Below are 72,089 nucleotides of genomic sequence, written 5' to 3' on the forward strand. Positions count from 1 at the left end.
CATTTTTCCCAATCTGTTCTTAATGGTGACATTTACTTGTTCCACTACCCCAGAAGCCTCTGGGCGGGAGGCGCAATGCAGTTTCTGTTGTACATTCAATGCTTCACAAATCAATTTTATGATTTCATTCTTCAAATGCTTTCCTCTATTTCACTCGATCGTAACTGGGAAACCGAACCTAGGAATGAACTCTCTTAATAGGAGTTTGGCTACTGTAACCCCATCACTCCTTCTGGTCGGGTACGCCTCTACCCACTGGGAAAACAGACAAACCACCACTAGGACATATCTTAACCTATTACATGGGGGCATTTCAATGAAATCAATCTGTATTCTGTTGAAAGGACCTCCTTCCCGTCCTATCATTCCCAAACTCACCACTGTCTTTCTTCCTGGATTGTATTGCTGACATGTGAGACATCTCTGGCAAAGGCTCTCCGCTACAAGCCGAAACTTGGCGTTATAACATGTCTGTTTGAAAATTCTGATCATAGCATCCCTTCCTACATGTGCCTGTCCATGGTACATCCGTGCCATGGTAGAGACCATGCTATCAGGCATGACTGGTCTTCCATCCCGATAAACCCAGACTCAGTATGACTCTCGAGGTGCGCATCCTGATTTTATCCACTGTTTCTTTTCCTCCTCTCCTGCCTCTTCCTGCAACTGCCTCACCTCTTCCCATGTATTTACGGTGTTAGTAAAAAGTAAGGAACATGAATTCATCTCCTTTTCCTGTTTCTGTTTATCGAATTCTGATTGCGCGCACAGTATTGTGCTCTGTCGTTTGCGAACTTGTTTCCCGCCGACACATAGTCAGCAGTCTCCGAGTGGGCAGCACACTTTACCACTGCTAATTGCTTAGGCAGCTGTATCGCCTCAAGCAACTTCCCGACCACTTCAGCATTCCTTATAGGAGTTCCACTCGATGTCAAGAACCCCCTTTGGGGCCATATTTGCCAAAAGTCGTGCACCACTCCGAAGCCATACTGACTATCGGTAATCACAGTGACTCTCAGATTCTTTCCCAACTTGCACGCTCTTGTTAATGCAAACAGTTCAGCAACTTGAGCTGATCTCACTCCTTTCAAACAAGACGCTTCCAATACAGCTGCCACAGTACACACTGCATATGCTGCACTCAAAATCCCTTCATCTGTTTGCAAACATGACCCATCCACGAACATCACATAGTCACTTTCTTTCAGAGGCACATCCTTTATGTCCGGACGCGGCTTGGTGCAATAATCAAGCACTTCCAGACAGTCATGATCCACGTCATCTTTTATTTCCACATTCTCAGCATCGGGTAACAATGTCGAGGGGTTCACATTGAGACACCTCACAAGGCTCACATTCGTTGCCCCCAAAATTACTTTCTCATACTTTGTTAGACGACTAGGCGTCATAAATTGGGTGCGGCTCCTTGTTAAAAGGATTGCCACATCATGCGGTACCAACACTCTCACAGGATATCCCATTACAATTCCTTCACTCTGTTCCAAACTCTTACAGGTGGCAGCCACTGCTTTCAAACAACCAGGCAATGCCACAGCTACAGGGTCTAATACAGCCGAGAAATATGCAATTGGTCGTCTCAACTTTCCATGTTTCTGTACTAACTCAGAAAGCGCACATCTATCTCTCTCACTGCAATAGAACGCAAACTCCTTTTCATAGTCAGGCATTCCAAGAGCTGGGGCTTCACACAAACAGTCTCTTAATTGTTTAAAAGCCTTCAACTCTTCTTTGTTCAATTCGAGGGGGTCTTTCACATTGCTCTTCGTCAACCGTGCCAATGGTTTTGCAATCAGTGAAAAGTTGCTGAACCACTGACGACAGTATCCAACCATTCCAAGAAACATTCTCAGTTCTCTTTGAGTCATTGGTGCCCTCATTCCTTTTATTATTCTGATCCTGTCTGTAGTCACTTTCCTCAAACCTTTCTCAATTTTATGACCTAAATATTGCACTTCCTTATTGAAAAATTGTAAGTCCTCCATCTGCCAAGTGATTTAACAATGCATCTGTATCTACCACACAGGCTTCTCGGGTTTTCGATGCCACCAGCAGGTCATCGATGTATTGCACCAATAGTGAGCTTTCGGGCATTTTTAGATCTTCCAGGAATTTCTTTAAGATCTGATTAAATATCGATAGACTTTCTGTATACCCCTGTGGGATTCAGCACCATGCCAAGATACGTTCGCCGAATCGGAACGCATAAATCTGTTGGCTGTCAGGGTGCAATGGGATGGAAAAGAAAGCATGACACAGGTCGATGACCGTATACCATTCTGCATCATGAGGAATCTGGTATAGATCACTGAAGGATTTGGTACTATGGGTAAACATGGTACAACAATTTTATTCACTTTTCTCAGGTCTTTCACTATTCTGAAGGTTCCGTTAGGTTTCTTCAGACCCCTAATTGGTGAATTACATGGGCTGCTCATTATCTCTCTCAAAATACCTTGCTCGATAATTTTGTCTATTATAGGAGTGACTCCTGCAATTATTTCGGGTGTCAATTTATACTGGGGAATATTTGGGTAACTTATTCCTTCCTTTACGGTTATTTTTACAGGATCTACATTTCTCATTAGCCCCATATCTTCTCCTGTGAAATCCCATACCTCAGGTTTCACTGTTTTCTTTAATTTCTGAGGCAATTCTTCTGGGTCGAATACAGCGAATGCCTCAGTAACCTCGGGTTCCAGATTGGCCATGGTCATTTTATACAGAACATCCTCATCAGGAGTCTCAAAAGCTATGCCATCAGGAGTACAGAAAATCGTGCAATTCATTTTACACAACAAATCCCTTCCTAACAAATTTACAGGGCTGGTATCAAACACAACAAAGCGGTGCATGTCTGAAAATATCCCTATATGGCTCAGTAAGATACCATTTTTTCTGTCTGTTTGAAATTCCGACTACTTGGATCGTGTCATCCGAGAGAGGAAGATTTTTAACGTCAGCAGATCTAACAGTTGAACGAGTAGCACCAGTATGTACCAGGAAAGTAATATTCTCATTGTTTATCTGTCCGTCTACAAAAGGGCTTGTCTGGTCTACTTCTAGAGTTGCGCCAAGTACGCACTCTTCTTCCTCTCCTCGGCACCGTCAATAACTCTCATCACGTTGCAGCCAATACTGCGATACGGCACTAGCGCGCGGTAGCTTTGTTACCTGTTCCTCGGTGTAGAATCCTGTCTCATTACTGTATCTCTGAGGGTTTACGCTCTGTGGAAAAGGTGGCTTTGGCACCTGACACTGTTGGGCAACAACCTGCTGCTGAAGCTGTGGTTGACAACTCACCTCATTCGGCACCTGCGGATTTAATGATGCATTATTGCCATTAGCACTTGGGGGCAATTTACACTCGGATTTCCAATGCACTATCTTTCCGCAATTATGACATGGCCACTTCTTTTTGGCTTCTTCTGAACTAATCTGTCCCTTTCCCATTCCAATATTAGGCTTTAGTTTTACATGGCCCATGCCATTTGCTTGTTCAATCAATTGGGCTTCCTGCCTTTCCGCTACCTTAACCTGAGCCCACGATGCTTTCTCTTTTAACTTGCGTTGTTTGGCTTCAATTTCATCACTAAAATATTTTGCATGTCTCAGTACTTCATCTATCTTTTTATTTTGCCAATCAACTGTATGTTGTTTAATCATTTCATTTACCTCAGGTCTCAACCCATACACAAATCGATACACAAAATGACTTAAATCCTTTTCACTCAGTTTTTCATCCCCACTGTATTGCTTAAATGCCAATAATAATCTCTCATAGCAGGCATGTACAGATTCCTTTACTTCCTGGTGACTTCTATCAATCTGTAGTACATTCTTAGTATTGTAAGTGCTGGTGGAATTGTCCTTCTCCTGTATTCTATGTTGCCTTGTGATTCTAAGTTCTCTTCCACGGCAGTTGCGAGTTGCTTCTGTCGTGGAGAGTCCGCTCTTGTATTTCCTCCCTACTTGGAATAAACTATATATTACAAAGAATGGCATGTTGATGATGACTTATTTACAACACAATCTTTACCCAATCCGTTTCTCTTGGGGGCACTTTATTCTTCAAAAAGGTAATTACCTGCTCATATTTCCTCGTTACTTCGGGATCAGGGGCACCTGTTTTTGGATCCCAAGGATACTCTTGCGTGGGCCAACCGATCGTAATCTTACATTTTGCTCATAAGTCTGCCGGCACAATTATATATCGAACAGACCATTCAAATCTGTCCACGGTACTTTTGATAATTTAACAAACCTTTCTACTTGTCGGTACGACTCCACTGGCTTCTCGCGAAGTCTGGGAAAAAAATTGTAAATGACAAAATGTCCTGTCTAGTCCAAGGAACATGGAAATACCCCCATGGGACACTTGGTTACCACTGTCTCCTTTTCTCTTACCGGGAATGCCGAAAAAGACTTATCTGTTGCATCATCTCTTTTCCGGAACTACCTACTTTTCAACCTGTCTGCATCACCCCATTTCCTTAGTAAGGCAATCAGAACTTTAATTTGAGTTAACCTTCCTGCAGTATTTACATTTTCAATATCCTTCTAAGAAAAATCTACTCTATATGGTTCCTGTAGTGTTCTTCTTTTTTCAAAATCAATACCAATTTCGCTGGCTGTGTCTTCTAATTTCTCATGCAAACTTCTCGCTCTCCAAGTTATACTCTTACACAAAAACCTTAATTCCTCGTCCTGATATGCCTTTAATTTTTCAGTTGGAATAGTACCTATTATTAATTCTTCCAGTGTTATTTTTCACTTTGCCACATTTAAAGGTTGCGGCTCTGTATCTTTTCGCTGTGAACTCCTTAACCAGTCACTTAATTCGTCGGAAGTGGGACCTACAGGAATTGTTTCATTTCTTATTCGTTCTACACTTCTCTCTGGGGTCTCTGGTGCTAATTCTGTTGTCATTAACGTTTTACTTGCTGGACTTTGACTCAAAGTCAGATTTTTAGGAGTACTTAATCCCGAGGTTCCTACTAATTTTCCCCATGGATTTTCTCCCGAATTTCTTGCTTCTGTCTCAATTGGTTTATTACTATGGTAGGGAACGGTCAAGCAATGTTCGCTATCCTTTCGTTTATCAAAAATGGGCATTACTGGTCCTATAGTTACAGGCACAGTTACAGCTTCCATATTTTTGGTTAATTCCCTAATTATCTCGGTTAGCTCCAAAGTAGTCCTAGCCAATTCCGCTGAATTTTCATTTACCATCCTAACAGGTCGTGCTATTTCAGATTCTCTAAAGGGATTATTTTTCCCTACATCAGGGGGCGTTTGTTCAAAGGTTTTAGTTTGTGGTACTTCCTTTACTGGTGCACTTGGCGTCAGGAACATGGAGTTCAGCTGATACGGAGGAGGATTTTTATAAAACATGTCCTCAAGCACATCATCCTCCGACTCATTCACACCATACTTATAACCTTCTGACCCTGTATTATTTCTCTTCTCTGTCCATTTTCTACCACTGTTCTCTTCAGCATTTCTCAACGGAAACATTGCATCAGCCATGTTCGCACTCCGCCATCTCCTCATCCTATCATCATGACTTTCCTGTCCACACGGTCTACCAAACATCTAATTATACCTTCCGCCACTTCGCTGTCGCTCTCTTTCCTACATCTCATCTTCCCATTCCGTTAAAGCTTCCAACTGTGTAGGTGCAGGTCTCGGTTCTATCCTCATCATCTTTTCTTTAAAGTTCCTTAATACCGCTAAATTAAATGAATCATTTTCCGGAAACGCTAAAACTCCATCATCTTTTGTATACTTTGCCCAATTATCTAGCCAGATACATGTGTGGTACCCGTGTTTCGCTACCATGAAGGATGCAGGTGATTTCGGTGGAGGAAGCAACTGTCCCTCTCTGGTCACTATCGGCTTATCCTTTTTAAATAAATTCTTGATCGTCCCAAACCATGACTTTTTCTCTCTCTCGGGTGGATCATAGTACATAATTTTCTTAGTGTGAATGTAATCTCGATTTGCTAGATTCCTTGAATCGCTCTCCTACGACTATTTTGCTTGCTGTCAATTTGCAGTGCGATTTGCACTATCGCACCAAATTAGGAGCGTCTACGCTGTTCCATAATTCTCCAATCGCAGCGCAACTCACACTAACGCACCAATCAGGAGCGTCTACGTCACACTGGCAATTCTCCACTCCTGTCGCTGCACACACCAGAGCACCAGTCCTGTGCGTCTACGTCACTCCACAGCTGGCCAATCCCAGCGCGGTCTAACCGACGACAGCTTTTCTTGCTACTCCGGCTACTGCTGACCCCTCCTTTACAAAATTTACCGGCAATCTTTCTCTTACGTTCTTTTCAATCAAACTCTGTTAGTAGCGACATAAAACACCACCATTTCCTGTTTCGCTAAACCAAAGAGATAGTTTTATCCAATTACACAAGAATTCCGTATTTCTCGAGAGCAGCGCTTACCTCTCCCCTTCCATGGAGTTATTCAGTTTCGTTGTGATGTCACTCCCCCAGGCCTGCATATCCTGTCCCCCCCTCCATCTGTGATGTCACTCTCCCAGCCTTGTCCATCCTAACCCCCTTCCTCTGTGATGTCACTCCCCCAGCCCTGTACATCTTGCCCCCCCTTCCTCTGTGATATCACTCTCCTAGGCCTACATACTCTGACCCCTCATTCATCTATGATGTCACACTCAAAAGCCTGAATATCCTGTCCCCGTCCTTCCTCTCTGATGTCACTCCCCCAGACCTGTACATCCTGCCCCCCTATCTGTGATGTCACTCCCCCTGGCCTTCAAATCCTGTCCCCCCTTCCTCTGTGATATCACTGCCCTCCCCCAGCCCTGTACATCCTAACCCCCCTCCTCTGTGATGTCACTCCTGCAAGCCTATATAACCAGAGGGGGCAGTGAGAGGTGTGTGACTTCGGAGCACAGGGTTCATGGTTCGATCCCCAGCGGGAGCTTAACAGTTTGTATTTATTTTATGATATTATATCCAGTGGTGGGCAGTGAGGGAGGCAGGCTGCGGGGGAGCGTCGGTGTATGTCGGGTTTGAGTGCGGATACGCCCTCAAGCTCACCATCGACTCTCCTCCACCCTGGGAGGGGCCAGGTAGGGGCTCACCTTTGCCCCCGCTGCATTGTCTCTTTGGCACCTTCTCAGGGCCCCAGCTTGTGTCCTGGATCTGCCGCGATACGTTGGGGGGGTCCCAAAGGGGGCTTCCCAGCGTACGCCTGAGTCCTTGGGTTATGAATGGTGTGAATGAGGGTCTTTACGGGGTGGGGGGTGGGGGCATGGTGTCCAAAAAAAAAAATATGGCTCCCAGGGGGAGGGGGTTTTGTAGGCCCCCGTATAAATGGTGTGAATGGCCCAGTAGCAATGGTCAGAACCTTGACGTGGTGCTACTGCTCACTGGTTGTAACACAACTGGTGCTAATCTGACCTTTTGTGTGAATGGAGTGCAAGTGGAGTGTCCTGGGTGAGGGTCCCTGCGTCACGCTCTTCCGTAGGGACCTGGAGGCGGAGCTTCAGATGCGCCCTGTGGGACCACCCGTTTCACTGATTGTAACACAACTGGTGCTAATCTGGCCTTTTGTGTGAATGGAGTGCAAGTGGAGTGTCCTGGGTGAGGGTCCCTGCGTCACGCTCTTCCGTAGGGACCTGGAGGCGGAGCTTCAGATGCGCCCTGTGGGACCACCCGTTTCACTGGTTGTAACACAACTGGTGCTAATCTGACCTTTTGTGTGAATGGAGTGCAAGTGGAGTGTCCTGGGTGAGGGTCCCTGCGTCACGCTCTTCTGTAGGGACCTGGAGGCGGAGCTTCAGATGCGCCCTGTGGGACCACCCGTTACACTGATTGTAACACAACTGGTGCTAATCTGGCCTTTTGTGTACATGGAGTGCAGGTGCTGATGTGAGCTGGGTGGGGATCCCAAGGTCATGTTCTTCCATAGCCAACTGGAGACGGAGGTTCAGATGCGCCCTGTGGGACCACCCATCCCCCTGATTGTAACACAACTGGTGCTAATCTGTCCTGTGTGCAAGGAGTGCAGGTGGAGTGTCCTGAGTGGGAATCCGAAGGTCACACACTTCCGTAGGCACCTGGAGGCGGAGCTTCAGATGCCCCTGTGGGACCACCCGTCGCACATCAACCTCAAGACCTGGCTCTTCAGATGAATTCAGTACGTGGTCTGATCCACTGTGCCCCCCACTGTGCCTTGAGACCCTCACTGATGAGTAGCTGCACTTTACATAACCTGAGTGAGTGATTGATCACACTAGACAGTTGCCTGGTAATAATAAAAGGGCCATAGTGCTGCAAGGCTTTGTATTATAATGTATATACAGTCTTTGTAAAGCTCTGTTTGCACATAGCTTTGTTTATCATTATTCCAATTGATTTATTTATCTAATAAAGCTATTTTCAAAGATGAATCACTTACTGGACATCAAAGTTATTGAGCGTCATTTACTGTGCTGCACCATCTGAGTTTCGATCACCGTCTCACTCCTAGATTTAAGATTTAACTGCTCGCACCCACTTCCTAGAGATAAACGAGGGCCCAACACTGCCGCCCTGGCACCGAAAGTGGAGAAAGGGTGGGTTCTGCTTGTTTTGATACTCAGAGAGGGTCTAGAGAAGGCTTGGTGCCTCTTCCTTGTACTCCTGCCAGTCTGGCACCGAAAGTGGAGAACGGGTGGGTTCTGCTGGATTTGATACTCGAAAGGAAGGTCTGGATAAGGCTTGGTATCTCTTCCTTCTTGCACTCCCTGTCCTGGCACCAGAAGTGGAGAAAGGGTGGGTTCTGCTGGATTTGATGCTCTGAGGGAGGTTCTGGAGAAGGTTTGTATCTCTTCCTTCTTGCACTCCCTATCCTGGCATCAGAAGTGGAGAAAAGGTGGATTCTGCTTGTTTTGATACTCAGATGTTCTAGAGAAGGCTTGGTGCCTCTTCCTTGTACTCCCGGCCAGTCTGGCACCGAAAGTGGAGAAAAGGTGGGTTCTGCTGGATTTGATACTCGAAAGGGAAGGTCTGGATAAGGCTTGGAGCCTCTTTCTTGTACTCCCTACCAGTCTTGCACCAGAAGTGGAGCAAGGGTGGGTTCTGCTGGATTTGGTACTCAGAGGGAGGTTCTGGAGAAGGTTTGGTGTCTTTCTTGTACTCACCGCCAGTCTGGTGCCGGAAGTGGAGAAAGGGTGGGTTCTGCTGGATTTGGTACTCAGAGGGAGGTTCTGGAGAAGGTTTGGTGTCTTTCTTGTACTCACCGCCAGTCTGGTGCCGGAAGTGGAGAAAGGGTGGGTTCTGCTGGATTTGATACTCTGAGGGAGGTTCTGGATAAGGCTTGGTATCTCTTCCTTCTTGCACTCCCTGTCCGGGCACCAGAAGTGGAGAAAGGGTGGGTTCTGCTGGATTTGATACTCTGAGGGAGGTTCTGGAGAAGGTTTGTATATCTTCTTGCACTCAACGCCGGCCTGGCGATGCTACTGTTGCATGTTGTGTGTGTTCCTTTGGGGGTGTTTACCTTAGCAGCCAGGTGTGGTGAGTCGCTGCTGGTATTAACAGCTTTGTAAGGGTGGCACTGGGTCTTAATGATGATGCATGAGGGGAGTGGGACCCAGTGGACTTCTCTGAGTGCTGGAGTGATTGGGCCATATGTGCAAAGGCCCCTGATGAGGGGCAGATACAAGCAGAAGACCTTATTGGAGGTAGGATGGTCTAAAGCATGCGTGCAAGGCTTTACATATGTCAAGAGAAGCCAGACCCAGTTAAAGGGCAGGTTCACCTTTTGCTACAGCATCAACAGGGCTCTGCAGGTGTAGTTTGGAGTGCAATGTGGGTCATAATGCCGAGTTTGTGGGGAAAGGGAGGTCACTCTGGAAGTGGAAGGATTTTACACATATAGCTGTGGGGTGAAGCACCAAGGTTCGTATTAGATGGCACTGTAATGGCTCCCTTCCACCCTCTTGACATCATCTCCCTCTTTCCTGACACTCCACGCCTTCTCATGCCTCTTCCCCTTCTCTGGACACTCACTGACCCTCTGCAGACACTCCCTGCCCATATCTGGACACTGCCTGCCTGTAGGAAAGTAAGATCGGCTTTCATGGTTACCCCACTGTTTGCTTGGTGTCAGTATGTTTTTGAAGTAATCTGACTGGGATCCTGCTAGTCAGGACCCCAGTCACAGTCCTTACTCCCTAAATTGACAATGGTAAGTACTTCTGTACCTCCACAATTGGCTACTGGTGTACCTTTGTAAGTCCCTAGCATATGGTGCTGAGTTTCCCAGGGCATAGGTACACCAGGGGTCCCCCATGGGCTGGTGCATGTACTGTGCCAGCCATCAGAGTCCACTTAAACCGTGACTACAGGCCTGCCATTGCAGCCTGTGTGAGCTGGTGCTAGCACCTCTCATGTCAAATACACGTTTTCTTACATCTGAGGTCACTGCACTTAAAACCTATAAGTAGGCCTGGGAGGTAAATTCTGTTCCGCTCGCGGAATTTGCGGGATTTTGGTAATTTCGCATACCATGGAGAATGCGGAATTGCCCAAAATTCTGCGTTCCGCGGCTTCGCAGAACTTTTTGCTTGTTCGCGTTCTCAAAATGCATGTTCGCAAGATATTTCCCCACGAGCATGCAAACACCGTTCGCGAACAGGAAAAAAGCATCGCGAACAAGCAATTCCGCGTGTTTGAGGAATTTCGACGTGTTCGCAGAGATTTTTTACCGTTTTGTGGAGCTTTGTGTAGCGCGGCTACGCAAATTCCGCCCACCCCTACCTATAAGTCACCCCTATGGCAGGCTCTTCAGTCCTGAAGGCAGGGTGCTTGTATATAGGTGTGAGGGTGTCCCTGCATGAGCAGGACACCCTTACAAACCCAGCAGTTTATTCTCCAGGCTTTTTAAGTGTGGTCAGCCATTTTAATTCATATAGTGGACATCAGTATTAAGAGGCTATTTGCCGGTTAGAGGTTAGATATGGTAAAGAAGAGAATTTAGTTATGAACAGATAGAGGTTTTATACTAAGAGTCAAAAAATGGGTGAATCAATTGATGACTTTGTAGCAAGATTGAGAGAAATGTTGGTCAAGTGCAAGTTTGGCAACATGACTGATGAACTTATAAGGGACCAACTTATAGTTCATTGTAATAATAAGAAAATTCAAGAACGTCTTTGGGCAGCGAAAAATCCTCATTTACAAACTGCTATAGATTTAGCGAAGATTGTCGAAGAATCGGAAGGTTGCATGAAAGAATTAGAGAAGAAAAGTTCTCCTAGCGATGTTAATGAAATCTCTGGTCAAGAGTTTTTGGAACAAACTCATATTTGTGGTGAACAAAATGATGTGGCTGCAGTGAAGAACAAGAAAATGTTAAAGAAGAATCATCCTTTTAGGCCTATCAGTACACAAAAGTTGCCTTTGTCTCGTATGTGTAACAGGTGTGACAGTACTGTTCATTCTTCTGACTCTAAATTTTGCTTTGCAGCTAAACAAGAGTGTTTAAAATGTGGTCGCATGGGTCATTATGCAAGAGTTTGCCGTAGCAAGCCTCGTTCTTCTGTAGCCACTGTGGAAAATTCTGCTTTGTTTGATGAAGAGGGTGACAAGATTTTGGTTATTGAGTGTGACTCTACTATTAAATCAGATGATAAGCGCAAGGTTAGGCCAAAGGCGCTCTTCATCATAGATGGTAAAGAGTTACATCTAATGGTGGATACTGGTTCAAGATACACCATCATTCCACACAAGCTCTTTCAGAGCAAATGGGGTACACAAAATCTTTTACCCAAAGATATCTCCCCGGGTGGCTATCAAGGTGAGACCATCGATATTTTAGGGTATTTTACAGCAAGTATTGCCTTCTCACACAGGAACATACAAGGCAAAGTGTATGTATCGAAGTCAGGCCCAGCAATACTTGGTTGGGTCCACCAGTACGATCTAGGAATAATTGTTAATCCTCGAGCTACTCCACAAGTCATGATCATCGAGGATAATGGGTTAGATAAAATTTTAGGGGATGCTGATTGTGTAGTTAGAGAGTCTAGGCCAACTGAGAGGGTATTCCCATCGCATTGTTCTGAAAAAAAACTCTATCCCAGTACAGCACAAGGTCAGGCGTATTCCAATAGTAGTTAGACAGGAAGTAAAAAAAATGATTGATGACATGCTTGTTTCCGGAGTTATTGAACCTGTGGAAGGTTCACCATGGATTTCTCCCATAGTCGTCACCAAGAAATCTGATGGCAAGCTCCGCTTCTGTGTGGATTTGAGATCTTTAAATTACTGTGTAGTTGCAGACACTTTCCCTCTCCCTAACATCTCAGAGTTAGTCACTACACTACACGGGGCTAAGGTGTTCTCGAAGTGAGATCTACCAAACATCTAATTATACCTTCCGCCACTTCGCTGTCGCTCTCTTTCCTACATCTCATCTTCCCATTCCGTTAAAGCTTCCAACTGTGTAGGTGCAGGTCTCGGTTCTATCCTCATCATCTTTTCTTTAAAGTTCCTTAATACCGCTAAATTAAATGAACCATTTTCCGGAAACGCTAAAACTCCATCATCTTTTGTATACTTTGCCCAATTATCTAGCCAGATACATGTGTGGTACCCGTGTTTCGCTACCATGAAGGATGCAGGTGATTTAGGTGGAGGAAACAACTGTCCCTCTCTGGTCACTATCGGCTTATCCTTTTTAAATAAATTCTTGATCGTCCCAAACCATGACTTTTTCTCTCTCTCGGGTGGATCATAGTACATCATTTTCTTAGTGTGAATGTAATCTCGATTTGCTAGATTCCTTGAATCGCCCTCCTACGACTATTTTGCTTGCTGTCAATTCGCAGTGCGATTTGCACTATCGCACCAAATTAGGAGCGTCTACGCTGTTCCATAATTCTCCAATCGCAGCGCAACTCACACTAACGCACCAATCAGGAGCGTCTACGTCACACTGGCAATTCTCCACTCCTGTCGCGGCACACACCAGAGCACCAGTCCTGTGTGTCTACGTCACTCCACAGCTGGCCAATCACAGCGCGTTCTAACCGACGACAGCTTTTCTTGCTACTCCGGCTACTGCTGACCCCTCCTTTTACAAAATTTACCGGCAATCTTTCTCTTACGTTCTTTTCAATCAAACTCTGTTAGTAGCGACATAAAACACCACCATTTCCTGTTTCGCTAAACCAAAGAGATAGTTTTATCCAATTACACAAGAATTCCGTATTTCTCGAGAGCAGCGCTTACCTCTCCCCTTCCATGGAGTTATTCAGTTTCGTTCTGATGTCACTCCCCCAGGCCTGCATATCCTGTCCCCCCCTCCGTCTGTGATGTCACTCTCCCAGCCTTGTACATCCTAACCCCCTTCCTCTGTGATGTCACTCCCCCAGCCCTGTACATCTTGCCCCCCCCTTCCTCTGTGATATCACTCTCCTAGGCCTACATACTCTGACCCCTCATTCATCTATGATGTCACACTCACAAGCCTGAATATCCTGTCCCCGTCCTTCCTCTCTGATGTCACTCCCCCAGACCTGTACATCCTGCCCCCCCCCCCTGTCTGTGATGTCAATCCCCCTGGCCTTCAAATCCTGTCCCCCCTTCCTCTGTGATATCACTGCCCTCCCCCAGCCCTGTACATCCTTCCCCCTCTCGTCTGTGATGTCACTCCCCCAGGCCTGTAAATCCTGTCCCCTTCTTCCTCTGTGATGTCACTCCCCCAGCCCTGTACATACTGTCCCCCCTCCTCTGTGATTTCACTCCCCCAGGCCTGTATATCCTGTCCCCTACTTCCTCTGTGATGTCACTCCCCCAGCCCTGTACATACTGTCCCCTACTTCCTCTGTGATGCGACTCCCCAGGCCTGCAAATCCTCTGCCCTCGCCTTCGTCTGTGATGTCACTCCCCCAGGCCTGTACATCCTAACGCCCCTTCCTCTGTGATGTCACTCCCCCAGCCCAGTACATCTTGCCCCCCCTTCCTCTGTGATATCACTCTCCTAGGCCTGCAAATCCTGTCCCCCCTTCCTCTGTGATATCACTGCCCTCCCCCAGCGCTGTACATCTTGCCCCCCTCGTCTGTAATGTCACCCCCCCAGGCCTGCATAGCCAGTCCCCCCTTCGTCTGTGATGACACTCTCCCAGCCCTGTACATCCTGTCCCCCCTTCCTCTGTGATGTCACTGCCCCAGCCCTGTACATCTTGCCCCCCTCGTCTGTAATGTCACCCCCCCAGGCCTGCATAGCCTGTCCCCCCTTCGTCTGTGATGTCACTCTCCCAGCCCTGTACATCCTAACCCCCCTCCTCTGTGATGTCACTCCTGCAAGCCTATATAACCAGAGGGGGCAGTGAGAGGTGTGTGACTTCGGAGCACAGGGTTCATGGTTCGATCCCCAGCGGGAGCTTAACAGTTTGTATTTATTTTATGATATTATATCCAGTGGTGGGCAGTGAGGGAGGCAGGCTGTGGGGGAGCGTCGGTGTATGTCGGGTTTGAGTGCGGATACGCCCTCAAGCTCACCATCGACTCTCCTCCACCCTGGGAGGGGCCAGGTAGGGGCTCACCTTTGCCCCCGCTGCATTGTCTCTTTGGCACCTTCTCAGGGCCCCAGCTTGTGTCCTGGATCTGCCGCGATACGTTGGGGGGGTCCCAAAGGGGGCTTCCCAGCGTACGCCTGAGTCCTTGGGTTATGAATGGTGTGAATGAGGGTCTTTACGGGGTGGGGGGTGGGGGCATGGTGTCCAAAAAAAAAAATATGGCTCCCAGGGGGAGGGGGTTTTGTAGGCCCCCGTATGAATGGTGTGAATGGCCCAGTAGCAATGGTCAGAACCTTGACGTGGTGCTACTGCTCACTGGTTGTAACACAACTGGTGCTAATCTGACCTTTTGTGTGAATGGAGTGCAAGTGGAGTGTCCTGGGTGAGGGTCCCTGCGTCACGCTCTTCTGTAGGGACCTGGAGGCGGAGCTTCAGATGCGCCCTGTGGGACCACCCGTTTCACTGATTGTAACACAACAGGTGCTAATCTGGCCTTTTGTGTGAATGGAGTGCAGGTGGAGTGTCCTGTGTGAGGATCCGTGTCACGCTCTGCCGTAGGGACCCGGAGGCGGAGCTTCAGATGCACCCTGTGGGACCACCCGTTACACTGATTGTAACACAACTGGTGTTAATCTGGCCTTTTGTGTGAATGGAGTGCAGGTGGAGTGTCTTGAGTGAGGATCCTTGTGTCACGCTCTTCTGTAGGGACCTGGAGGCGGAGCTTCAGATGCGCCCTGTGGGACCACCGGTCCCACTGATTGTAACACAACTGGTGCTAATCTGGCCATTTCTGTACATGGAGTGCAGGTGCTGATGTGTCCTGGGTGGGGATCCCAAGGTCATGTTCTTCCATAGCCAACTGGAGACGGAGGTTCAGATGCGCCCTGTGGGACCACCCGTCCCCCTGATTGTAACACAACTGGTGCTAATCTGTCCTTCTGTGTGCAAGGAGTGCAGGTGGAGTGTCCTGAGTGGGAATCCGAAGGTCACACACTTCCGTAGGCACCTGGAGGCGGAGCTTCAGATGCCCCTGTGGGACCACCCGTCGCACATCAACCTCAAGACCTGGCTCTTCAGATGAATTCAGTACTGTGCCCCCCACTGTGCCTTGAGACCCTCACTGATGAGTAGCTGCACTTTACATGACCTGAGTGAGTGATTGATCACACTAGACAGTTGCCTGGTATTAATAAAAGCCATAGTGCTGCAAGGCATTGTATTATAATGTATATACAGTCTTTGTAAAGCTCTGTTTGCACATAGCTTTGTTTATCATTATTCCAATTGATTTATTTATCTAATAAAGCTATTTTTTTCAAAGATGAATCACTTACTGGACATCAAAGTTATTGAGCGTCATTTACTGTGCTGCACCATCTTGAGTTTCGATCACCGTCTCACTCCTAGATTTAAGATTTAACTGCTCGCACCCACTTCCTAGAGATAAACGAGGGCCCAACACTGCCGCCCTGGCACCGAAAGTGGAGAAAGGGTGGGTTCTGCTTGTTTTGATACTCAGAGAGGTTCTAGAGAAGGCTTGGTGCCTCTTCCTTGTACTCCCTGCCAGTCTGGCACCGAAAGTGGAGAAAGGGTGGGTTCTGCTGGATTTGATACTCGAAAGGAAGGTCTGGATAAGGCTTGGTATCTCTTCCTTCTTGCACTCCCTGTCCTGGCACCAGAAGTGGAGAAAGGGTGGGTTCTGCTGGATTTGATACTCAGATGTTCTAGAGAAGGCTTGGTGCCTCTTCCTTGTACTCCCTGCCAGTCTGGCACTGAAAGTGGAGAAAAGGTGGGTTCTGCTGGATTTGATACTCGAAAGGGAAGGTCTGGATAAGGCTTGGAGCCTCTTTCTTGTACTCCCTACCAGTCTGGCACCAGAAGTGGAGCAAGGGTGGGTTCTGCTGGATTTGGTACTCAGAGGGAGGTTCTGGAGAAGGTTTGGTGTCTTTCTTGTACTCACCGCCAGTCTGGTGCCGGAAGTGGAGAAAGGGTGGGTTCTGCTGGATTTGATACTCTGAGGGAGGTTCTGGAGAAGGTTTGTATATCTTCTTGCACTCACCGCCGGCCTGGCGATGCTACTGTTGCATGTTGTGTGTGTTCCTTTGGGGGTGTTTACCTTAGCAGCCAGGTGTGGTGTGTCGCTGCTGGTATTAACAGCTTTGTAAGGCTGGCACTGGGTCTTAATGGTGATGCATGAGGGGAGTGGGACCCAGTGGACTTCTCTGAGTGCTGGAGTGATTGGGCCATATGTGCAAAGGCCCCTGATGAGGGGCAGATACAAGCAGAAGACCCTTATTGGAGGTAGGATGGTCTAAAGCATGCGTGCAAGGCTTTACATATGTCAAGAGAAGCCAGACCCAGTTAAAGGGCCCAATCCACCTGTCAGACCACTCGGCCATAGCTTTGGATCTTACATCACTATTGAGGGCGCCGGCGAGGAGTTGGTCCTTCGATCGCTCCTTACTCTCCCACTCAGAAGACGTTCTCTATTTAAGGTCTGAAGTGAGCCTCTTTTTAAGGGTAAATATTGACTCGGCAGGCATTGGAATTGTATGGGACTCTCTGAAAGCATTTCTGAGAGGGCTTATTACAAATAAAGCGGCTTTCAGGAGGAAGGAATATAGGGAGGCCGTTATGTCAGCCGTTAAGATCCAGACCCAACTAGATGAATGGAATAATTATAATACAGCAGCGGTCCGTTCTTCTCTGTCTGAGAGTTTACTCTCCTCAAAGGGCCACCTAGCTTCGATTTTAAATCAGAGGGTTCAAGAAAGGTGGGAGGCTAGCAAGCTTGCACACTTTCAATATGGAGAAGGAGCGGGGAAACTATTGGCCTGGAAAACCAAAATTGACCAAGTACGGAATAACATCGAGGCGATTAGAGTCAATGGTTCCCCGCTCTCCCGCGATGATGACATTAGATCTGCCTTTAGGGACTTTTTTCAAATTATTTATCGTGAAGATAAAAATATTAGTTTAAATACCATTAATTTCTGGCTTAGCAAGATCACTCTTCCAGCACTTTCTACTGAGCAGAGCGAAACATTAGAAGGTGAAATCTCGGAGGAGGAAGTCATCAAGGCTCTACATGATGCCAAAAAGGGGAAGGCGTCTGGTACAGATGGCCTCCCGGCCGAAATATATAAGGTGCTGGAGCGGGAACTTGCCTCTTTTCTGGTTCGACTATTTAATAACATCCTATTGGCTGGCGGGTCCCCCCCTAAGTCCTGGGACAGTGCGTCTATTACTGTAATTTTAAAACCGGGGAAACCATCAACGGCATGTAGCTCATATAGGCCTATTTCTATTCTGAATTCAGATTACAAACTATTTGCTTCAATTTTGGCAAATAGGCTAGCTCTTGTTGCACCCAAAATATTACATCCCGATCAGAAAGGGTTTGTCAGGGGGCGCCAGTTATATGAACTGACATACGACCTAATTGGGGCAATAGATCTTGCAGTTCTGGAGCCGTCCCCCTTGGCGGTCCTCACCCTGGATGCTGCCAAGGCCTTCGACAGAGTGAATTGGTCGTATCTGTCGGAGGCCCTGGCGAAGTTTGGAGTGGGACCAGTGTTTCGGCGGACAATTGCCCTTTTATATCGGAACCCAAGTGCTCGTGTATTGGTGAACGGAGGTTTGTCCGATCCCTTTAACATCTCGAGAGGCACTAGGCAGGACTGCCCTCTCTCTCCGCTCCTATTTGACCTTTATGTCGAACCGTTTGCACAAACTCTGAGGGATAATGTTAACATCAAGGAGTTTGCGTGTAGGGGCTGGGAGAGAAAAGTGGCCCTATATGCGGATGACATCATTATTTATACCTCCGATCCCCATATGGCTCTTCCAGAAATACTCAAGCTAGCCTCAGCCTTTGGAGAAGTATCAGGATATGAGATCAATACTACCAAAACTGAGATGATGACTTGGGGTATGGATCAGTGCACGAGCATTGCCGGTATTCAGCCAGGAAAGAAGTTAAGATACCTGGGCCTTGACATTGTTGAGGATTTAGACCAGATCGTCAAGACCAACTTTTTAAAGATCGTCAAGGACTGTCGAAAGTTACTTCAGTCCTGGTCTTGTCTCCCTCTGTCGTTACTGGGGCGGTCAAATCTGGTCAAGATGACGGTTCTGCCAAAGCTCTCCTTTCTATTTAGTACTATTCCCCTGTACTTTGATCCAATTCCTATTAAAACATTCCAGGCCGAGATTAATACATTTATTTGGAATAAACATCTTCCAAGAATCTCGTGGAAAAAGATAAGGAGGCGTAGGGAAAAGGGGGGCTTTGCTGCTCCGGACATCCAGTTGTATGCATGGGCGTTCCAGCTTTCCCATGCCAGAATGTTGTTAAAAAAGCCATCAGAGTCTGGTGTAGGAATATTATATGCGACCCTGCTAGATGGAGAGGGGGTTAGTCAGTCTGGATTCCTCTTGAAATTTGGAGATCCGAAATACTTCAAATAGATCAGGCTGAAGATCCTACTGGGGATGGCAAGGACTTGGGCCCAGGTCCTAAAAGCCACCAAAATAGGGTATTATAGCAGTAGGACTCCCTTATGGGATCTCCCCGATCCCCCGGCCTGGTTGTGTGATCTGCTTGCACTACCCATTAGAGAGGCAGGGTTGGAGTGTTGGGGAGACCTATTTGTTGAGGGTGAATTGCTTTCTTGGGATTGTCTGAGGGAGAAGATTGGTTCTGGCCTATCTAGGCTAAAATATCTGCAAATGGCCAGTTGGTATAGATCTTATATAACACAGCCCTCTCAGAGAAGCAAGCCCCCATTAGGCGGCTATAGTACTTTCATAAATTTGTTAATCGACAAACCCCCGGCCAGGAAAGAGATCTCTTTATGGTACAATTTGATTTTGGAGGAGTTAGACGGGGAATTCCAGCTACCTGAGGAGCTTTGGGGGTCAGACATAAGCAATACCAGTCTGCAAGAGGTATGGGGGAAATCATGTAGAATGTTGTGGGATGTCGTGAAGCCGGCATGGTTGCGCAGGAACCACCTCTATACTATCCACAGAGCGTACTACTCTCCCCTTCGCCTGTCCAAATTTACTCAAGGGAACACGGTGAAGTGTGCTAGATGTGGTCTCCTGGCTGCCTCGGACATCCACATGTTCTACGAGTGTCCATCTTTGTTGCAGTTCTGGGAATCTATTTGTAAGATTCTGTCAATGTCTGTCGATTTCAACATAGTATTGGATTCTCAGTTAGTGATCTTTGGAATCCTAGAGGGGGTTTCCAATATGGCGAAAAAGCTTGTCTTCTATGCAATATTGCTTGCTAGAAGGGAGATATGTAAGAAGTGGAAGGACTGTTCACCTCCCTCAGTCATAGAATGGTTTGCTTCCACCCTGCAAGTCTCCAAGCTGGATTTGGTCAGAATAGGGAATCCTGAGAAAAGGTCTTTTTGGAACCTCCTAAGATGGGATCATTGAGAGTCTGGGGTTTTTTTTTTTTTTTTTTTTTTTTTTTCCCCCCAGGTCCAATGATTAAGCCATCTATACTCTGTCTGGGTATGTGTAATGCCTGGACAGTCTTGTTCAGCATTTTGGTGGATCTTCAAAATCCTCTATAAGGTTATGCTATGTCGATCGTGGGAATGTCAAGCTATACTGCTACGGGACGAGGCTCTCGCTCACCGTTTGGTCCCCTCCAGTCGCCGACTGAGCTAGCATTTTGTTTGCTAACCTACCGATCACGCATATAGAACCTTGGTGGCGCATGAGGACAAAAAAAAAAAAAAAAAAAAAAAAGGAAGATCCTTATTGGAGGTAGGATGGTCTAAAGCACGCGTGCAAGGCTTTACATATGTCAAGAGAAGCCAGACCCAGTTAAAGGGCAGGTTCACCTTTTGCTACAGCATCAACAGGGCTCTGCAGGTGTAGTTTGGAGTGCAATGTGGGTCATAATGCCGAGTTTGTGGGGAAAGGGAGGTCACTCGAAGTGGAAGGATTTTACATATATAGCTGTGGGGTGAAGCACCAAGGTTCGTATTAGATGGCACTGTAATGGCTCCCTTCCACCCTCTTGACATCTCCCTCTTTCCTGACACTCCACGCCTTCTCATGCCTCTTCCCCTTCTCTGGACACTCACTGACCCTCTGCAGACACTCCCTGCCCATATCTGGACACTGCCTGCCTGTAGGAAAGTAGGATTGGCTTTCATGGTTACCCCACTTTTTGCTTGGTGTCAGTATGTTTTTGAAGTAATCTGACTGGGATCCTGCTAGTCAGGACCCCAGTCACAGTCCTTACTCCCTAAATTGACCATGGTAAGTACTTCTGTACCTCCACAATTGGCTACTGGTGTACCTTTGTAAGTCCCTAGCATATGGTGTTGATTTTCCCAGGGCATAGGTACACCAGGGGTCCCCCATGGGCTGGTGCATGTACTGTGCCAGCCATCAGAGTCCACTTAAACCGTGACTACAGGCCTGCCATTGCAGCCTGTGTGAGCTGGTGCTAGCACCTCTCATGTCAAATACACGTTTTCTTACATCTGAGGTCACTGCACTTAAAACCTATAAGTAGGCCTGGGCGGTAAATTTTGTTCCGCTCGCGGAATTTGCGGAATTTTGGTAATTTCTCATACCATGGAGACTGCGGAATTGCCCAAAATTTTTGCTTGTTCGCGTTCTCAAAATGCGTGTTCGCAAGATATTTCCCCATGAGCATGCAAACACCGTTTGCGAACAGGAAAAAAGCATCGCGAACAAGCAATTCCGCGTGTTTGAGGAATTTCGACGTGTTCGCAGAGATTTTTTACCGTTTTGTGGAGCTTTGTGTAGCGCGGCTAAGCAAATTCCGCACACCCCTACCTATAAGTCCCCCCTATGGCAGGCTCTTCAGTCCTGAAGGCAGGGTGCTTGTATATAGTGTGTGTATGTATGTGAGGGTGTCCCTGCATGAGCAGGACACCCTTACAAACCCAGCAGTTTATTCTCCAGGCTTTTTAAGTGTGGTCAGCCATTTTAATTCATATAGTGGACATCAGTCATTACAAGATGTCTAACTATATAGTGGCTGCCCAGAACCCAGTCATGTTTTGGTATCAAACCTGTTGTAATCATACCCCAACGCTGATTCCAGTGTTCGAAGTACAATCCCTTATACTGGGGGCCTCCCTTGGGGTACCCCACTGTACTACCAGTGATTGCCTTTCAGCTAGTGCCGCTGCCGACCACAGACACGGTTCTGCCCTCCTGCTGCTGAACCAAGCTTGAGCAGGGAAAGGTAGAAAAATAGTTTTCCTGTCAGAAGGAGGTGTGATCACCTTGACAGGACTTGGTGTACTGGGCTGGGGTGGGGTGCTTGCCAGCGCCACCAGACTGCTTTGAGGGCACAGATGGTGTCCTCCTTGCATACTTCAGTTTGAGCCATTTCAGGGAGACCTTCACACCCGCTCTGGCATGAAACTGGACAAAGGACATGGGAGTATGTCCTCTCGGAGGGACTCCTGAGTCATCCCAACCCTTTCCCCAGGGTACTTAAGGGCTTACCTGTGTGTGGTTACTTAGATTTGTTGTGGGACAAGACTCAAGCCTGAAACAACATCACTCTTCGATCGTCTGGACACATGGACTTCGCCTGGAACCGAGACTGCATCACGGAAGACTCCCGCTGCTCCTGGTCTCGCTGTTCTGCAAGTCTTTACTTGGGTCTGGGCTTCTACCAAGATCTTCACCAGACCTGTGGGCATCAAGGACATCTGAAGTAGTCTCTCTTGGAGGGAAGTAGTCTCTCCTCTGCATCTGCAGGCAACACAACGAAGCTGACCGGTCTGCTGCTCCTGACGTTCCACAGACTTCGAAAGGCTCAGCAACACAGGTGGTGGTTCTATAACTCTCTCGAGGCCTGACCTGTCCTCTTTGCAATTTGGAGGCCCTTGTTAGAACTGCTGGGACCGAACCCCTGTGCACCGCGTTGACTTGCCATTGACAAGGCTTGTTGGCTCTGCACTCTAGATCTCCGGGCTCCAAGAAGCTCCAGTCTCCAGCATCTCTTTCTGCCAAGTACAGCATCATCACTACATCCTCTGCACCGTGGGCCTTCCTTCTTGTAGAGCTGCTCGAGGTCCTCTTGCGACCCCTCTGCCTTCAGCCTGAGGGTCCTCTGGAGGGTCTTCTCCTGCTTCCGTGCACTCCCCTGCTTGCTCTGGGTCTGCTCTGACTATCCTGATGTTGGTGAGTCCCTTGGACCTTGCTGGTCCCAGCATTGCTTCTTTTTCGTTCTCCACTCCAGTTGCAGCTACCAAGGCTTCTGTGTGTTCCTGCCAGACACTGACGCCCTGGTCACTGACACTCGATGTGGGACAGCACGTGCACGTGCCTTCTCACACAGGAACATACAAGGCAAAGTGTATATATCGAAGTCAGGCCCAGCAATACTTGGTTGGGTCCAATACTTGGTTAGGAATAATTGTTAATCCTCGAGCTACTCCACAAGTCATGATCATCGAGGATAATGGGTTAGATAAAATTTTAGGGGATGCTGATTGTGTATTTAGAGAGAGTCTAGGCCAACTGAGAGGGTATTCCCATTGCATTGTTCTGAAAAAAACCTCTATCCCAGTACAGAACAAGGTCAGGCGTATTCCAATAGTAGTTAGACAGGAAGTAAAAAAAATGATTGATGACATGCTTGTTTCCGGAGTTATTGAACCTGTGGAAGCTTCACCATGGATTTCTCCCATAGTCGTCACCAAGAAATCTGATGGCAAGCTCCGCTTCTGTGTGGATTAGAGATCTTTAAATGACTGTGTACTTGCAGACACTTTCCCTCTCCCTAACATCTCAGAATTAGTCACTACACTACACGGTGCTAAGGTGTTCTCAAAGTTAGATCTTAGAAGTGCTTATCATCAAATGAATCTACACAAAGACTCTAAGCACTTAATGGATTTCATTACACCATTTGGTACCTTTCAATTTACACGCCTGCCTTTTGGACTCAATTCGGCAGCTAGTGTGTTTCAAAGAATGGTGTCTGATATTTTTGATGGTGTAGGCAATACTGTCTATTTTCAGGATGATATTTTGGTTTATGGCCAATCTGTTGAGCAGCATAATATCACTCTCAAAATAGTATTAGACAGACTCTCATCTGCTGGCCTGACATTACGTAAAGATAAGTGTCAATTTTTGACTGAACAGATTGATTACTTAGGATACATTAGTGCGAATGGGGTACGACCAAAGAAAGACCTGTGTCGTGCTATTCATTCTGCCTCCCAGCCCAAGGACAAAGACCAATTGCATTCCTTTATGGGGCTCATTGAGTATTACTCCAAATTTGTAAGGGATTTTTCTGATAAAACCTCCAGTATGAGGTCACTTTTAAAAAGGGGTACCAGTTTTGTATGGTCTGCTCAATTGCAAGAATCTTTTGATGCTATTAAAAAGGAGATCTGTGACGCAAAAGTACTTACTCCTTTTGACATAAAAAAGAAATCTGTTGTAATGGTGGATGCCAGTGCCACCGGCCTAGGAGCTATGCTTTCACAGATCTCTGGTCAGTCTGAGCATACAATTGCTTTTGCTTCCAGAACTTTAACTGAAGCTGAAGCGAACTATTCGGTTATTGAAAGGGAGGCACTGGCTGCTTCCTGGGCTGTGGAGTACTTTAGAACGTATCTGTGGGGTATGAAGTTTGTGTTGAGAACAGACCATAAACCTCTCATTAAAATTCTCTCTCCTGGTGGTACGGGTAAAGGGCCGGCTAGACTAGTTAGACTTGCTTCGAAGCTTCAGGAATTTCAGTACACTGTTCAGTACATTCAGGGCTGGAAAAATACTCAAGCTGATTGCCTCTCAAGGTTGTCTTTGGATTGGTGCACAGTGGTAGATCCGTCTATCTCTACTTCCAATGAGGACATTGCTGTGGCTTCTGTTGAAGATGCTGTGTTTGTTGGTGAAGGAGCTTTTCAGGCAAGTGATTGGGAACGAGAAATGGCTTCTGATGCTACGTTACAAGAGGTTCTTAAGCTTATCACTTTGGGCTCTAGGAGAGAAAGTGCAGTTTCTATCCCTGCGCGTCCTTATCTTAAGATTTTGGAAGATCTTTCTCTCATTAATGACAACCTTATTGTAAATGGAGAAAAGTTTATACCTCCTCTTGGTTTGAGAAATAAACTTATAGCTTTAGCACATGAAGGCCATTTAGGTCAGACCCTCACTCAACGTCGTTTGAAGGATCACTTCTGGTGGCCAGGTATGGGTTCACATGTGGTCGAGTGGGTGGAGAATTGTTCTGCCTGTAGGGATGGTGAGAAAAGGCTTAAAATTGGTCGCAGTTCCTCACAAGGTCACTTGCAAAATTCTGGTTTGCCATGGCACAGTATTTGCCTAGATTTCATTGGCACTATGGGCGAACTACATGAGAGGGATAGATTTGCCATCGTTGTAGTTGACATTTTCTCTAAGTGGCCTGTTGTAGAATTTACCAACAGTGTCACTACTGAGAGCACTATTAAGTTTCTGGGGAATTTGTTTAAGGATGAGGGCCTTCCTTCTATTATCATTACCGACAATGGCACTCAGCTCACCTCCTTTGAAATGCAGTCCTTTCTTGAGGATTGTGGAGTTTCTCATCACCGTACTTCTTTGTACAACCCACAAGGTAATGGAATCTGTGAAAGGGCCAACAGGGTTGTGAATGAGATTATACAGATGGCTTCATCTGATGGTTCTGTTGTAAGAAAAATGGTTAACGAAATGTTGTGGGCTTATCGCACTACTCCCTTGGTTGATGGGCAGCTTTCACCTTTCCAACTCATGAGAGGGCAAGCTCCTGGTTCTAAACTAATTCCTTCATGGATGAAGCGTGTTGTGTCTTTGCAAAATATTCCTTCAACATTGTCTCCTCATCTTCGTCCTTTCATTGTTGGTGATTTGGTCAAGGTTAAGAGGGGCAGGACTGTTAAAGGTTTATCTAAGTTCAAGGAACCTTTTACGGTCAAGAAAGTTCTTGATCATTGTGTTATTCTCAATAATGGTGAATGTTGGAATTTCAGACGTGTAGCTTTATATAAAAGAGGTGTACCTGATTCCGGCCATAGTGAATCTCTTCCCTCTAAAAACAACAGTGGTTACCTCTTGGCTTCGTCACCACCAGAGTCCAACCCTTTGGTTTCTGCATCTCAAGATGTTGGTGGGTGTGGTGATTCTTGCACATCTGATGTTCATTCGGTTCCAAATTCTTTTTCATTGCCGATGTCTTTGGTTTCTAATCGCACTCCAAGATTTCGGAAAACCCCAGCATATTTACAAGATTTTATATGTTGAAGAAGATGTGTAGTACATTCTTAGTATTGTAAGTGCTGGTGGAATGTTCCTTCTCCTGTATTCTATGTTGCCTTGTGATTCTAAGTTCTCTTCCACGGCAGTTGCGAGTTGCTTCTGTCGTGGAGAGTCCACTCTTGTATTTCCTCCCTACTTGGAATAAACTATATATTACAAAGAATGACATGTTGATGATGACTTATTTACAACACAATCTTTACCCAATCCGTTTCTCTTGGGGGCACTTTATTCTTCAAAAAGGTAATTACCTGCTCATATTTCCTCGTTACTTCGGGATCAGGGGCACCTGTTTTTGGATCCCAAGGATACTCTTGCGTGGGCCAACCGATCGTAATCTTACATTTTGCTCATAAGTCTGCCGGCACAATTATATATCGAACAGACCATTCAAATCTGTCCACAGTACTTTTGATAATTTAACAAACCTTTCTACTTGTCGGTACGACTCCACTGGCTTCTCGCGAAGTCTGGGAAAAAAAATTGTAAATGACAAAATGTCCTGTCTAGTCCAAGGAACATGGAAATACCCCCATGGGACACTTGGTTACCACTGTCTCCTTTTCTCTTACCGGGAATGCCGAAAAAGACTTATCTGTTGCATCATCTCTTTTCCGGAACTACCTACTTTTCAACCTGTCTGCATCACCCCATTTCCTTAGTAAGGCAATCAGAACTTTAATTTGAGTTAACCTTCCTGCAGTATTTACATTTTCAATATCCTTCTCAGAAAAATCTACTCTATATGGTTCCTGTAGTGTTCTTCTTTTTTCAAAATCAATACCAATTTCGCTGGCTGTGTCTTCTAATTTCTCATGCAAACTTCTCGCTCTCCAAGTTATACTCTTACACAAAAACCTTAATTCCTCATCCTGATATGCCTTTAATTTTTCAGTTGGAATAGTACCTATTATTAATTCTTCCAGTGTTATTTTTCACTTTGCCACATTTAAAGGTTGCGGCTCTGTATCTTTTCGCTGTGAACTCCTTAACCAGTCACTTAATTCGTCGGAAGTGGGACCTACAGGAATTGTTTCATTTCTTATTCGTTCTACACTTCTCTCTGGGGTCTCTGGTGCTGATTCTGTTGTCATTAACGTTTTACTTGCTGAACTTTGACTCAAAGTCAGATTTTTAGGAGTACTTAATCCCGAGGTTCCTACTAATTTTCCCCATGGATTTTCTCCCGAATTTCTTGCTTCTGTCTCAATTGGTTTATTACTATGGTAGGGAACGGTCAAGCAATGTTCGCTATCCTTTTGTTTATCAAAAATGGGCATTACTGGTCCTATAGTTACAGGCACAGTTACAGCTTCCATATTTTTGGTTAATTCCCTAATTATCTCGGTTAGCTCCAAAGTAGTCCTAGCCAATTCCACTGAATTTTCATTTACCATCCTAACAGGTCGTGCTATTTCAGATTCTCTAAAGGGATTATTTTTCCCTACATCAGGGGCGTTTGTTCAAAAGTTTTAGTTTGTGGTACTTCCTTTACTGGTGCACTTGGCGTCAGGAACGTGGAGTTCAGCTGATACGGAGGAGGATTTTTATAAAACATGTCCTCAAGCACATCATCCTCCGACTCATTCACACCATACTTGTAACCTTCTGACCCTGTATTATTTCTCTTCTCTGTACATTTTCTACCACTGTTCTCTTCAGCATTTCTCAACGGAAACATTGCATCAGCCATGTTCGCACTCCGCCATCTCCTCATCCTATCATCATGACTTTCCTGTCCACACGGTCTACCAAACATCTAATTATACCTTCCGCCACTTCGCTGTCGCTCTCTTTCCTACATCTCGTCTTCCAATTCCGTTAAAGCTTCCAACTGTGTAGGTGCAGGTCTCGGTTCTATCCTCATCATCTTTTCTTTAAAGTTCCTTAATACCGCTAAATTAAATGAATCATTTTCCGGAAACGCTAAAACTCCATCGTCTTTTGTATACTTTGCCCAATTATCTAGCCAGATACATGTGTGGTACCCGTGTTTCGCTACCATGAAGGATGCAGGTGATTTCGGTGGAGGAAGCAACTGTCCCTCTCTGGTCACTATCGGCTTATCCTTTTTAAATAAATTCTTGATTGTCCCAAACCATGACTTTTTCTCTCTCTCGGGTGGATCATAGTACATCATTTTCTTAGTGTGAATGTAATCTCGATTTGCTAGATTCCTTGAATCGCTCTCCTACGACTATTTTGCTTGCTGTCAATTCGCAGTGCGATTTGCACTATCGCACCAAATTAGGAGCGTCTACGCTGTTCCATAATTCTCCAATCGCAGCGCAACTCACACTAACGCACCAATCAGGAGCGTCTACGTCACACTGGCAATTCTCCACTCCTGTCGCGGCACACACCAGAGCACCAGTCCTGTGCGTCTACGTCACTCCACTGCTGGCCAATCCCAGCGCGGTCTAACCGACGACAGCTTTTCTTGCTACTCCGGCTACTGCTGACCCCTCCTTTACAAAATTTACCAGCAATCTTTCTCTTACGTTCTTTTCAATCAAACTCTGTTAGTAGCGACATAAAACACCACCATTTCCTGTTTCGCTAAACCAAAGAGATAGTTTTATCCAATTACACAAGAATTCCGTATTTCTCGAGAGCAGCGCTTACCTCTCCCCTTCCATGGAGTTATTCAGTTTCGTTCTGATGTCACTCCCCCAGGCCTGCATATCCTGTCCCCCCCTCCATCTGTGATGTCACTCTCCCAGCCTTGTACATCCTAACCCCCTTCCTCTGTGATGTCACTCCCCCAGCCCTGTACATCTTACCCCCCCCTTCCTCTGTGATATCACTCTCCTAGGCCTACATACTCTGACCCCTCATTCATCTATGATGTCACACTCACAAGCCTGAATATCCTGTCCCCGTCCTTCCTCTCTGATGTCACTCCCCCAGACCTGTACATCCTGCCCCCCCCCTGTCTGTGATGTCACTCCCCCTGGCCTTCAAATCCTGCCCCCCTTCCTCTGTGATATCACTGCCCTCCCCCAGCCCTGTACATCCTTCCCCCCCTCGTCTGTGATGTCACTCCCCCAGGCCTGTAAATCCTGTCCCCTCCTTCCTCTGTGATGTCACTCCCCCAGCCCTGTACATACTGTCCCCCCTCCTCTGTGATTTCACTCCCCCAGGCCTGTATATCCTGTCCCCTACTTCCTCTGTGATGTCACTCCCCCAGCCCTGTTCATACTGTCCCCTACTTCCTCTGTGATGCGACTCCCCAGGCCTGCAAATCCTCTGCCCTCGCCTTCGTCTGTGATGTCACTCCCCCAGGCCTGTACATCCTAACGCCCCTTCCTCTGTGATGTCACTCCCCCAGCCCAGTACATCTTGCCCCCCTTCCTCTGTGATATCACTCTCCTAGGCCTGCACATCCTGTGCCCCTTCCTCTGTGATATCACTGCCCTCCCCAGCCCTGTACATCTTGCCCCCCTCGTCTGTAATGTCACTCCCCCAGGCCTGCATAGCCAGTCCCCCCTTCATCTGTGATGTCACTCTCCCAGCCCTGTACATCCTAACCACCCTTCGTCTGTGATGTCACTCCCCCAGACCTGTACATCCTTCCCCCCCTCATCTGTGATGTCACTCCCCCGGACTGCAAATCCTGTCCCCCCTTCCTCTGTGATATCACTGCCCTCCCCCAGCCCTGTACATCTTGCCCCCCTCGTCTGTAATGTCACCCCCCCAGGCCTGCATAGCCAGTCCCCCCTTCGTCTGTGATGTCACTCTCCCAGCCCTGTACATCCTGTCCCCCCTTCCTCTGTGATGTCACTGCCCCAGCCCTGTACATCTTGCCCCCCTCGTCTGTAATGTCACTCCCCCAGGCCTGCATAGCCAGTCCCCCCTTCGTCTGTGATGTCACTCTCCCAGCCCTGCATAGCCTGTCCCCCCTTCGTCTGTGATGTCACTCCCCCAGGCCTGTACATCCTAACCCCCCTTCCTCTGTGATATCACTGCCCTCCCCCAGCCCTGTACATCTTGCCCCCCTCGTCTGTAATGTCACCCCCCCAGGCCTGCATAGCCAGTCCCCCCTTCGTCTGTGATGTCACTCTCCCAGCCCTGTACATCCTAACCCCCCCTCCTCTGTGATGTCACTCCTGCAAGCCTATATAACCAGAGGGGGCAGTGAGAGGTGTGTGACTTCGGAGCACAGGGTTCATGGTTCGATCCCCAGCGGGAGCTTAACAGTTTGTATTTATTTTATGATATTATATCCAGTGGTGGGCAGTGAGGGAGGCAGGCTGTGGGGGAGCGTCGGTGTATGTCGGGTTTGAGTGCGGATACGCCCTCAAGCTCACCATCGACTCTCCTCCACCCTGGGAGGGGCCAGGTAGGGGCTCACCTTTGCCCCCGCTGCATTGTCTCTTTGGCACCTTCTCAGGGCCCCAGCCTGTGTCCTGGATCTGCCGCGATACGTTGGGGGGTCCCAAAGGGGGCTTCCCAGCGTACGCCTGAGTCCTTGGGTTATGAATGGTGTGAATGAGGGTCTTTACGGGGTGGGGGGTGGGGGCATGGTGTCCAAAAAAAAATATGGCTCCCAGGGGGAGGGGGTGTTGTAGACCCCGTATGAATGGTGTGAATGGCCCAGTAGCAATGGTCAGAACCTTGACGTGGTGCTACTGCTCACTGGTTGTAACACAACTGGTGCTAATCTGACCTTTTGTGTGAATGGAGTGCAAGTGGAGTGTCCTGGGTGAGGGTCCCTGCGTCACGCTCTTCCGTAGGGACCTGGAGGCGGAGCTTCAGATGCGCCCTGTGGGACCACCCGTTTCACTGATTGTAACACAACTGGTGCTAATCTGGCCTTTTGTGTGAATGGAGTGCAGGTGGAGTGTCCTGTGTGAGGATCCGTGTCACGCTCTTCCGTAGGGACCTGGAGGCGGAGCTTCAGATGCACCCTGTGGGACCACCCGTCCCACTGATTGTAACACAACTGGTGCTAATCTGGCCTTTTGTGTACATGGAGTGCAGGTGGAGTGTCTGTGAGGATCCGTGTCCCGCTCTTCCGTAGGGACCTGGAGGCGGAGCTTCAGATGCACCCTGTGGGACCACCCATCCCCCTGATTGTAACACAACTGGTGCTAATCTGGCCTTTTGTGTGATTGGAGTGCAGGTGGAGTGTCTTGGGTGAGGATCCTTGTGTCACGCTCTTCTGTAGGGACCTGGAGGCGGAGCTTCAGATGCGCCCTGTGGGACCACCCGTCCCACTGATTGTAACACAACTGGTGCTAATCTGGCCTTTTCTGTACATGGAGTGCAGGTGCTGATGTGTCCTGGGTGGGGATCCCAAGGTCATGTTCTTCCATAGCCAACTGGAGACGGAGGTTCAGATGCGCCCTGTGGGACCACCCGTCCCACTGATTGTAACACAACTGGTGCTAATCTGGCCTTTTGTGTACATGGAGTGCAGGTGCTGATGTGTCCTGGGTGGGGATCCCAAGGTCATGTTCTTCCATAGCCAACTGGAGACGGAGGTTCAGATGCGCCCTGTGGGACCACCCATCCCCCTGATTGTAACACAACTGGTACTAATCTGTCCTTCTGTGTGCAAGGAGTGCAGGTGGAGTGTCCTGAGTGGGAATCCGAAGGTCACACACTTCCGTAGGCACCTGGAGGCGGAGCTTCAGATGCCCCTGTGGGACCACCCGTCGCACATCAACCTCAAGACCTGGCTCTTCAGATGAATTCAGTACGTGGTCTGATCCACTGTGCCCCCCACTGTGCCTTGAGACCCTCACTGATGAGTAGCTGCACTTTACATAACCTGAGTGAGTGATTGATCACACTAGACAGTTGCCTGGTATTAATAAAAGAGCCATAGTGCTGCAAGGCTTTGTATTATAATGTATATACAGTCTTTGTAAAGCTCTGTTTGCACATAGCTTTGTTTATCATTCTTCCAATTGATTTATTTATCTAATAAAGCTATTTTTTTCAAAGATGAATCACTTACTGGACATCAAAGTTATTGAGCGTCATTTACTGTGCTGCACCATCTGAGTTTCGATCACCGTCTCACTCCTAGATTTAAGATTTAACTGCTCGCACCCACTTCCTAGAGATAAACGAGGGCCCAACACTGCCGCCCTGGCACCGAAAGTGGAGAAAGGGTGGGTTCTGCTTGTTTTGATACTCAGAGAGGGTCTAGAGAAGGCTTGGTGCCTCTTCCTTGTACTCCCTGCCAGTTTGGCACCGAAAGTGGAGAAAGGGTGGGTTCTGCTGGATTTGATACTCGAAAGGAAGGTCTGGATAAGGCTTGGTATCTCTTCCTTCTTGCACTCCCTGTCCTGGCACCAGAAGTGGAGAAAGGGTGGGTTCTGCTGGATTTGATGCTCTGAGGGAGGTTCTGGAGAAGGTTTGTATCTCTTCCTTCTTGCACTCCCTGTCCTGGCACCAGAAGTGGAGAAAAGGTGGATTCTGCTTGTTTTGATACTCAGATGTTCTAGAGAAGGCTTGGTGCCTCTTCCTTGTACTCCCTGCCAGTCTGGCACCGAAAGTGGAGAAAAGGTGGGTTCTGCTGGATTTGATACTCGAAAGGGAAGGTCTGGATAAGGCTTGGAGCCTCTTTCTTGTACTCACCGCCAGTCTGGCACCAGAAGTGGAGCAAGGGTGGGTTCTGCTGGATTTGGTACTCAGAGGGAGGTTCTGGAGAAGGTTTGGTGTCTTTCTTGTACTCACCGCCAGTCTGGTGCCGGAAGTGGAGAAAGGGTGGGTTCTGCTGGATTTGATACTCTGAGGGAGGTTCTGGATAAGGCTTGGTATCTCTTCCTTCTTGCACTCCCTGTCCTGGCACCAGAAGTGGAGAAAGGGTGGGTTCTGCTGGATTTGATACTCTGAGGGAGGTTCTGGAGAAGGTTTGTATATCTTCTTGCACTCAACGCCGGCCTGGCGATGCTACTGTTGCATGTTGTGTGTGTTCCTTTGGGGGTGTTTACCTTAGCAGCCAGGTGTGGTGAGTCGCTGCTGGTATTAACAGCTTTGTAAGGGTGGCACTGGGTCTTAATGGTGATGCATGAGGGGAGTGGGAGCCAGTGGACTTCTCTGAGTGCTGGAGTGATTGGGCCATATGTGCAAAGGCCCCTGATGAGGGGCAGATACAAGCAGAAGACCCTTATCGGAGGTAGGATGGTCTGAAGCACGCGTGCAAGGCTTTACATATGTCAAGAGAAGCCAGACCCAGTTAAAGGGCAGGTTCACCTTTTGCTACAGCATCAACAGGGCTCTGCAGGTGTAGTTTGGAGTGCAATGTGGGTCATAATGCCGAGTTTGTGGGGAAAGGGAGGTCACTCTGGAAGTGGAAGGATTTTACACATATAGCTGTGGGGTGAAGCACCAAGGTTCGTATTAGATGGCACTGTAATGGCTCCCTTCCACCCTCTTGACATCATCTCCCTCTTTCCTGACACTCCACGCCTTCTCATGCCTCTTCCCCTTCTCTGGACACTCACTGACCCTGTGCAGACACTCCCTGCCCATATCTGGACACTACCTGCCTGTAGGAAAGTAGGATCGGCTTTCATGGTTACCCCACTTTTTGCTTGGTGTCAGTATGTTTTTGAAGCAGTGGTGGCTGGTGACATTTGAAAGTGGTGGGGCGTAAAACAATTGTTAAACTTCACCATCGCGAGCGAGCGTAGCGAGCGAGCCCGAACCATCTAAGGGGGGTTTGGGGGGGTTCTCCCCCCAAGAAAATTTTGAAAAATGAGTGGGCAAATGGTGCATTTTCAAGCAAATTTGAGAGAGCAGGGAGGTTAATAAAGCAATTGTGAAAGTGCAGTTATTACATTAATAGAGATGTCATATAACATAGGTAGACGCTTATTCAGTATAACCACAAAGCTTCATAATAGACTTCGCGATACAATGCATTTCTGAGTACCTCACAGATGCTTTTTATTTAACAAACAATTAAACAGGTTGCAAACTAGCAGCATTCAACATATTGTTCACTTTTTGTAGATAAAATCAGCACGTCTATCTCTAAGAGCAGCAAACTTTTCAATAACTTGAATGTTAAAGTCTGGTATTCTCTTAACTAGGTCTCTCTCTATAGAGAGCATAGCTAAAGCATTCAGTCTTTCCTGAATCATGGTGTTCCTCAAGAATGTCTTTATTCTGTTCAAAGTGGAAAAACATCGTTCCGCCTCTGCTGTTGTCATTGGAGTGGTTATGACTATTTTTAGTAAAGCCACTGTCTCTGTAAGTGACTTTTCCATGTTAAGGTTCCGAATCAAAGCAAGCAAAGAAATTGCACCAGTGGCCTGCCGATATACACTCATACTATAGAGTACAGTTAATTCAGTTCTCAAATCCTCTTTGTTGAGCATAGGGTAAGCTTCCACAGCCTTATTCAGTGCTTGCTCAGGGAAGGAGTTTTCATATTTTGCAAACAAATCACTTTTCAGTAACGTGGCACTGACCAAATGGTTTGTAAAAGAAAAACGTCCCTTTGCCTGCACAGTTATAGTGTCACATATCTCTTTTGCAATTCGGACCAGACTGCTGATGTTTTTTCTGCGGTTGGAGAAAGTAGAATCATTTGGCAGTCTGCTATCTAAATTGTCAACCCCTTCTCTGACTTTGTTAATGCAGGTGACAAAGTCAGTGGTAGCTCTTTCCACACAGACAGTATCTATTTCACGTTTTTGTAACCTCTCATATAGTACGTCAACATGAGGCATTAGGTCATGAAACATAAACAGCAAAAACTGGAACTCCCTGTCTTGCAGTGTTCTAGCAAAGCCACGGGCCTCACTCCGAGTTTTGTATTCAAAGTCATCATTGGCTTCTATGGTGTCGAAACATTTTTCAAGGTCAACCCTATGTTGGTATATTAGGCTGATTGTACGTATGTGAAAATTCCAACGAGTTGGGCCTCCCTTTGGAATCCTTCTGTTGACGATCGTATGAAGTACCTCCGTTCTTTTGGGGGAACGTGAGAAGAATGCTGCCATTCCTCCTACATCCATAAAGAATATCTGTGCCTCAGAGATCTTTCCTACTGCTTGTTGCATAATCAGATTAAGTTGGTGGGCATAGCAGTGCACATAATGGGCATTAGGGTACACATCTCTAATTTTTTTTTGTACTCCACCGGAGGTTCCACTCATTACTGCAGCACCATCATAGCTTTGTGCAATCAGTTTTTGTTTTTGAGGCTGCTCTGGAAAAATCAAGTTTAGTTCTTGTAGAATAGCTGAAGAAATGCTTTCTGCACTAGAGTCTTTTAAATGTGTAAAACCATAGAACCTCTCCACAACTCTGCTGTCATTGTCAAGGTACCGAAAGATCAGTACAGACTGTGTTTTAGTGGCCACATCAGTGGTGTCATCAGCCTGAATAGCCACAAAGTCGGTGTTTTTCAACTCTTGCACGATATTGCTTTTTACAATCTCTAGCATGCACTCAAGCAGTTCATTTTGTATTATTTTAGAGGTGCCCTTGAAGACTGTAGCACTTGCTAGATGTGCTTCCATTTCACGGTCTATGCTTGATATTAAATCCACAAGGCCTCTGAATATACCAGGATTTGCGGAACTTTGAGATTCATCATGCCCTCGTAATGCCAGTTCAAAAGCACCACAGAAACGAATGCAATCAATGATTTTTGATAGTATGTGTCTATTCCTATCAACTGCTTCATTGTGTTTCTTTATTGTTTTGCGGTAGGCATCGCTTATGTGGGCTTCAATCGGTGTGTCTCCCAACATTCCCAGTCTCGTCAGGTTTTCCATATGTATTTTTGTGTGTGCATGCTTCTTTACTTTATCTGACAGATGTTTCAAGTCTTTCACTCCTTTTTTTGTCCAAGGAATTTCACCACCAAACAGCAAGCAGGGGAAGCAGAACAGAGTATTTGTTGAAGTACACCCTGTAAGCCAATCAACTTTTGTGTACCAGGTGTTTGAGAAAGAACGTGTGTAAATCTTCCCTCTGTCTTGGGAACTTTGTTGTAGGTTTAGGTCTGGCCGGTGGGGTCCTAGTTGTTTTACAATTAGTTTATCTTCACGTTTCAGTCCAATGAACGGCTTTGCAAGTAGTTGCTCTACTGTATTCATGGTGTTACCAATGTTAATTTTACCTGTCAATAATCAAGTACAACGTATGAGGTTCGGTGCATGTGGAGGCCACCCACCATGTAGACAACTTACATAGCCCTTAACTACTAGAATGTAAAATACAGCAGCGGTTTCCTTACCTTAAACGCTGGGGTTGTTGACTGTTGTAGAGGCGCAAGTGCAGCAAAGGAGGTTGGTGCCTCTTCTTCTTTGCTTTGAGGCTTTACCAGATGCTGAAAAGCAAATATAACAAAATGTAGTTGTGTCACCCAAACACATAGACTGTTAATCATAAAGAACCACAGGCCTCGGATCATACATAAAACAGATTCATCCTGTGACTTCAGTGTCAAGTTGTACCTATTGCACAATACACATTGTCTTATACCCCAATGTGTTCTTTGTCTGTATTTATTTTTAAAAGTGGAAAAATACAGAAAATCATTCTTCTTGTGAGTAACTTTTCATGCTGTTCTTCACGAATTCTAGGCCAATAGCTGAACAGATTGTCTTATTTGTTAAGATAGGAGTCGAAATCTTAGTGACAATTGGAATGTTAAGAAATCTGTTTCGGAATCGATCCAGGCAATAGATGCCCAAAAATATGCTATTGTGGGTGTAATTTATTCTTTATTGTAATGCCCATTTATTTTAAATAAAGCAATCTTTTACTTTTTAAATGCAGTCCGTTTTCCTTAAAGGAAAATGGGATGCGTCCAGAAAAGAAAATGAGGATATAGGTACTCCCTTGCCAAATCCCCTTTTGCCGTACATTATCATAATATGCAAACTTCCCTGAGCAGTTGCATGCGTGAAAATTGTTTGCGGTATGGCCTTGCATACAAAGTAAACGACATGCAAGAAACCAGCTCAATGCCTTTTGTATACAATTTCTAAAGTCGTGCAGAGCTCTGCATTAGAGTATAAACTAGCACATACTAACTGAGCACGCCGTGAGCGTGTTGGACTGCCAGGTGAAATCAGCATTTTCTCTTCTACAGTAAAGTGGTACCCTTCACATGTTCCTCACACCTCCCCATTTCACAAGTTTCGAGTATCGTAGCTGAGTTATTTTAAGACTTGATTACTGAATGGGATTTAAAAAAACATCTCAACTTCCCCGTTATTCTGATGAATAAAGCAGTTTTACTGAGGCGTGATTACTGTTTCTTTCAGAACGTGTATTCCCTCCCCCTGCGCCTCCTACGAATAAAATCAATGTCTGCACAATCTAAACCCGACATTCCTATTTTTAGAAAATGCAAATCAACCAATAGAGGAACTGGCAGTGGCTCTGAAGGAACCATCATTTCTACCACTCAGCACACTACAGATATTCAGGGAGACAGAAGGACTTCAGACAAGGGGAAGGCATGAACATTTAAAGGAAACAGCCAAGAGATTCCTTTCCATGTCTGAAGGTATAAAACGTAAGTCCCCTATCTTAAACATCACCTGCCACCAACCATCAGTCTGTCATCCTGTGTTATGCTCTACTGTGTGTGGACTCGGAGGTATATTATACATATACCCCCAGCCACCGGTACCCTTGCACTCTGATGATGGATCCTCAATCAGGAGTACTCTCAAAGGAGGGAGTGCTGATTTCCTGCTGCAATGAGGACAAACACAAGCCCATGCCTGAAAAGATCGAACAAAAAATGAATGCCAAAGCTGCTTTCCCATGAGATGATTGTGGACCCTACAACCTGGGTGTCAAGCTGGTGGGTGTCGACCGTGGGTATAGTGCAAATATCCCAATTTATTCACAGCCTAAGAACCAGTGACACAGAGGCATTAACACATCCATTCAATGGAGCAGAACACGAGATTCCAACAGAGAGGTATACCGTATTTAATAATGTCTCTAAATTCGAAATCACACCAAGAAACGTGGATGAAAAGTCTAGACTACTGAATGAACATCAATCCATAACAAAAAGTTCTAGTCTTATTGTCAACTGCAAAGCCAGTTTTCCAAATGAGAACCAGCCCGGACCTCAGAATTGGGGTGTTGGTGATGCTGTCCGTAATATGTGTGTTTTTCCTAGTGCCAATATACAGCGCTAATCCGCGCCAGATCGCTATAATTGGAACCCGTCAAATAGTAATACGCTGGAAGATAAGAGGAAACACAAAACTGTGCAGATAGACGTCTGTTATTTTACAGCGCTTACATGCAGCATTGGCAAAAATGTTGATATGTGCTGTATAAAATAGAGGCTCCTAATATACAGTTCGCGCGTTTCATACCGAGGCTCCTCCGAGGGCAGTTCCCAGTTCCGTGAAACACGTGTTTGCAGCAAATGAGGATTTTGTGACAGACAGTGTTGCGGATCACACTGATTTCTACAAAATGCCAGAGGATATTGTAATGCAAAACGGCACGACAATATCATAAAATACCCTACCTAATTTTTCATTTTATAGCAACACTCGCGGTAGAAAAATCATATACAATAAAGGTTGCTGCTTGTAAAGCAATGCCGTGTGCGCCCGGATAAAGTAAGATTCGATGTCCCCGACGGTGCCAAGCCGCAGCAGCAAATAAAGCAGTCTTGGTTCCGGTTCAGCATGTGTCTGCTTTCCCTCGCCAGCCCCCCCCTAAAAAAAAGCTTTGCCCCGGGGGTAGTTTAAGTTAAAGAGCAGTCACAGCTCAGATGTTGTGCGCAGTTAAATATTTCTCATAAATACATATTTTCACACCTGCGAGTGCACACAGGTCAGAACGGTCATATTAAGGAAAAGCAGTCAGCAGCATGTTCAAGACTTACAGATGACTGAAAGGTAGATGATGCCAGTATTATCAAAAACACCCGTTGAGTTCAAAGCTGCCAACACTTCCAGGTTGTACTGTTGGCAACTTGTAAGCTTTTCCTTACTAGTCAGGCCTACAGCAGAGATCAGGCCTCTCGCACACTAACGGTAACGTACGTAACGCTCGCTCACACTCACAGGCCTGATCGGATCGCCGCTTTACCAACAGTCCACAGCATACCCCCAGGGGCCTGGCAAAGAGGGCAGAGGGGGCCTGGCAAACAGGGCTGAGGGGTACCTGGCACAGAAGAGACCGTGGCTCAGAGGCCTGAGGGGCACTAGTCTTGACTCACAGAGGGCTGACCCCGCTAGCCTGCGCATGAGAGTTCTCTTGTAATAACTTAAGAGACTTTCAAAACTGCCTCTTTTACACCTGTAGGCGGCACCAATGTAACTCCTAAAGCTACATACCTTACGTCAGTCATTTATGATTTTAAAGTAAATTCACGCCCGCCTACCTTGAATGTAATTTTATCGACGTAGCTAAAGAAAATGGGGAGCAGTTGATCCAAATGATCGACGAATCAATAACGACGATGTCTTGATGAAATGAATCTCGTCACGGACGGTGTCTCACAGACTGACAGACGGTCTCTAGTAGTAGTCTCCGACTCTCAGTCTCTTGTCGACTCTCTCCACGCGCTAGTCTCACGACAACTGAGAGTGAGAGGAATTTGCCCAGCAACGGCACAATGGCCAATCACTGCATGGCTCAATAATAAACCATGACACTGATTGGTCATTGCTACGTTAGGCACTGGGCGGGCCCTCCCACCCCTGCGGATTGCAATGCAGTGCCAACTCTAACTGTTATTATACTACCCCCTCGGCTGCAGCAGCCAATCCGGACGCAGATGCTGCTGTCGTAGGATGGGCATGAGCAGGCAAACTCGCCGCTCATTTTGGTCCTTCTGCGATCTGCTGTTTTAGCCACCTCTCCAGTCACCTTGCGCTTGCTGTAGCAAAGCCTCTATGCGCATGCTGGGTTCCTGGCCGAGGAAAGGCAGCCGGCCAAACTCCACATGGCGCACATTGTACGAGGCCGCGCCCCATTGAAAATTAATGCTGCCTGCCCCCTGCCCTGCCTAATAACGGACATGGAGGCCTGGCCGAGTTGTTGTCACGTGACGTGACACCGCAGCCGCGAGTGATGCGAGCGCGCCGCTATAAATTATTAATACAATTTCAACTTTGAAAGTTGAAATTGTATTAATAATTTAAAGCGGCGCGCTCGTAAACGTACACAAATAATTAAGTGGGGCAACGCCCCACCGCCCCAACGCAAAAACCGCCACTGTTTTGAAGTAATCTGACTGGGATCCTGCTAGTCAGGACCCCAGTCACAGTCCTTACTCCCTAAATTGACCATGGTAAGTACTTCTGTACCTCCACAATTGGCTACTGGTGTACCTTTGTAAGTCCCTAGCATATGGTGCTGAGTTTCCCAGGGCATAGGTACACCAGGGGTCCCCCATGGGCTGGTGCATGTACTGTGCCAGCCATCAGAGTCCACTTAAACCGTGACTACAGGCCTGCCTTTGCAGCCTGTGTGAGCTGGTGCTAGCACCTCTCATGTCAAATACACGTTTTCTTACATCTGAGGTCACTGCACTTAAAACCTATAAGTAGGCCTGGGCGGTAAATTCTGTTCCGCTCGCGGAATTTACGGAATTTTTGTAATTTCGCATACCATGGAGAATGCGGAATTGCCCAAAATTCTGCGTTCCGCGGCTTCGCAGAAGTTTTTGCTTGTTCGCGTTCTCAAAATGCATGTTCGCAAGATATTTCCCCACGAGCATGCAAACACCGTTCGCGAACAGGAAAAAAGCATCGCGAACAAGCAATTCCGCGTGTTTGAGGAATTTCGACGTGTTCGCAGAGATTTTTTACCGTTTTGTGGAGCTTTGTGTAGCGCGGCTACGCAAATTCCGCCCACCCCTACCTATAAGTCACCCCTATGGCAGGCTCTTCAGTCCTGAAGGCAGGGTGCTTGTATATAGGTGTGAGGGTGTCCCTGCATGAGCAGGACACCCTTACAAACCCAGCAGTTTATTCTCCAGGCTTTTTAAGTGTGGTCAGCCATTTTAATTCATATAGTGGACATCAGTCATTACAAGATGTCTAACTATATAGTGGCTGCCCAGAACCCAGTCATGTTTTGGTATCAAACCTGTTGTAATCATACCCCAACGCTGATTCCAGTGTTCGAAGTACGATCCCTTATACTGGGGGCCTCCCTTGGGGTACCCCACTCTACTACCAGTGATTGCCTTTCAGCTAGTGCCGCTGCCGACCACAGACACGGTTCTGCCCTCCTGCTGCTGAACCAAGCTTGAGCAGGGAAAGGTAGAAAAATAGTTTTCCTGTCAGAAGGAGGTGTGATCACCTTGACAGGACTTGGTGTACTGGGCTGGGGTGGGGTGCTTGCCAGCGCCACCAGACTGCTTTGAGGGCACAGATGGTGTCCTCCTTGCATACTTCAGTTCGAGCCATTTCAGGGAGACCTTCACACCCGCTCTGGCATGAAACTGGACAAAGGACATGGGAGTATGTCCTCTCGGAGGGACTGCTGAGTCATCCCAACCCTTTCCCCAGGGTACTTAAGGGCTTACCTGTGTGTGGTTACTTAGATTTGTTGTGGGACAAGACTCAAGCCTGAAACAACATCACTCTTCGATCGTCTGGACACATGGACTTCGCCCGGAACCGAGACTGCATCACGGAAGACTCCCGCTGCTCCTGGTCTCGCTGTTCTGCAAGTCTTTACTTGGGTCTGGGCTTCTTCCAAGATCTTCACCAGACCTGTGGGCATCAAGGACATCTGAAGTAGTCTCTCTTGGAGGGAAGTAGTCTCTCCTCTGCATCTGCAGGCAACGCAACGAAGCTGACCGGTCTGCTGCTCCTGACGTTCCACAGACTTCGAAAGGCTCAGCAACACAGGTGGTGGTTCTATAACTCCCTCGAGGCCTGACCTGTCCTCTTTGCAATTTGGAGGCCCTTGTCAGAACTGCTGGGACCGAACCCCTGTGCACCGCGTTGACTTGCCATTGACAAGGCTTGTTGGCTCTGCACTCTAGATCTTCGGGCTCCAAGAAGCTCCAGTCTCCAGCATCTCTTTCTGCCAAGTACAGCATCATCACTACATCCTCTGCACCGTGGGCCTTCCTTCTTGTAGAGCTGCTCGAGGTCCTCTTGCGAGGGTCCTCTGGAGGGTCTTCTCCTGCTTCCGTGCACTCCCCTGCTTGCTCTGGGTCTGCTCTGACTATCCTGATGTTGGTGAGTCCCTTGGACCTTGCTGGTCCCAGCATTGCTTCTTTTTCGTTCTCCACTCCAGTTGCAGCTACCAAGGCTTCTGTGTGTTCCCGCCAGACACTGACGCCCTGGTCACTGACACTCGATGTGGGACAGCACGTGCACGGCTCCTGGTCTTCATCAGTGTCGCCTGGTCGTCACAGCTGCAGCTCCAATGTCACCGTCAACACGTCTGAACCGTCCGACGGTGGACATTGCTCTTCCACGTCTCCTGGTCACTCCTGAGTGGCAGAGACTCTGTCCCCTCTGCTTGCAGGATCTTCTCTTCCAGAATCCACCCCTGGATTCCATGGACTTCTTTACCTACTCCAGAGGCAGAGGGTCAAGCCTGATTTGCATATAGCTGGGTTCAAACTGGAATGGCATGGGGAGCCCAAAACGATGGATTTAGGCCCCGATGTCTGCACCGGGTGAATATCTTACATTGATTCAGCATTATGTCCATCAATTGTTCTTTTTGCATTAGACAGCGCAGTGCAGCACAGCGCAGCGCAGCCCCCAACGCTGCTACACTGGCTTGCGTGAGAAGGAGAGAGCAGGAGAGGGCCATATCTATAGAGGTATGGCACTCTCCTCGCTTCTCCCTAGTGCCGGTGCTCAATCATGCAGCTGAGCGCCACGCACACACCTGTGCACTATAGCGCAAGGGTGAGTGTGTGAGTCTAGCATTGGTTCTAAGTACAAAATACAATACTTAGACTCATTTTAAAACGTTTGCTACACTGTATGTGTGCTGTACAGTGCAGCACACATGAAAACTCTGAAGAGGAAGGAGAAATAAAAGTATTTTGTTTTCCAACCACTGCTTTGAGTTCGCATTCTCTTTCTTGCAAGACCCTGTGTACTCTTGTTAGTAGACAGGATTGTGCATCAAAAACCGTGGGTGGTAGCACAGGAACACCCATGTTACACCCATGCAACGCCCCACTAGGGCAGGGTAAAGCAAAGCATTGCTTTACGTTGCTTTGAGCTACTTTGAAACAACTTTCCAGCGCACTTTTGTGATGCAAACCCAGTGCAAAAGGATTGTAAATCTGGACCTTCATCTCTCCCCATTGAAACATCACAACTTATATTTTCTATCCACTATAGCTCTGATGACCCCAGGGCTCCTGACATAGGCTGAGACCTACACCTCCCCTGTAACATGCAGAGCGTCCGGCCTATCCTCTGGCACCCGACCCCTGTGATGTCACTCCCAGGGCCGCAGCTTATGTGAGACTCGGGGTGTGAATCTCAAATGTCCCACCTGAAAAAGCAGGGGCTGCAGGGTGGAGGGGTGAGATACCCCAGGTCTGGCATGGAAAGTTCCCATCAGGAACAGGGTCAGCACTGATTTGCATTAGGTGGCCTCTGTCTAGAGTGGCAGAGTGGGTGGAAAAAGATGGATTGGAATGTGACCCCAAGTGACTGCCACTGGTTATCTCTTTGGAAGCCTTTGTGGCATCACCTTTGGGTGTGTGAGGGCCAGGAGCATGCCCGGAAACCTCAGACTGGCGCAGCTTTCCAAGCCTACTACTGCCAATGTTTGTGAACCCCAAACATCGTACATTTGCACCCTCTACATATATCTAAGTTTCTGCTCCAAAAAATGAACATGTTAAAAGCTCTTAGTGAAATAAGATCAATGAAAAAATCGATACAGAGATAGCCGACCTGACCAAGGGTTCCCGGAACCAAATACTAAACTAAGAATGCATTTGGGTTGCACACCCCAAAATCTCCCCCTGATGCTACACCCCTGCCTGTCCCACCTGGTTCTGGTAGTTCTCCCGGGCAATTCCTGACTTCGGTCTTATACAACACAATAGACTGAAACCCCTGCTCTGGGGTCACTTATTTTAAATGTATTTTCACTGCACGGTCTTTTCTCCGTCTCTGCTACAAAAAGCCTTGATGGTTGAGTTGTCAAATCCGTGGACGTGGGCAGGGCTCCATATTTCTGAACTTGGCATTTTACAAATCATTTAATCAAGTGACTCATGGGCACTTGTACTAAGACCGAGTCACAAATAGAGTAGGGTTCCCTGGCAAATTAATGGGGTGAGCTGAGTCAGAGCCAATCCAAGGGGCTCTAACAGTCTGTGCACGAGCCGAGCCATATAAACACTATGCATGTACAATGTGCAAAAACATAATGTAAAATGACACCATGCCTTCAAAATTCCAAAACGTGCTTTTCTTCAACATGTGGAGGTGTTTCACCTTAGTACACCATATAATATCACTGCATAGACAGACATTTATCAAAATGATAGGGCCCGATTCACAGAATGAACTTAAGACAAAATCCTAAACTTACTACTTTTGGTATTCACAGAATGCACTTACTACTTTTGGTATTCACAGAATGGATTTACGACTACTAACTTTACGTCCGCACTCGGCCCGGAGGCGGAGCTTCCGGCCCGAAGGCGGGGCTTCCGGCCCGGAGGCGGAGCTTCCAGCCCAGAGGCGGAGCTTCCGGCCCAGAGGCGGAGCTTCCGGCCCGGAGGTGGGGATTTTGGCCATGGCTAAATCTCCGCTTCTGGCCGGAATCCCCACCTCCGGGCCGGAAGCTCTGCCTCTGGGCCGGAAGCCCCGCCTCCGGGCCGGAATTTCCGGCCCGAGTGCAGACGTAAAGTTAGTAGTCGTAAATCCATTCTGTGAATACCAAAAGTAGTAAGTGCATTCTGTGAATACCAAAAGTAGTAAGTGCATTCTGTGAATACCAAAAGTAGTAAGTTTAGGATTTTGTCTTAAGTTCATTCTGTGAATCGGGCCCATAGCTTTTAAACATGCCCTTAGAAACATTAATGACTCCCCCAACCCTATCCCCCCCGCCAACGACAACGCCGTTAGTGAGCTGAGAGTCAAGTCAGTAGTCATGTAAACCCAGAATATGGCCTAGAGTCTTATTACAGACGGAGCAGCGCTATAGTCTGTTACATTGAACAGGAGAAGTACCTGTACAACGCACATCCTGAACTCAAGTATTTAAAAGTGTGTTGTTAGAATCGGGGGTCTCTGGTTGGCACAGGTATGCACTTGCGACAAGCAGGCACCCTCTCCTCTAAGTCAGGGCAAAGGATTACCCTCAGTGAATAACCCCTGCTCACCCTCTAGGTAACGTGGCGCGAGCAGTCAGGCTAGATTCCAGAGGGCATGAGGTTAAGCATTTATGGTATCCCACAACAACCACGAACCCACCACACAGAGACTCCAGACTGTAATTGTAAAAATAAAGCTCTTTATATATAGACTCTTAAGCAGGCTTCAAATACAGTCTTTCACTCTCAAAATAGGGTTCCAGTTACTTGGTTGCAATGTTCCAGGAGGCCACAGTTCTTAAAAGGCAAAGGTAGATGCAAATTTCCACTTCTTGGAGGCCAGTGCGCACCGTAGCGCCTTCCGTACGTCTCGTACCGGCATTGGTACGCGCCGTACGATGCGGGTACGATTCCCTCTTTGCCTCACGCTTCCCGCGTGAGCAAGCGTACGGGGATTTAAACGGTATGGGCCGTACAGTCGCAGGTACACTCCGTACGAGCTTGGTACGAGTCCTACTTCACCTCACGCTTCCCGCGTGTGCAGGCGTATGGGGACTCAAGCAGTACGGGCCGTACCGTCGGAGGTACGCGTCGTACAGGGGCGCACAGTACCTTAATTCTTTTAGGGGGAGTTCGCGGCGGCCTCGGCAGTCATCAGAGGGGCGTCCCGCGTCGCGTTGCAGTCCCGTTTGGTCAGAGGACGGCGATGCTTGGTGGGGCGCCTCAGGACTTCCACAGCTCACTTCGAGAGGCGAGGAAGGAGGGGCGGCTCGGGGGTGAATTCAGCGTGAGGCGCTGCAACTTCGTCCAGCGATGGCGAACCTTAGCGGCGTCAGTCCTTGCGATGGGCTCTACGGCTCGGGGGCCACAGAGCTTCAGTGCTCAGAGGGAGACAAGCCTGTCTTACGATGCGAGCTCCGGCTCGAGGGGGCAGCAGTTTACTTTGATCAGGCCAGTCAGGGAAGGCCGTCTCGGTGCTCACAGCAGCACAGTCAAGCAGGGGTCGCGGTGCTCGGCAGGATGGGGCACACAGGTTCTTTGGAGTCAGGAGGCAATTCACCCGCAGCAGCTTCCTTTTCCTCTTGAGAGGGGTAGCGCCCACTGTTCCTGGGGCGCAGTTCAGGGGGCAAGTTCACCAGCAAGCCCTTGGAGATTGTTCACGAAGCACAAGTTGATTGCAAAGTTTTTCTCAGTCTTTTCCTCTCCTTCTTGCAGCAAGGCACCCACCACAGGCCAGTCTCTTAGGTTTAGAGACAGTAGTCCTCCATGTAGCTTTCCCAAGTCCTCCTCTTCAGGCAGAGTTTCTTCTTGGTGTAAACAAGATCTGATTTCTTAGGAGCAGGGCTCCTTCTTTTATACACAGTTTCTTTTGTTCTCTGTGGCCAGGGGGCCTGCGCCTGGCTCAGTCCAGTTTTGGAGCACTTTGTTGTGGTGACTCTGCTCCTTTCAGTGCACAGGGCAGAGACATCAGCCGCTCCACAGGGGGCGGAGCCAGCATTGTGGTGGCAGAGCACAGCCCTATTCAGAGTCAAGGTGTACTCCTCCCACCCATCCTGGTTTAATCTCTCTACTCGCCACCTGGCAGCCAGCCTGTCTCCTGGAATTCCCCAGCCCTGGCCCTCACTGAAACTAGGCAGCACACACACACACAGCAGAGGCGGACTGAGATGGTTAGGCGAGTAAATACTAACTTTCTAAAAGTAGCATTTACAAACACAGGATATTAAAATAAACTTTACTAAAAGAAGTATTTTATTATTCTGAGTTCAGGCATACTAAACTTGACTTTCTACCATGCTCTCTGAGTCCGCTGGGATTATAGAGTGTAATAATTCCAGCAGCACATTCTGGCCTATGGAGAGCAGGTAGCCTTACAATAGTGAAAAACGAAAATGGCTGTAATTCACTATTAGGACATGCCACACACATCAGGGCATGTCCTACCTTATGCCTACAATGCACCCTGCCCGTGGGCCTACCATAGGGGTGACTAATATGTAGTTAAGGGAAGGTTTAGGGACTGGCAAGTAGGTGCACTTGCGCAGTCAGCATGACAGTACCAGACTGCACGCAGGTTCTGCAATGGCAGACCTTAGACATATTTTACTAGGCCGCTTCTGTGGGTGGCACAACCAGTGCTGCAAGCCCACCAGCAGCATTTGTATTTACAAGCCCTGGCGCTCCTGGTGCACATTACTAGGGGCTGACAGTAAACCAAATAAGCCAAACATGGAAACCAATCAATGTAGTTCTTTTATAGGGGAGAGCATGTGCACCTTAGCACTGATCAGCAGTGGTAAGGTGCCCAGAGTCATAAAACAGCCAACAACAGGTCAGAAAAAATACAGGAGGAAGGCAAAATGTTCAGGGATGACCCTGCAGGAAGGGCCAAGTCCAACATGTGTCATGTATACAATAGTTTTAATGTTCCCATGGCCAGCTCAGGATGTGTTTATTATGCTTGTACTTATGTACTGATTGTTATTTGAATGTGTTGCTCGTGCGTGATTCCAAGTCACAGGGGGCTCTATTCTGTTACCGGACTTGGGATCCGGCTGAGCAAGGAGGCAGTGGGAGGTCTCCCACCTCCTGCATAGGTGTTTCAGTTTACAAATAAACTGCTTGGAATTACATGACTCTTTGGAGTCTTCATCATTACAAAGTGGGGACGACTTCTGAAACACCACGGATCCACGTGAGGAAGAACAAACCATTGGATTTCTTTCTCACGCTGACAGACATTGCTGTGTGCTGAATGTCAATGACGATTCTCATATTAACACGACAGAATCAGGATTGCATTAAAGACGCGGAGGCTAACATGCATAACATTTTCATTGCCACTCCAGACAGCAGCCCCTTTAAAGAGCTTCACCACAACAATACAGAATAAAACAACAAACTCCATCCGTGTCCACTGCGTAGAGCACTCATCCTCTTTTAAATCCGATTCTGCAAACACAACTTCGTATCTTGCTCCACTCCCAAGCCCGCGCCAGTCTCAGAACCTTACGACTGAACATCGGAAATCATCAACACCTCACTCATAAATTCTAAACTCAAATCTCTGCAAATAAATCAAAACAGCCTCTTAATAACTACACTATCACAATAAATAACTCCCCCCTTTTTGTAATATGCATCACTAAACATCTTGAGAACAAAAACTCCAAACAAGGGAGCGGAGGGAGGGATAATGTTGGCCTTCATGTCTTTAATGAAATCCTGATTCTCTTGTCATGTTATCATGAGAATCGTCAATTCATTCCAAGACCAGACGCTAACATTATGCACGTTGAAAGCCTTTAAACTAAGCCTGGGCGTTGAACTACGCTCCGTTCGCGGAGCTTGCGAAGTTTAGGCAACTTCGCGATTCGCACAGAGCGCGAAGTTGCAGATTGCTACGCAATCTAGCGCGTAGCGTAGTGGTTTAGCTTCCTCGCGCGCTCAATATTCATTCTCGCGCGCTGTAACATCTTACCGTGATTCTGCAATCGCCAACTTGCTTTTCTGTCCGTTCGCGAGCGCCACGAGATTTGTAATATGGCTGCCCAAGCCCGCTAGAGTGTGCGAACGCGAACACGTCATTCGGGCGCGCGAGCTGACTTCCGGCGGCTGTCTTGGTAAGATCGCGATCCCGAACATGCAAAAACTACAATCTGGCGAAGAATATCTCGCGATCTTCATAAAACCTTCTCTAAAATGATCATTTTGCTCAGAAAAACTCCTCAGATTGTGATTTTGTTGTAGTCTTTTGTGTAAGGAGGAGTCCTTTAATTTTTTTAACTCTTTTTTTCAAGAGGAAGGAAGTGCCCCTGAGTCTACAACTTCCTGTTCCTGTCCAGCAGGCTCCTCCCAGTGCTTTTTGCATATGCTGTTCACTTTCATTTGGATTTGGAGCTGGAAGGATCACTTTTTGTGTCTGTCTGCTGCATCATACCATTGGATTGGATTTATTTGAGGATTTTTTGATTTGAGATTTAATTTACTACAAGTAAGTTGGAGAATTGGTGTGTTTGTTTCATTGGGGATTGTATTACCTACATTTTTCTGGGTTTTTCATTGTTTTTTAAAATTATTGTTGTGGCGGGTGGCCTGTGCTTTCAATAGGGGCCTAGTTGTTTTTCTCTGCAATTTCGGCCAGTAGGGTACCCATGGGTCCATGTTTCGTGGTGTCTGTAGAATTTTCAACATCATGTAGGGCATGGATGGCATAGGATTATTTGAAATGCTAAATGTGGCTGTGGTGTATTGCACTGTTGGTGTGTGTGTGAAATACCTTTGTTGGATGTGTGTGTTTGATGTGTAACTTCTTTCCAATCCTTTCGTAGCCCTGTTTATTTTCATTTTTGTATTAAAGCTGTGTTGATTAGCAGGCCTCCTTTGTCCGGTCATATATTATAGGCCTGCTTCAGTTCATTGTTTTCCATGGCCTGTTGTGACTGTGAGTGCCCATGTGGCTTGTGGCAATTTTGTGGTGGTAGTTTAGTAGTCTGTGCTTCTTTTTCCATAAAGGCCTGCATTTCTTTTCTTTGTTCCCCTTGGCTTATGCTTGTTGTTGTGTCCTCCTGGCCATGTGTGTGGCGGCCATTTTGTGAAGGCAGGCATTGTGCTTTTGCCATAGGCTTACATTGACTGTTCCAAGCTTGTTGTGGCCTAGTCTGCCAGTAGGCCCAGAGGTAGTCATCCTCAAATCTTTGGTGCGTTATTTAAATGTACAGTTTGTGTTGTCTGTTGATTTTTTTTTTTACACCATGGATGGGTTTGGATTTTATTGCAAAAGGTGTTTTTTTGGGGTGGAATAGCATTTTTTGGGTGTGTGTTAAATAAATAGGGCTTTTTAGCCAGTAGGTAACCCTAGGGATTCAGCTTGCGTACTTTTGGTAACTCTGCACAGCGCGACAACGCGGACTTACAGTTTTCGTCATGTTCGCGCTCTCAATATGCTTGTTCACGCTCGCGATAAAGCCTTTTTGTACAGTTTGCGATCCCGAACACGCAGCATTTGCAATCTCGCAAACAATATCTCGCGAGCAACATATATCCTTCTCAAAAACGCAGATTTTTTGCATTTTGCAAAAAAACCTACTCAGGTTGTCATTCAGCTGTAGGTTTGGAGCACGGAGAAGCTTTTATTTTTTTGAAAATATTTTTATGAGAGGAAGTAAGTTCCACAGACACTACAACTTCCTGTTCCTGTCCTTTGAAATCACTTTTTGGTTATTTGTGGTGGGTGGCCTGAGCATGTGTGGCGGCCATTTTAGGAAGGCAGGCATTGTGCTTTTGCCATAGGCGTACATTGACTGTCTTTCATTTCTTGTTGTTGTGGGTGTGTGGCGGCCATTTTGTGGAGCCATCCAAGCAGTGTGCTTGCTTTTGCCATTCTTCTGTTCCAAGCTTGTGGCCTAGTTTGCCAGTAGGCCCAGAGGTAGTCAGCCTCAAATCTTTGGTGCGTTATTTAAATTTACAGTTTGTGTTGTATTGTCTGTTGAGTTTTTTTTTTTACCCCATGGATGGGTTTGGATTTTATTGCAAAAGGTGTTTTTTTGGGGTGGAATAGCATTTTTTGGGTGTGTGTTAAATAAATAGGGCCTTTTCGCCAGTAGGTAACCCTAGGGACACAGACATTACAACTTCCTGTTCCTGTCCTTTGTAATCACTTTTTGGTTATTTGTGGTGGGTGGCCTGAGAATGTGTGTGGCAGCCATTTTAGGAAGGCAGGCACTGTGCTTTTGCCATAGGCGTACATTGACTGTCTTCCATTTCTTATTGTTGTGGGTGTGTGGCGACCATTTTGTGGAGCCATCCAAGCTGTGTGCTTGCTTTTGCCATTCTTCTGTTCCAAGCTTGTGGCCTAGTCTGCCAGTAGGCCCAGAGGTAGTCAGCCTCAAATCTTTGGTGCGTTATTTAAATTTACAGTTTGTGTTGTCTTGTCTGTTGAGTTTTTTTTTTTTACCCCATGGATGGGTTAGGATTTTATTGCAAAAGGTGTTTTTTTGGGGTGGAATAGCATTTTTTGGGTGTGTGTTAAATAAATAGGGCCTTTTCGCCAGTAGGTAACCCTAGGGACACAGACATTACAACTTCCTGTTCCTGTCCTTTGTAATCACTTTTTGGTTATTTGTGGTGGGTGGCCTGAGAATGTGTGTGGCGGCCATTTTAGGAAGGCAGGCACTGTGCTTTTGCCATAGGCGTACATTGACTGTCTTCCATTTCTTGTTGTTGTGGGTGTGTGGCGACCATTTTGTGGAGCCATCCAAGCTGTGTGCTTGCTTTTGCCATTCTTCTGTTCCAAGCTTGTGGCCTAGTCTGCCAGTAGGCCCAGAGGTAGTCAGCCTCAAATCTTTGGTGCGTTATTTAAATTTACAGTTTGTGTTGTCTTGTCTGTTGAGTTTTTTTTTTTTACCCCATGGATGGGTTTGGATTTTATTGCAAAGGGTGTTTTTTGGGGTGGAATAGCATTTTTTGGGTGTGTGTTAAATAAATAGGGCTTTTTAGCCAGTAGGTAACCCTAGGGATTCAGCTCGCGTACTTTTGGTAACTCTGCACAGCGCGACAACACAGACTTACAGTTTTCATCATGTTCGCGCTCTCAATATGCGTGTTCGCGCTCGCAATAAAGCCTTTTTGTACAGTTCGCGATCCCGAACACGCAGCATTTGCAATCTCGCAAACAATATCTCGCGAGCAACATATATCCTTCTCGAAAACGCTGATTTTGTGCATTTTGCAAAAAAAACTACTCAGGTTGTCATTCAGCTGTAGGTTTGGAGCACGGAGAAGCTTTTATTTTTTTGAAAATATTTTTATGAGAGGAAGTAAGTTCCACAGACACTACAACTTCCTGTTCCTGTCCTTTGTAACCACTTTTTGGTTATTTGTGGTGGGTGGCCTGAGCATGTGTGGCGGCCATTTTAGGAAGGCAGGCATTGTGCTTTTGCCATAGGCGTACATTGACTGTCTTCCATTTCTTGTTGTTGTGGGTGTGTGGCGGCCATTTTGTAGAGCCATCCAAGCAGTGTGCTTGCTTTTGCCATTCTTCTGTTCCAAGCTCGTGGCCTAGTCTGCCAGTAGGCCCAGAGGTAGTCAGCCTCAAATCTTTGGTGCGTTATTTAAATTTACAGTTTGTGTTGTCTGTTGAGTTTTTTTTTTTTACCCCATGGATGGGTTTGGATTTTATTGCAAAAGGTGTTTTTTTGGGGTGCAATAGCATTTTTTGGGTGTGTGTTAAATAAATAGGGCCTTTTCGCCAGTAGGTAACCCTAGGGACACAGACACTACAACTTCCTGTTCCTGTCCTTTGTAATCACTTTTTGGTTATTTGTGGTGGGTGGCCTGAGCATGTGTGGCGGCCATTTTAGGAAGGCAGGCATTGTGCTTTTGCCATAGGCGTACATTGACTGTCTTCCATTTCTTGTTGTTGTGGGTGTGTGGCGGCCATTTTGTGGAGCCATCCAAGCAGTGTGCTTGCTTTTGCCATTCTTCTGTTCCAAGCTTGTGGCCTAGTCTGCCAGTAGGCCCAGAGGTAGTCAGCCTCAAATCTTTGGTGCGTTATTTAAATTTACAGTTTGTGTTGTCTGTTGAGTTTTGTTTTTTACCCCATGGATGTGTTTGGATTTTATTACAAAAGGTGTTTTTTTGGGGTGGAATAACATTTTTTGGGTGTGTGTTAAATAAATAGGGCTTTTTAGCCAGTAGGTAACCCTAGGGATTCAGCTCGCGTACTTTTGGTAACTCTGCACAGCGCGACAACGCGGACTTACAGTTTTCATCATGTTCGCGCTCTCAATATGCGTGTTCGCGATAAAGCCTTTTTGTACAGTTCGCGATCCCGAACACGCAGCATTTGCAATCTCGCAAACAGTATCTCGCGAGCAACATATATCCTTCTCGAAAACGCTGATTTTGTGCATTTTGCAAAAAAAACTACTCAGGTTGTCATTCAGCTGTAGTTTTGGAGCACGGAGAAGCTTTTATTTAAAAAAAAATAATTTTGAGAGAGGAAGTAAGTCCCACAGACACTACAACTTCCTGTTCCTGTCCTTTGTAACCACTTTTTGGTTATTTGTGGTGGGTGGCCTGAGCATGTGTGGCGGCCATTTTAGGAAGGCAGGCATTGTGCTTTTGCCATAGGCGTACATTGACTGTCTTCCATTTCTTGTTGTTGTGGGTGTGTGACGGCCATTTTGTAGAGCCATCCAAGCAGTGTGCTTGCTTTTGCCATTCTTCTGTTCCAAGCTCGTGGCCTAGTCTGCCAGTAGGCCCAGAGGTAGTCAGCCTCAAATCTTTGGTGCGTTATTTAAATTTACAGTTTGTGTTGTCTGTTGAGTTTTTTTTTTTTACCCCATGGATGGGTTTGGATTTTATTGCAAAAGGTGTTTTTTTGGGGTGGAATAGCATTTTTTGGGTGTGTGTTAAATAAATAGGGCCTTTTCGCCAGTAGGTAACCCTAGGGACACAGACACTACAACTTCCTGTTCCTGTCCTTTGTAATCACTTTTTGGTTATTTGTGGTGGGTGGCCTGAGCATGTGTGAGGCGGCCATTTTAGGAAGGCAGGCATTGTGCTTTTGCCATAGGCGTACATTGACTGTCTTCCATTTCTTGTTGTTGTGGGTGTGTGGCGGCCATTTTGTGGAGCCATCCAAGCAGTGTGCTTGCTTTTGCCATTCTTCTGTTCCAAGCTTGTGGCCTAGTCTGCCAGTGGGCCCAGAGGTAGTCAGCCTCAAATCTTTGGTGCGTTATTTAAATTTACAGTTTGTGTTGTCTGTTGAGTTTTTTTTTTTTACCCCATGGATGGGTTTGGATTTTATTGCAAAAGGTGTTTTTTTGGGGTGGAATAGCATTTTTTGGGTGTGTGTTAAATAAATAGGGCTTTTTAGCCAGTAGGTAACCCCAGGGATTCAGCTCGCGTACTTTTGGTAACTCTGCACAGCGCGACAATGCAGACTTACAGTTTTCGTCATGTTCGCGCTCTCAATATGCGTGTTCGCGCTCGCAATAAAGCCTTTTTGTACAGTTCGCAATCCCAAACACGCAGCATTTGCAATCTCGCAAACAATATCTCGCGAGCAACATATATCCTTCTCGAAAACGCTGATTTTGTGCATTTTGCAAAAAAAACTACTCAGGTTGTCATTCAGCTGTAGGTTTGGAGCACGGAGAAGCTTTTATTTTTTTGAAAATATTTTTATGAGAGGAAGTAAGTTCCACAGACACTACAACTTCCTGTTCCTGTCCTTTGTAATCACTTTTTGGTTATTTGTGGTGGGTGGCCTGAGCATGTGTGGCGGCCATTTTAGGAAGGCAGGCATTGTGCTTTTGCCATAGGCGTACATTGACTGTCTTCCATTTTTTGTTGTTGTGGGTGTGTGGCGGCCATTTTGTGGAGCCATCCAAGCAGTGTGCTTGCTTTTGCCATTCTTCTGTTCCAAGCTTGTGGCCTAGTCTGCCAGTAGGCCCAGAGGTAGTCAGCCTCAAATCTTTGGTGCATTATTTAAATTTACAGTTTGTGTTGTCTTGTCTGTTGAGTTTTTTTTTTTTTTACCCCATGGATGGGTTTGGATTTTATTGCAAAAGGTGTTTTTTTGGGGTGGAATAGCATTTTTTGGGTGTGTGTTAAATAAATAGGGCCTTTTCGCCAGTAGGTAACCCTAGGGACACAGACACTACAACTTCCTGTTCCTGTCCTTTGTAATCACTTTTTGGTTATTTGTGGTGGGTGGCCTGAGCATGTGTGTGGCGGCCATTTTAGGAAGGCAGGCATTGTGCTTTTGCCATAGGCGTACATTGACTGTCTTCCATTTCTTGTTGTTGTGGGTGTGTGGCGGCCATTTTGTGGAGCCATCCAAACAGTGTGCTTGCTCTTGCCATTCTTCTGTTCCAAGCTTGTGGCCTAGTCTGCCAGTAGGCCCAGAGGTAGTCAGCCTCAAATCTTTGGTGCGTTATTTAAATTTACAGTTTGTGTTGTCTGTTGAGTTTTTTTTTTTACCCCATGGATGGGTTTGGATTTTATTGCAAAAGGTGTTTTTTTGGGGTGGAATAGAATTTTTTGGGTGTGTGTTAAATAAATAGGGCTTTTTAGCCAGTAGGTAACCCTAGGGATTCAGCTTTCGTACTTTTAGTAACTCTGCACAGCGCAACAACGCGGACTTACAGTTTTCGTCATGTTCGCGCTCTCAATATGCGTGTTCGCGCTCGCAATAAAGCCTTTTTGTACAGTTTGCGATCCCGAACACGCAGCATTTGCAATCTCGCAAACAATATCTCGCTAGCAACATATATCCTTCTCGAAAACGCTGATTTTGTGCATTTTGCAAAAAAAACTACTCAGGTTGGCATTCAGCTGTAGGTTTGGAGCACAGAGAAGCTTTTATTTAAAAAAAAATATTTTTATGAGAGGAAGTAAGTTCCACAGACACTACAACTTCCTGTTCCTGTCCTTTGTAATCACTTTTTGGTTATTTTTGGTGGGTGGCCTGAGCATGTGTGGCGGCCATTTTAGGAAGGCAGGCATTGTGCTTTTGCCATAGGCGTACATTGACTGTCTTCCATTTCTTGTTGTTGTGGGTGTGTGGCGGCCATTTTGTGGAGCCATCCAAGCAGTGTGCTTGCTTTTGCCATTCTTCTGTTCCAAGCTTGTGGCCTAGTCTGCCAGTAGGCCCAGAGGTAGTCAGCCTCAAATCTTTGGTGCGTTATTTAAATGTACAGTTTGTGTTGTCTGTTGAGTTTTGTTTTTTACCCCATGGATGGGTTTGGATTTTATTACAAAAGGTGTTTTTTTGGGGTGGAATAACATTTTTTGGGTGTGTGTTAAATAAATAGGGCTTTTTAGCCAGTAGGTAACCCTAGGGATTCAGCTCGCGTACTTTTGGTAACTCTGCACAGCGCGACAACGCGGACTTACAGTTTTCATCATGTTTGCGCTCTCAATATGCGTGTTCGCGATAAAGCCTTTTTGTACAGTTCGCGATCCCGAACACGCAGCATTTGCAATCTCGCAAACAGTATCTCGCGAGCAACATATATCCTTCTCGAAAACGCTGATTTTGTGCATTTTGCAAAAAAAACTACTCAGGTTGTCATTCAGCTGTAGTTTTGGAGCACGGAGAAGCTTTTATTTAAAAAAAAATAATTTTGAGAGGAAGTAAGTCCCACAGACACTACAACTTCCTGTTCCTGTCCTTTGTAATCACTTTTTGGTTATTTGTGGTGGGTGTCAGGCATTGTGCTTTTTGCATAGGCCTCCAATCTTGTGGCCTAGTCGTACAGTAGGCCCAGGGGTACTAATCATCAATCATCACGGGTGCATGGAATTTGAACAACAGTTTTTGTGTTGTGCGTTAAATTTCAACATCATGTATGGCTTTGGATTGAATTGTAAAATGTGGCCTTTACTTTTTTACGGGGGGGTAGATTTCACTTTTTGGGTGTTTTTAAATAAATGCTTTTAGTTTTTGTGTATATGTTTGTTGTTGTTGCTCCCTGATGCTGCATCCATCCCATAAGACGCACAAATTTTTATTTAGGGCAAACAGGCTAGACTACATTTATGTTTTTGTTCTTTGCTATTCTTCTTCCTGAGTGTACACAGTACAAATACAACAGGATCCCTGGCCTTGTCAGTCTCTTAATGGCTGGCTATACTGTTGTTGTTCAATGACTTCATAAAATTTAATAATTGTGACCACCCACCATACACTAATAAGTTATATATTATATTATGGATCTTTTGACTGATGTTCTTCTGGCTTTTTTGCTTTTAGGTCCACAAAAGACAGAGGAGGTGTGTCATCATCATCCACCGTTGTGGTGCCAGACCGACGTCCTGCTGCTGTACACAACGTGACGTGTCAGTGGCCTGACCAGGCATCTCTGCAACTTTTGCAACTGAGTGCTGTTTTGACATCTGTTGAAGATGCCCCCAAAGAAAGCAGGTAGCAGGTCCTCCGGTACCAAGAAAGTTGCCATGGAGAAGAAGGAACAGAAGAAGAAGGAAGTGTTACTTAAGTCTGGTGTGCCTCCCAAAACCTTTTTTGGTACACCAAAAATGACGCCTGCAGCAGCGGTGTCGGGGGGCCAAGCTGGGGGCAGCACCTCCACATCAGTGGGCCCAACCCACCAACCCAGGCCCAAGCAGATGAGTGTGGAAGAGGTAGCCAGCCTTGTGGTGGAAAGCAGTGATGCTGAGCCTGAACTAAACTTATCGCTATCTCAAAGTAGTACACAATCAACGCAGGAGGGAACACAGCAGATAAGTGGTCAACAGCCGCAGCCACCGCCCGCAATAGTAGCTGTTGTTCCTCCCGAAGTAGGGGCAGTTCAGGAAATTGAGCCTCATGCAGAGGAGGAAGAGGAAGCCACTCCTTTAGAAGTTCCATTGGCTTCCAAATCCCCAGCAAGGAAAAGGAGGGTTAGTACATCAAGTTCTTCACCAAGCCCCCTTCTGATGATCTAGATGCCACTTGGAAGCCACAAACTGAGTCTGAGAGGGAAACACATCACAAGAGCAGGCATGGGAAAAGGAAGGTTCCAGAAAACCTTACACTTATGGATGTTGATGTAGAAGAGCAGGATGATGATGATGATGATGAGCCAGTCATCACAAACATCACTCCCGGGCCTGAGGAGATGGAGACCAACATTTTTACACTATCCAAAATGGCTGCGAGGGATGTAGCACGCATACCTCCAACACAGGTAACACCAACACGACCTCCAGCTTCCATATTTACATTAGCAAAGGGCCGGCAGCGTCCTACATCCAGCACAAGCACCACCTCAGCAGAAGTAGGTAGTGGTACTGCACAGAGTCAAATTCAACACACACCCTCCAGTTCATCCGGCATTGGAAGTGGGAGTGGCACCTCCAGCAGGAGACAAAAGTTAAGCTCCTCAGTGTGGGACTTCTTTACGGTTAGCGGAAAGGAGGAGAACATTGCTATATGCTCCGTTTGTCATACCTCTGTTAGTCGTGGTAAGCTTGGTACAAACTATGGTCCGGAGGCCAAATGACCCATCTGAAAAAACACCACGCAATCCAGTGGGAGGAGCACCTTAGTCTTATCAAAAGTGGAACCATTGCTGTTGGGCATAAACGAGTAGAAAGTCCGCTCATGGTGGAACAGGAAGAAGAGGGAGACATTCTCTGTGGTAGTGGTACACAAAGTAGCCCTGTCCCCAGCACTGCAGTGGTAACGCCCACATCCTCAGCCACATCTCATTGGCACAAGAGTAAGAGTCAGCCTGAGACACCTAGGAGTACTGCTGGCTAAAAAAGTGCGACGTTGACCACAGGAAGGAATACCATGCAGCCTACCATTCTTAGCATGTTTAGTAGGCCGGAGGGGCAGTACGAACGCAACCACCCGATAGCACGTTTGTACAATGCAAAGCTGGCTAAAATGTTAGCACTGGACCTTCTCCCTTTTTCTTTTGTTGAAGGGGTGGATTTTCTTGAATTTGTGACCACCATCTGCCCAAAAGGGAAAGTTCCCAGCCGCTACTATTTCGCAAGAGTTGCTGTTCCAGCACTACATCACGACATGCTGGAATTGCTTGGAAAAGCCTTAAAACAGAGTGCTGTTCAGAGTATACACCTGACAACAGACATGTGGACCAGTTGCCAAGCCACTGATTATATGTGCATCACTGCACACTGGGTCTCTTTTTCGGGTGTTAAAGATAAGATATCTGACGGTGTTGTTGACACCGCTGAGATTTTTAAAGACACTCGCAAACATGCAACTGTAGCCATGTTTGCTATGGAGAAATCTCATACTGCTGCAAACATTTTGGATGAGTTTAACAGCAAGGTGTTTGAGTGGCTGCGACCAAGAGGGCTTACCATTGGTTTTGTTGCCACGGACAATGGCAGTAATGTAGTTAGGGCCATGAAAGATGGTGGCTATTTCAGGGTGCCATGTTTGGCACACTGCATTAACATTGTTGTTCAGGACTTTCTGAAAAATGAAAGCAAAGTCAGCAGCTTACTGACCACCTGCAGAAGAATATGCACACATTTCAACCATTCTTTTAAAGCCCGGAAGCAGCTGAGGGTCATTCAATGTGAGCATAAAATGCCAGTCAAAGCACTCATCCAGGAGGTGCCAACACGTTGGAACTCAACGTATTACATGCTTGAGCGTCTGTTTGAGCAGTACATACCACTTAATGCTTATGTCATGAAAAGGTCAGGGGATCCTACTGTGAAAGGCATGACAGTTGAGATGGCCCAATGGGACCTCATCAAATGCCTGACAGAGATGCTACTTCCTTTTGAGGTCTTCACACGTGAAGTGAGCAGGAAGAACTGTACTATGGGCCAAGCTATCCCATTGTTGTACATGCTAGAGCAAGAGCTGAAGGAGGTGTTAGAAATGTACGCAGGAGTGGATGTTAAAGTAGACGCATAATATTTGGCAGACACCTTAGTTGCTCGCTTATCTGACAAGACAAGGATTCAAAATAACATTGTGTCACATCCACATTACATTACTGCCTCAATTTTGGATCCACGTTACAAATTATTTCTGCGCAGTAATGAAGTAATTCCTTTTTCAGAAGTGGATGTTGCCAAGTACAAAACTTTGATAGCTGAAGAAGTCACTGACTTTGAAAACGAAAGGATCTTAATTAGAGGCCCGCCCCCCCAGGGCAGAAAAAGTACTGCAGGGCACCCACAGTCAAGTTCTACTTCAGAGTCGAAGAGCAGTGCGTTTGCCTCCCAGCAGTCAACAACACTGCCAGCAATAACATCAACAGCACCAACAGGATCATCAGGCACATTTAAAAAAACGGCAGGTGATTGGTTTCTACGTAAAGGGTATTGTACGTCCATGACTGATGCAAAGGCAAAAGAGGCCCAGGAAATCGGAGCACCCCTGAACATTGAGCGGATGGTTCAGGCCTATCTAGATGACACAACAGAGGTCTTCATGGAGCAAAGCCCATTGGTGTATTGGTATGGGAAAAGAAGCCAATGGCCAGTGCTCAGCAGGCTGGCGATAAAGTATGTGGCTTGCCCTGTTGCAAGTGTCTCTTCAGAGCGTGTTTTCAGTGCTGCTGGTGCCATTGTTACTGTCAAAAGGACCAGTCTCTCGCCCAAAAGCGTTGAGAGGTTAACCATGATCAAAATGAATCAACACTTTATACCACCGGAGTACAAAATACGTGAATCACAGCAGGAAGAGGAGAGCGACTTCGATGACATAAGTAGTGGGTTGTTAGACGTACTTCTGTCCGAACCACCAGAGTTTGAGGACGAGCTCCTCTTCCCTGACAACTAGGCTTTCAAATTGTTCACCCTTCCTTTATTTGTGTGTGACTGTGTATCTGTTTTTCTGGTTCAAAATCTAATCACAACAAATCCATCAACAGTCTCCTCTTTTTATTTCCCTATTGGAGTTGCACGTCTGTGCATAACTGTCCACTCCACTCCTCAGGGTCATGCTCCATCTTCCTTACTCTCCCTAAGTACATTTCAAGCAAGCCAGACATTGGATGGAGATGGAGAATAGTACAATACATGTTGCCTCTAACAGTCCCTCCATAAGAGGGGAAACGTGACTCCAGCTACATTCCATTTTGTTTCCAAGCCGAAAGAAACTCATCACTGACTGCAAGAAGGCTAGGCAGGCATCAGATCAGACAGCCAAAGAGAACACCAAGACAGGTAATGAGTGATTATTGTGAATGATGGTGGCATGCATTGGGTGTGATGACAGTGAATGTTTCCTTGTTGTTTAATAATAACCACATTGTACTCCCACCACTGCAGGTGCCGGCCAATATACGTTGCAGTTTCGTAATATGGAATATATTATAAAGTTAATCAGTCACTACAGACTGAGTTGGTGTTGGAGAATACGTACCACACGGTCATCATAATGATGCTGCTGAGCATACTATCTTTGCACACAGTCAGTTGGATCGGAGAAAATTGATGGAATAACTGCGTTTCATGGCCTGACTTAAAAGGTAAACAGTTTGAACAAGAACCACAGCAGACCTAGGCTAGATGTGCGTGTAGTGATGTGGACTGGAGTAGAGTGTAGTGGTATGAGGGACAGTGGCGCATTGATTTAGTCACTTCATTTGGAAAATGCTAGGTTGCTGCAGTGCATATGACATTTCTCTGGCTCGGTCAAAATGTAAGTAAGGGGTAGGGTGCCTGGCCTTTGCCGCGGTTCTCCTGTTCTGTGGCTGTGCTGGCTCCTGAGTCCTGTCCCGTTGTTGTTGTACCTTAATGCTGTAGAGTAGAGACTATGTATCCTATCCAAGCTGCCTCAGTCTGAAAGTGTTCTCTCCAGAGTGTTGTCTTCTCGTCTTGCACTCCACTGTGATTGAGTTTATTGTTTTAAATGCAGTAATTTTTCAATACCCCGTTTGTTTTTCCGTCTACACTTACAGGCCGGCCTTTAACCTGTGCTATAGTGGGACAAACGACTCACACTTACCTTACCAATCCGCATCAGGCAGGTAGTGGTACCCAAGATTGATGTGCGGAGTTTCCATGGAAAGGAGGACCAAGAGGAATGACGAGAATGATGCAACTCCACATTTGGACCAGGATAATACAGTAACTTTAGTATCATTCATCATTTGTCTTTAAATGTATTTGATTGCTTTTTTCTCTTCAATCATTACGACTGTGTGTTGTGGTTTGTTTGGTAATTGATCCCTACAACTATTTTTTAATTTCCTTTGCTAGCTTGAAAAATAAAAGTAAGCCCGGTACAGCATGTAATTGGGTTCGGTCTGAGCTCTGAGGGCGGCAGACAGGCAAGGCAAATTTCAGTTTCTTCCCTGACTGTACTGTCTCATTGGGTAATAGTAGTTATTGTAAGTACAACTCATTATCATTAACCACCAAGTTCTCTTCCTCAGTATGCATGCATCTGCTTTTTCTCACATTATACTTTGATTTATTTGATAATGGATCATGGTCGTCTTACAAGATTGTGTTTTACTTTTGTTGTGTCCATGCATACTGTCTGTTTTTCTTTCTCAAACCTTTCCCAAAACCCCACTTCCCATCCATTCATCAATCCCTAACCCTCTTCCCCCGGGCTGTGTGATTTATATTGAGGTGTGATGTCATGCTAAATGTACACCAATTGATCACACGCTTGCTGGGGCAGATGTGGTGAAAGCAACACTAATTGAATTTCAACTAAGGCAGGGCAAGGATCTTCTTCTGCTTGCCCACCCATGCTGTAGTTTACTTTGTGTTCTGTTCTACTACTCCTCCCACAGTCTCTCAGTCAAGTGACTTTCTATTTCTTTTTTCAAATGCTATTGCCAGTGTCTACTACTACTACCACAATAATGGCATCTTGTCCGTTAATTTGGGAAACCAACCATGCAGCCATCAGTGTGCCGAACTTCATCATCAATCACAGGTAAGATAAGTTTGGTGGGAGGTATGGACTAGGAGGAGAGACTGACAGTACTATTATGACAATTAAAAATAAGTCAGTGAGGGGTACTGGATCTATCGGTTTGTGTGTTACAAAATCGGCAGATCTTTTAAATCCAACACTGGCTGTGGGCATGCAGCAGCACAGAAACAAAGTAACAAACCATGTAACTTAGATTGAATTCTGAAAACTAACCCACCACAAAACATTAATATCGTATAAGTAACTAGAATAAAATTTAATCTCCCCTAACAAAAATAAACTATCCCACTCTGACCTAACCCACCCCCCTCCCTAACCCCAACCAATGTCCGAAACGAAACCGAAAGTTGAAGAGTCCCAAATGTCCGAAAGAAGAATCCCTAACGCCCAAAAACCCACCCACCAACAAAAGGAATTAAAAAAGGGGCAAATGACGAGGTCCTCTATTGTCGGCGGGCCTTAAGGTGTTTGTCGACCAGGATCTTTACCCGCTCCTCCATGTTCTCCTCTAAGCGGGCCATCCGGCGGAGCAGCTGGCAGCGAAATGCCCTGCAGTTACATGCAGGGTGGGGGGCAGCAGTGCTTGAGATCGAGGCGCGGCGGCGGGCGTATGCCGGACCACGGCGCCGTGAAAGTGGAGGCAGGGCCTGACTGGGGCCCGGGGCATTGGAGGAGGCTGCAGCTGCAGCCGCCTCCTCCTCCTCCTCCGCCTGAGCCACCAGCCGGCGATAATGTTCGCAGATGGCCTCCAGTTTCCGGCGCCGGGCCCTAGCGGCCAACTCCTTCCTTGATGGTTTAGTGGATGTGGAAGGAGTATCTATATCAAGAAAGAAAAAGAACATGTAGCCAATACTCTTAGCAAAACAGAAACACTAAAATCATTCAACACATAGTGTCACAGTATCACTAGCAAGCACAGTTCATAACATTTGTGATTTGGTGGTAAGTATCTCTACTCCTACTTCCTTGGACTCTAACATTTGTGGGAGTTTCCGACATTATAAATATAATCGTACTATGTACTCCGGTACACCAGTCGTGTTGTTCTTATCTGTAGTTTAGCCCAATTACATAACCTTGTTGTAGCCGGCATGCCAGCTCAGTCAGCTAAGCTTGCACCCAAGAGAAACAGATATGAGCCACATGATGCAGACTCACGTTAGTTTTATTTACTACTACTGTCTGCAGGTGGGCAAGCTCATATTTTTGTATGCCGCCTTACGGCCGTTGGCACTGGCCATACTCTGTTACATGAGGGCAAATGGCATGCACAATTTCACTTACACCCTGCCATGGGTACTACAAAAAGGCTGATTATTTATCTGATCCAATGATCATTGCTTATATATTCAGATTATAGATGCTAATACGATACGACATCAGGTCAGTAGCGGTCGGTGGTGGGAGTGCTGCCGGGCGGTGAGTCGGTGACGTGGGAAGGTGCAGGGTGGGGATAGTAAACTATGGATTAAGGACAATCACAGGTAATTAAACAATACATTAAAAAAAAATTGTTGCACCCACTGCATCGCATTCGGCGGTGCAGTGCGCACATTGAAAATAATTTTCTTTATTTTTATGTTGATTATTACCTGTATTTGGCCGTAATACACAGTTTAATCGCCAGTGCCACCCACCAGTCCCCTCCCCATGTCACCGCCCGCCAACACTCCCACCACCAACCGCTACTGCAGAGGGTACTTTGCTTTCATTGATTGTGTAACCAATAACCATAAACAACAGATAGCCCACCCTTTGCAGGCTGGCTGCCCCAATCGAACATACATTAATAATAATAGGTAGGGAGTGGTCCCCAGAGTGGGAGGAAGGGGCTTCCGCTTGATAATATATATATATATATATATATATATATATATATATATATATATATATATATATAGAGAGAGAGAGAGAGATATATGACGTGCTTGCAAACTACTGCAAGTGTACTGTATTCTGATAAATACTACCTATATATTCCCCTAGGCTTTGCTACTGTCGTGCAGTTTCTTTAACATTTTCTTCAAAGTAAGAATCTCCAGTGACACTTTCCGCCTATACTGTCTATATTGATGATAGTACATCGAGGCATACATCCATTAAAGTAAAGGTTTATCCTTCTTTTTTATATCTCTCATACTTAGTTGGTTTCACCAACACCCACCCATGCTTCCGCTCCTTCCTTGCTTGCCTTGGCTTTGAATTTGAACCAAACAACGCTGATTTTTGCTATCTAGCACTATCCACCCATACTGTGTCGCCCACCCAGGCAGGCAGGCATTCTTTCACCTTCCACCCATCCTTCAACAACCCATGCATCTGATCTGATTACTATCAGCCACCTATGCATGCTTCCAACAACATATCCTTCTCTGCCAGTCAGTCATATTATTTATCTCGCCCGTCCTTCCACCCTTAGTTCTTTCCCTCTTTGTTCAACACATCCATCAAGGTCATCTGATCTGAGTTTGTCTTCTCCATAAAACCTTCACAGCTGATTTTGGAGGCAAATAGAAGAGGCCATTGGTTACTCTACTCACGCTGCTAATGCTAAGTAAAGGGTGTCTTCTTCAACCGTTGTATAATAAGAAGTCGCACAGTACAGTGAAATAGTGAACACACTTCCATCCAGTAGTAATGTCAAGAAGTAATGAATATAACTTACCGCCGCCGGCCACTGCTGCTGGATCCCCCCCTGTCTCTCCTGCAGGTGCCGCCAGTTCGCCTGCCCCCTCCGGAATGGCTGCATCGCTGGCCCCGACGGCACTGGTGGATGGTAGTGTGCCTAGAAAAAAACATCACAAATTTTTAGATGCCTGGAAACCTCCCCCTATTTTAAGTGTTCACTTGGAACATTAAAAAAAAAGTTAATACAACATACATCAGCACTACACAGTAAGTACAGTCAGTATACAGACACTAGTAGTAGTGATATGGTTCCACTTCCTAGGGTCATCTAGTCCTACTCTACTCTTTTGAAAGTTATCCTGAGCCATGTGTAATCCTTTTAGATTCATCATGTTGACTACTACTCTTTTTGCGCATATTTAATTATACCTGCCAGCTTATTGACATGTGCAGTAGATGCCTTTGAGGCCACTTGACTGTTGCTTACAAGTGAAGAGTTCGGAAAAAAAAACACTTATTGAGTTTGTTTAGTTCATATAGCTTAGCCATCACATACATGTTACACTTTTTGCCATGACTGCAAAATGCTAGCATTCACCAGTATACTATCTAACGGCTAACTCGCAGCATTTTTCTCATATAATAGGCCGAAGATTCCCTTCTACAAACCAGAGATTTACAGAACATGTTATGATGCAAGATGATGAACCAGTATTTCTACGTTCTACGGTGAGGGGTCTTCCAGAATTCTAAAGATCTTGGCTCTTGTTCTTGTTGTTATGCACTTGTAAATGTTTACTGTTTTAATCTTTGGCTTTTTGCTGGCTTATTGACTATCGCTGTAGTAAATTAAATTTCATATTAACGATGTACAGAGTTTGATACTTGTTTCAAATAAACCTTTTGAACTTACACATAGACTCTGTGGTATTTGGTGTGGTGGGGTGGACTTACACAAGTGAGTGAGCAAAATGGTGTTATTATGTTCTGGGTTGTCTGTCTCAGTCATCATCAACATTGTGTATCTTCTTCGTGGGGGGGTCGGGAGTGGGACCCTAATGTGAGACACTATAGCTAGTCGGTCAAGGGATCGTGGGTTCTTCGGACTGAGGTGTGATCAGTAAGGTCCAACCTCCCATCACCAACATCCTATTTTGTTGTGCATAGTTCTGTATGTGGCTCTGCAGATTCACTAGACAATAGTAGTATCATGTACTATCCAATCAAAAATACTAGTCAAATATCTGGTTGGCCATTTTGTTTGTGGTAAATGTCAAAGCCTCAACATTGAGAAGACTTGAAGAGGACAACCCAAAGGACAGGACACAGTGGCTAGAGCTATTGGTCAATCAGAGTTTTATTATTCCAAAGAAAACCTTCAATAAAGAGTGGGCAACTGTGCAAGCTTCGCTACAGACAGAATAATAGTAGTAGTAGTAGTACAGAGAGTCATAGCAGAGGCAGTTAGAAGCAACTTAGTTAGAGGCAGGGATAAACAGAATTTGGAAACAGATAGTCAAGGTCAAAAAAGTAAGCTTTTGTAAAAAATAGAATTAGAAAGTGGAACCATAATTTATAGTTCGGAAAAAAAAGATGCAGTAAAACTTAGGGAAATATAAATGTCAATATAACCACTGGAGGACTTACTGGGACCAGCAGCAGGAGCCTCGGTAGAGGAGCGGTCCTCTGGTTCCCCCACCGACTCCGACCCCGTCTTCTTGCCCCTGGGTGGTGCTGATGATCATGTAAAATATAATAAAGAAAGAGACAAACATTAAGGAGTGCTGTGAAAGAAATAATAATAAATCATTTGGAAAAATAAGTCAAACAACATTTTAGGAAACAACAATTGCAATAAAATTGACCTATCTAATGAGATGGATCGACTACTGGCTTCTTCCTGCATTCACGGATCGTCTACTTATTTAGGAACACTCAAGTGTTCCATAATCATTCTGATTACAAATACTAACGAAGCTTAGTAAGTACCACCTGACCTACACCACCTATTCCAGACGGACCAATTATTCACTAAGTCTGCATTTCCTTTTTTATTTCAGCCATCAAATGCATAGATGAGATGGAGGACACATGCATACATTAGTGCATACATACATACAACAAATTGTGGGTTGGTTGCATGATTCTGATCTAGTTCTGCTACTGACTGACCATGCTGCTAAGCCTACCACTCACAAAACAAAGTACAAAAGGTTCGACGGAGGACTGGGGTAAGCAGCACTCAGTGACAGAGGAGGCGTCACACAGACCGCATAAAACAATTATTAACTAATACTAACAAACTAAACCTAGTATCCAATATCCATCCACCACTATTTCACAGTAGGACAATGGAAGGACTAGAGTCTCTCTAGCAAATCGCATTACCTAACTTCAGTTCTGTAAAATAAACTCTTATATAATCAGCATCAGCACAAGCTAGCGCAAACTAAGTTGCAAACAAGTAAGAGTACCACCGAGCACCTGGGTCCTAGTTAAATTAAAGAACATTTTGCTTTTTGGAACTTAATTTACCAGCAACGCTTGGCACGCAGCAGTAATCTTGTTCATCGATTTTAATAATAATATACACAATAAGTTACTCACCAAGCCCGACGACCTCGACACCTAGCAGGTCCAACAGGTCCTGCTCCCGGTCCAGGATGTCGGACCACCGGTGGGCTAGTTGATTGTGGGTGCGCCGGACCCCAGAGCACCGGAACACGGCCCGGTGCACCTTCGCCCACTGACGGTGCCGCTCCTGGGTAGCGTACCCGGAGCCGGGCCTGCCGCCTGCTGTCAAGGTCAAGGGGAGGTGGCGCTGGATGAAAAAAACAAGGGCGGCCACCTCCTCCTCCCCAAACAGTTGCCGGGCCTGCACCCCTGCAGGACGCATTCTGACGCAAGGCAGGCGGCCCTTCTCTGCTCCTGCAGGTCCCTTGCCCTTGCCACTCGGTCTGCCCTTGGCCATGGTTCTGGGGTGGGTGGGAGGCGGAAAAGAAAAGTCAGAAGGGGAAAAAAAAGTTAGGGGGAAGAAGATAGAAAGAACTTTATAAAAGTAACAAAAACACAGTAAAAGTAGAAATAAAATGCAAAATATAAACTTAGGCAAAGAGAGAGATAATAACTAAAAAAGTAAAAATAAATGTTTTAAAGACAAAGGATTGAACAGATAAAGGGAGGATACAAAAGTAGGCCCAGAACCATAGAATAGAGTGAAAAACAATTTACGTAGTGGGTCGCGACACTGCTCGTCATACTAGCAAATAACCCCAAAGAATTCTGGATAATGTAGTGGCAGCGGTGAGTACGCCTATGCAACGAGTATGTGAAATAATGCCATCCCTGGACACGTGTTTTGAGGTAATTGCCTCTCGTCAGCAGGGAGCAGGTAGGTATGCGGGGTGCCGAGTAGACTGCCAAAATATATAGGTAAAGTACCTTTCAAGGCGCGTAGGTGCAGACACCAGGCTCGTCAGCCCAAAGTCGCTCGAAAGAGCTTTAAATAATTTACGTAGTGGGTCGCGACACTGCTCGTCATACTAGCAAATAACCCCAAAGAATTCTGGATAATGTAGTGGCAGCGGTGAGTACGCCTATGCCACCTGCGCGCCTTGAAAGGTACTTTACCTATATATTTTGGCAGTCTACTTGGCACCCTGCATACCTACCTGCTCCCTGCTGATGAGAGGCAATTACCTCGAAACACGTGTCCAGGGATGGCATTATTTCACATACTCGTGGCATAGGCGTACTCACTGCTGCCACTACATTATCCAGAATTCTTTGGGGCTATTTGCTAGTATGACGAGCAGTGTCGCGACCCACTACGTAAACTATTTAAAGCTCTTTCGAGCGACTTTGGGCTGACGAGCCTGGTGTCTGCACCTGCGCGCCTTGAAAGGTACTTTACCTATATATTTTGGCAGTCTACTTGGCACCCCGCATACCTACCTGCTCCCTGCTGACGAGAGGCAATTACCTCGAAACACGTGTCCAGGGATGGCATTATTTCACATACTCGTGGCATAGGCGTACTCACCGCTGCCACTACATTATCCAGAATTCTTTGGGGCTATTTGCTAGTATGACGAGCAGTGTCGCGACCCACTACGTAAATTATTTAAAGCTCTTTCGAGCGACTTTGGGCTGACGAGCCTGGTGTCTGCACCTACGCGCCTTGAAAGGTACTTTACCTATATATTTTGGCAGTCTACTCGGCACCCCGCATACCTACCTGCTCCCTGCTGACGAGAGGCAATTACCTCGAAACACGTGTCCAGGGATGGCTATTTGCTGAGTTCTGACTGGTCTGCAGCCTTCTGATGAGTTTCCTACTGATCCCGGCATAGAGGGCGTTCCCCTAGTCCAGCTTGCTTGTGCCCACGGTGAGTGAAACAGTTTCTGGGTTCTGATTGGGAGATATTTGAAAATCTTCCTCATTGTCTTCAGGGTATAGAGGCATAAGGAGGTGACAGCATTGACGTGGGCAGCCATGTTGAGTTTGCTGTTGATGGTGCTCCTGAGGTTCTTGGCATGGGTGGTGGGGGTGAGTGCCCGTGCTGACTGTGTTTGCCACCAGCTGGAGCCCCGCGGTGAAGTGCTCTTCCAGAAGATCACAATTTCGTTCTTGACAGTGTTCAGCTTGGACAGTTGTTTTTCATTGAGTGGGTGAATTCAATCATGCAGGCGTTGTACTTGATCCAGGTAATGGGCATCTTGTCCATGACAGATTACTTATTGGCAATCTCTATGATTACTTATTGGCAATCTCCATTGCTAATAACCCCATTTTTCTACACCACTCTACTCAAATTATGCCAATGCTTTGATTACTTATTTGTAATCTCCAATAATCTAAACCCTACTCTAGAACTCTTAATATTTGCAGACAGCACCTGTAGCCTTCCAGTCTGGTAAGATATCTTTGCACCTTGCATTCTCTTTCTTTTAGATGTCTTTCATTTTATGGTAACTCCTAAGGGTTTCCTAACCTTTAATTGTTCTGTATACTAGTGTCTCGGGCCTACTCATGCTCTTACATCCCTCTTTGCCGTGATCCTTTTGCTGTTAAATCGCTTTGCAGCTGCAGCCCATCGTTAAGGGCGGAAGTGCTTATCCTCCCACCTTTTTTCAAAGCATGAAGCGTCTGTCAGGTGTCTGTCAGTGTTGCCTGACACACTATTCATGTTTATGTCAGACAGCTACGCGCTGAACATGTACTAAATGCACAGGAACCTTGCTGCCTGAGCCGATATTTGACGGGATGAAGATTCCGTAGCCCTGAGCAGGTGACCTCCTTGGCCAAGTGAAGTGCTGTGAGGTCCTCCCCCTCTTCTGATGAGGCAGGGACGTGTCACCAATAGACATAGACCTGGGCGCTTCAGTTTCAAGCCTTGAAGTACCCATGGCTGACTGTCCATCGGTGATGCCTCGTCACAGACTAGGGTGTGGTCAGCAGGTTTCCCAGACTCCACCCCACTCTGTGATGGGTAAGAGAAGGTCTTCCTCTCAGTGGATGATCCACGACAAGGTCAGCCAAAGAAAGGAGGCAGTGGGAGCTTCTGGAAGTCCCTTCCAGAAGCCTCCAGGAGCCTCTGCAACCCAATGTTGCTGCCACAGCTTGGTAAGTTTTAATTTAATGTTGGATGAGTCCCTGTGTGTATGAATGCATGTGTATTTGTGTATGCATGCTGTAGATGGCTGTATGTGTGTGTATGTGCTTGTGATTGGTGGGTGTATGTGTGTGCGCTTGCAAATGGAAGGGTGTGAGTGAGTGTGTTTGTTAATGGGTGAGTGTGAGTAAGTAAGTATGTGTGCGTACGGTACGCCCCCACTGCTTAGGCACATTACCGGCCACCATTATCTCTTTGTACACTCAGCGATGCTCACACATGCCTCCTCTCGCTGTTAGGTCTCTTTATATTAAATGGTAACACCTGAGCCATCTCCCCCACATATTTTTCCACACGCTCAATATTGTTTCGCAACTCTTGAAGCTCTTAGGTTTCTTTCTGGGGTGAACAACAGCACCTCTTGCCTCATACAGTTAGACCTCTCTGCATACTCCATCATACTGCCTAATTCCTCCTCTTCATGTTAAATCTGTACTTATACATGGCAGTAGTGCCTCACATCTTCTTTTGATTTTTGGTCTCTCTTTATACACAGCGATAATGTTTCCCAACATGTTTCTGAATGCTTCACAATGGTGCCTCATGTTCTCATCCTCTTAAATCTCTCTTTATACATGGCAATGGTCCCTAATGTCTCCTCGTCCTGTTAAATCTCTCTGTAACATGAACTATGGTGCTTCATACCTCCTTGTCCTGTTAGATCTCTTCCTGCGGGAAGAACTATGGGGACTCAAGCCTCCTCATCTTGTTAGATCTCTCTGTATGATGAACTATGTTGCTTCATGTCTCCTCATCTTGTTGAATTTCTCTATAAAATGGACGCATTTGCTTCATGCCTCCTCTTCCTGTCAGAACCCTCTGTAAGAAGAACTGCGGCGCTTCATGCCTCCTGTTCATATGGATCTCTCTGCAAGTTGAACTCGGATACTTCATGTCTCCTCTTTCAGTTCGATCTCCTTGTCAGATGAACTATGGTGCTTCATACCTCATCGCCTTGTCAGATCTCGCTCTGTAAGACTAACTATAGTGCTTCATGTCTCCTCATCCTGTTAGATCTCTCTGTAAAATGAACTTTGGGGGCTCATGCCTCCTCATCTTCTTAGATCTCTCTGTAAAATGAACTTTGGGGGCTCATGCCCCCTCGTCTTGTTAGATCTCTCTCTAAGATGAACTATGGGGGCTTATGCCTCCTCGTCTTGTTAGATCTCTCTATAAGATGTATTAATTTGCTTCATGCCTCCTTGTCCTGTTAGATTCCTCTGTAAGATGAACCATAGGGGCTCATGTTTCTTCATCCCGTTAAATCTCTTTGTAAGA

This window comes from Triturus cristatus, chromosome 11, assembly GCF_964204655.1.
Source record: "Triturus cristatus chromosome 11, aTriCri1.1, whole genome shotgun sequence".
Classification (NCBI taxonomy): Eukaryota; Metazoa; Chordata; class Amphibia; order Caudata; family Salamandridae; genus Triturus; species Triturus cristatus.